This window comes from Aotus nancymaae, unplaced genomic scaffold (genome assembly GCF_030222135.1).
Source record: "Aotus nancymaae isolate 86718 unplaced genomic scaffold, 86718_ANA_hifiasm-v0.15.2.pri h1tg000003l, whole genome shotgun sequence".
In the NCBI taxonomy this organism is placed as follows: Eukaryota; Metazoa; Chordata; class Mammalia; order Primates; family Aotidae; genus Aotus; species Aotus nancymaae.
This window is the reverse complement of record NW_026988414.1, coordinates 50,081,154-50,153,242: the sequence shown is the minus strand read 5'-3', so window position 1 is coordinate 50,153,242 and position 72,089 is coordinate 50,081,154. Positions and strand designations below refer to the sequence as shown.

The window sequence follows — 72,089 nt, the reverse complement described above, 5'->3', positions numbered from 1 at the left end:
ACAGAGAACCAAACCGTATCAACCTCCATAATCATGTGAACCAATTCCTTATAATGAATCAATAAATTATCTATCAATTTATAAATTTTGAACATACCTGACTTAATTTTTACTATAACCTCAGATGATTGATTGATTGATAGATAGATAGACAGATAGATAGATAGACAGACAGAGAGACGTCTGGAAGCCCACTGGAGGAAAAAAAAACACTATAAAACCCTAGATGGATTGATATCAGTAAGAGAGCTTTGGCAAACAGCTTTCATTACAAGGCTTTATCCCTTCCCAATTATGCTAAGAATACAGTGGGCTTCCAGATGTATCAATAAGAGAAAAAAGAGAGAAGGAGAAGGCAATGATGACTCCCAGGTCTGGCACCATGAGATGTTAGGGAGTGTTAGTCATTGACCAATATCTGTACTGCAAACGTAAAAAAATAAATAAATGTCCACCTTTCAGATGATAATAGCTTTCCAATCCCCCCACCCCAACTTGTTAGCAAGCACAGATTCATCAAAGCTATAATTGGTTTTCAAACTCAGACACATGTATATTTAGTTATTTTTCTCTTAGTGGGTTTGACCCTTGATTCATAATTTTCCTCCCTATGTTGAGTTGATGAGACTGACTAACTGAAGGGTTAAGTTTTGGTGTAAGTTGCATGTTAGCTGTACTAAACATTGGAGAGAGAGAAAAAACATAATAAAATCCTGGATGGGTTCATGTCAGTAAAAGTGACATGTAGAGAGGCTGGGTAAAAGCAAACCTTACAAGATTTTATCCCTTCCCTTCCTAATTATGCTGAGAATGCAACAGGCTTCTGGACATACTGTGGGGGACAAGATAACAAAGGCTTTTATTTAACTCACTACCTCCAAGTCCCATTTTCAAACTGTACACTTGACTTCATTTAAAAGATCAAATACTAAAGCCTTGAAACACACACATACATACTCACAAGCACATACACACATACACATTATAGGTACTTAAGAAAGAAATGGCTACTTATGCTGCTGAAAGGAGCTTGGTCAGCTCCTGACTTTCAAGGAGGTCATTTGTGGATTTCTTTACTCTCTTTTTCTTCTGCTAATGGTTTCCTTTAATGTTATCTTCCCTTTGATGATTTATCTGTTTGATAGAGACTCCAAAGAAGGTAACACGGAAAATGAGATACTAAAAATGTTTCTCAGCTGACTTTAAAAAGATTTATAAGGCAGCAAATTGTCCCTGGCAACTATATACAATTTGCAAGCATTCTAAGGACCCAGAAACCTTTTCGTGACAGAAGCTACACAATATTCACTAGCTCTTCCTGTGTCAATGATGTCTGGTAAAATGGAGTTATTGGAAATTAGAACATGCAGCCTGAATAAACACAGACCCAGTTAAGGAACACAGTTTATTTATAATATGCCCTAAATTCTATTAGAGGTTACAACTTTGAGCCGCTAGAGATGGAAGTCAAAATAAAAAAAGGAGTTGCAAATTTTTAATAGCTATGAAACTGGTCTTCAAACATAATCGTATACCAATGTCCAATAGTATAAATCCAATAAAAGTTGAAAGCTGGAATAGGCCCCTGACCAATCCTCTTTGTTCCTTGCAGTGTCCTGAAACAAATTCATGGGACTATTAGACTTTCATAGAGAAAGTCTGAAAACTGTTTGAAAATCACTCCTTCAGACAATGTATAGAAGACATCATAAACTCATTCATGGTTAGTGATGCCTGACATTTTGAAGTGTTTATTATGAGAATGGTGCTAAATGCCTATGTTTTGCATTCTTTACATAATCCATTAGTAATGTATGTGGAAGAAAGCATTTTTAATAGATACTAACATGTGTTCAGTTGGTAAATAAAATCTTTTAAAATTATTGTCTATGACAACTGATTAGGATTTTGGTGGATTAGTGTCTCATGAGAAAATTATTTACAGGCATCCACTTCTGGCAATATGACAGACATAAATCCTGAAATCCTGCAGATACAAAACATCTGGGGATGTGGGGTATGAGAACACACACATACAGACATAGACACACATACTTTTAAATCAATGAAAGATAATGGAAAAGGTAAGAATCATTTGAGGCTAAGAACAAAGCAAAACAAACCAGTCCACGAAGGAAAATGAGTACTGAAATTGCCACATCCCTTAAGTACATGTATAGAACTCTGTGACCAAGAGGTTCCACACATAGAAGTTCGCAGGAAGGAGGGGACTGTGTTCTAAGTCATGGGGTTGTTACAGACTACACAGCCTAGAGTCTTACCCACATAAAGCCAAGCTGAGGAAGTGTACTTGTTTGTAAAATCAACTGTTACATTTTCAGGAATTTTGCCAGCTGAATGGCTTCATAGAAGTGGCTTTAAATAAGCCATAGTGAGAGTAGTTACTCCACAGAAATCCACATAGGCTATAAAGTAGGGCACCCTTTTCTTGTCAGAGAGTAATTTGTAAATATTTACCAGTACATCACTGGCTACTTTAATAAGAAGAAGCATAGCTTAAATTAAATGAAAATTTCCACAGAGAGGCAAATAGAAAAAAAAAAAAGTCTGTGAGTTCTAAGTTCTGGGTAGAGGTGAAAAAAAAGAAAAGAAAACCACAAAACTTTCTTTGAGATTTCAAATCTATTTTTGGCTCTCAAACTATTTATTCCTGAATACATAGAATTTGCATGGTTAAAAAACTCCATATTTCTCAGAAGTTTTCTTTATTCTTCTTTATTTTTCTCTGACTAAGTTATTTGGGAGAGACAGTCTTTGAGTGCTGTCAAAATTGAAGGTTAAATTTCAAATTAGAATCTAGAGTTGGGACCCCTTCTACCATGTGAGGATACAGTGAGTATGCACCATTTATGAACCTTGGAAGCAGGCCCTCACCAGACATCAAATCTGCCAGCATCTTGGTCTTGGGCTTCCCAGCCTCTAGAACTCCCTTAGAGTCAGAATATTGGTTGCTGGCAGGCACTGATTCCCATTGTGCTGGGAAACACTCAGATGGCAGAGTGGGAAACTCCACCCATTCCTGCCTCTCATACTCTCATAGCTAAGAAAGCCAGCCTGCTAGAGTTTCCAGCCCAACAGTCCTAATTCTGCTTGAATTTGCTGAGGAGTGTAGCCTCCTGTTGTCCTGGAAACAGCCAGATAGAAGGGCAGGACACTCATCCACCTCCATCTCTGGTAGCCAGATGGGCCACACCTGCTACCACTTCAAGCTCAGTGGTCCCACTTCTGTCTTAACTCTGTGCAGCCCCATTTTATCCCAGGAAACACTTGGACAGCATATTTGAGCCGAGCCAGCAAGGATATGACCTGTCTGCCATCTGTGGTCCCTGCCAGAGGGAACCCATGAATCAGAACATCCCCTCAAAAAAGAAACATGGGCACAGAGCTAAAAGATGAAATAGCCATTTTAAGAAAGAACTGAGCTGAATTGTCATAGCTGAAAAAACTCACTTTAAGAATTTCATAATGCAATCACAAGTACTAACAGCAAAAGTGACCAAGCTGAGGACAAAATCTCAGCACTCAAAGGCTGTCTCTCCAAAATAACTCATTCAGAGAAAAATAAAGGAAGAACAAAGAAAACTTCAGAGAAACATGAAATTATGTAAAAAGACCAAATCTATGACTCAATGGCATCCCTGAAAGACAGGGAGAGAAAGCAAGCAACTTGGAAAACACATTTGAGGATACCACTTCCCCAACCTCACTAGACAGGACAACATTCAAATCCAGGAAATGCAGAGAAAGCTTGCGAGATACTTATGCAAGATCATCATCCCCAATACACATATTCATCAGATGCTCCAAGAATGAAATGAAATAAAAATGCTAAAGGCAGCTAGAGTGAAAGGGCAAGTCACCTACAAAGGGAAATCTATACGCTAACAGTGAACTTTTCAGCAGAAACCTTACAAGCCAGAAGAGATTTTGGTCCTATATTCAGCATTGTTGAAGAATAGAGATTCCAACCAAGAATTTCATATCCAGCCAAACTCAGTGTTGTAAGTGAAGGAGAAACATGATCCTTTTCAAACAAGCAAATGCTAAGGGAATTCATTAACAACAGACATACCTGAGAGAAGAGATCCAAGATAGCTAATCGCTAGCAGCTCAGGATTGTAGCTCCCAGTGAAAGTGCAGAGAACGAGAGGATGCCACACTTTCAGACGAATTTTTGTTGCTTACAGACCAGGAGAGTCCCAGCAGAGGAGCCCCATGGGTCGCCAGCGCGACTCTTGTGGCCAGCGCAGTGGTTTTGCCAGTGCCTCAGAGTGGCAGTTCTTGGTGCAGAATCCCAGGCAGAAAAGCACCATCAATCTTAACACCACTGTTTTGGCCGGCGCAGTGGATTGCTCAGATTTCGGCACTGGGAATCAACAAGTTGGATGTTCACTCAGAGACCTAATTTGAAAGTCAGTAATCACAAAGATGACAGGTGGATAAATTTACAATGATGGGAAGAAACCAGCGTAAAAAGGCTGAGAATACCCCAAATTAGAATGCCTCTCCCTCTACAGGGGATCACAGTTCCTCATCAGCAACTGAACAAGGCCTGATGGAGAACAAGTGCATTCCATTAACAGAAGTAGGCTTTAGAAGGTGGATGATAAGAAACTTCTGTGAATTAAAAGAACTTGTTTTAACCCAATGCAAAGAAACTAAGAACTTTGAAAAAAGGTTTAATGAAATCCTAACGAGAATAGACAATTTAGAGAGGAATATAAGTGAATTAATGGAGCTGAAAAACACAACACAAGAACTTCGTGAAGTATGCACAAGTTTTAACAGTCGAATTGATCAAGCAGAAGAAAAGATATCAGAGGTCGAAGACCAACTTAATGAAATAAAATGAGAAGTCAAGATTAGAGAAAAAAGGATAAAAAGGAATGAGCAAAGTCTCCAAGAAATATGAGACTATGTGAAAAGACCTAATCTATGTTTGATAGGTGTACCTGAATGTGATGAAGAGAATGAATCCAAGTTGGAAAATACTCTTCCGGATATTATTCAGGAAAACTTTCCCAACCTAGTAAGGCAGGACAATATTCAACTCCAGGTAATACAGAGAACACCACAAAGATATTCCTCAAGAAGAGCAACTCCAAGGCACATAATCCTCAGATTCATTAGTGTTGAAATAAAAGAGAAAATACTAAGAGAAGCCAGAGAGAAAGGTCGGGTTACCCACAAAGGGAAGCCTGTCAGACTTACAGCAGATCTCTCAGCAGAAACCCTACAAGCCAGAAAAGAGTGGGGGGCAATATTCAACATCCTTAAAGAAAAGAACTTTCAACCCAGAATTTCATATCCAGCCAAACTAAGCTTCACAAGTGAAGGAAAAATAAAATCTTTTGTGAACAAGCAAGTACTTAGAGATTTCACCATCACCAAGCCTGCTTTACAGGAGCTTCTGAAAGAAGCACTACACATATAAAGGAACAACCACTATCAGCCTTTCAACTAATGGGCAAAACAACCAGCTAGCATCAAATGGCAGTAAAAGCCAAAACCCATCAGTATGCTGTATCCAGACCCATCTCACATGCAATGATACACAAAGACTCAAAACAAAGGGACAGAGGAAGATTTACCAACCAAATGGAGAGCAAAAATAAATAAATAACTAAAAAGTAGGAGTTGCAATTCTCACCTCTGATAAAATAGACTTTAAAGCAACAAAGATCAAAAGAGGCAAAGAAGGACATTACATAATGGTAAAAGGATTAATGCAACAAGAAGAGCTAAGGATCCTAAATATACACGCACCCAATACAGGAGCACCCGCATATGTAAGACAAGTTCTTAATGACTTATAAAGAGACTTAGCCTCCCACACAATAATAGTGGGAGACTATAACATCACATTGTCGATATTAGACTGATCAACGAGATAGAAAATTAACAAGGATATCCAGGACTTGAACTCAGACCCGGAATAAGTAAACTTAATAAACATTTATAGAACTCTCCACTTCAAACACACAAAACATACATTCTTATCAGTACCATATCACACCTATTCCAAAAGTGACTACATAATTGGAAGTAAATCACTCCTCAATAATTGCATAGTATTTCATAGGTTTAAATGAAATATTGGTTGGCTGCTTGTTTGTTATTTTCTTCCCTTATTCCTTCCTGTCTCCATTGTTAAGCACAATTATTGGCATAAAAGAGGTTTTCAATACCTATTTTTAGACTGCATTCTAGCCTGGGCAATAAAGCAATACTCCCATTGTCTCTCCATCTTTCTCTTCCTTTTTCTTCCTCTTCTTCATTCTTTTTTTTTCTTTCCCTCTTTCTTTCTTCCTTTTTTTCTTCTTAAAATAAATAAATAATAAAGCAATGCCTTTAATAGCACCCAAATCACCTCTTGAATGCTTTGCTGCTTAGAAACTTCTTCTGCCAGATACCCTAAATCATCTTTCTCAAGTTCAAAGTTCCACAAATCTCTAGGACAGGGACAAAATGCCACCAGTCTTTTTTCTAAAACATAACAAGAGTAATCTTTGCTCCACTTCCCAACAAGTTCCTCATCTCCATCTGAGATGACCCTAGCCTGGACTTTATTGTCCATATCACTATCAACATTTTGGACAAAGCCATTCAACAAGTCTCTAGGAGGTTCCAAACTTCTTCTGAGCTCTCCAAACTCTTCTTAACCCCTGCCTGTTACCCGGTTCCAAAGTCACTTCTACATTTTTGGAAAAAACAAAACAAAACAAAAAAAAACAGACATACCTTATAAAAAGTCCTTAAGGGAGTGCTAAATATGGAATGGAAAGACCATTACCGGCCACCACAAAAAATCACTTAGATACATAGACCATTGACACTATAAAGGAAACACATAATCAAGTCTGCAGAATAATTAGCCAATAATAATTAGGATTGATAGAATCAAATCCATATATATCAAAATTAACCTTGAATGAAAAATGGGCTAAATGTCCCAATTAAAAGGCACAGTTGGATAAAGGAGCAAGGCCCAAATGCATGTTGTCTACAAGGTACCCATCTCAAATTCAATGACACTGAGATGGTTAATATTAGGTGTCAATTTGGTTGGATTGATGGATGCCTAAATAACTGGTAAAGTATTGTTTCTGGGTCTGTCTGTGAGGGTGTTACCAGAGGAGACTGACATTTGAGTCAGTGGACCAGGAAAGGAAGACACACCCTCAATGTGAATGGGTGCCATCCAATCAGTTGCCAGCATGGCTAGAACAAGGTAGGCAAAAGAAGGTGGGATAAGTCAACTAACTGAGTCTTCTGGTTTTCATCTTTCTCCCATGCTTAATGCTTCCTTCCAGTCCTCCTGCCCTTAGACACCAGACTTAAGGTTCTTTGACCTTTGGATTCTTGGACTTACACCAGTGATTTGCCAGGGGCTTTCAGGCCTTCAGCAACAGACTGAAGGCTACACTGTCAGCTTCCCTGCTTTTGAGGCTTTTGGACTGAGACTGAGCCACTACTGGCTTCTTTCTTCCCAGCTTGCAATTGGCCTATCATGGAACTTTGTCTTGTGATTGTGTGAGTCAATTCACCCAATAAACTCCCTTATATATGTATGAATACCCTATTAGTTCTGTTCCTCTGGAGAACCCTGACTAACACAGACACTGTAAGCTGGATCCAAAGAATGGAGAAAAATCTACTAAGCAAATAAAAACAGAAAAAAGTAGGGTCTGCTGTTCTAATTTCAGACAAAAGAGAATTTAAACTAACAATAATTGAAAAGACAAAGAAGGCCATTAACCAATGGTAAAAGGTTCAATCCAACAAGAAGACCTGACTATCCTAAATACATATGCACCCAACAAAGGAGCACTCAAATTAATAAAGCAAGTTCTTAGAGACCTACAAAGAGACATAGGCTCTCACACAATAATAGTGAGATATTTCAACACTCTACTGACGATATTAGACAGATCATAGAGGCAGGAAATTAACAAAGATACTTAGGACCTAAACTCAACATTGGAACAAATTGATTTGATAGACCTTTACAGAACTCTTCACCCAAAAGCAACAGAATATGCATTCTTCTCATCTGCACATGGTGCATACTCTAAAATTGACCATGCAGTTAACCATAAAACAATCCTCAGCAAATTAAAACAATATAAAATCATACCAAATATACTCTCAGACCACAGTGCAATAAAAATATAAATCAATACTAAGAAAATGATTCAAAACCATATAATTCCATGGAAATTAAACAATCTGCTCCTGAATTACTTTTGGATAAACAATGAAATTAAAGCAGAAATCAAGAAATTCTTTGAAACTAACGAGAACAAAGATACAACATACCAGAATCTCTGGGACAGAGCTAAAACAGTGTTAAGAGAGTTTACAGCACTAACTGTCCACATGGAAAATGTTGGAACAATCTCCAATTAACAACCTAACATTATACCTAGAGGAAGTAGAGGAACAGGAGAAAATCAACCACAAAGCTAGCAGAAGATAAAAAAATAACAAAAAAAAAAAAAGCTAAACTGAAGGAAAATGGATTTAAAAAAACATATCAAAAATCAGCAAATACAGAAGACGGTATTTGAAAAAATAAATAAGATTGATTAAAAAAAGAGAGAGAGAGAAGATAGTAATAAATGCAAACAGAAATGACAAATGGGACATTAACACTGACCCCACAGAAATACAAACAATTCTTCAGAGGCTACTATAACCACTTCTACGCACACAAACTAGAAAACCTAGAAGAAGCAGATACATTCCTGGAAACATACAACCTCCTAAGATTGAACCAGGAAGAAATTGAACCCTTGAACAGACCAATCATGAGTTCTGAAATTCCATCAGCAATAAAAAATACTACCAAATAGAAAAGGCCCAGGACCAGATGAATTCACAGCCAAATTCTACCAAATGTACAAAGAAGAACTGGTACCATTCCTACTGAAACTATTCCAAAAAATTGAGGAGGAGGAACTCCTCCCTAACTCATTCTATGAGGCCAGCATCATCCTAATATGAAAACCTTGCAGAGAAGCAAAAAAAAAAAAAAAAGAAAGAAAGAAAACTTCAGGCCAATATCCTTGATGAACACAGAAGCAAAAAATCTCAACAAAATACTAGGAAACTGAAACCAGCAGCAAATCGGAAAGCTAATCTACCACAATCAAGTAGGCTTTAATTCTGGAATGCAAGGTTGGTTCAACATATGCAAATCAATAAATGATTCACCACCTAAACAGAACTAAAAACAAAAAGCACATGATTATTGCAATAGATACAGAAAAGGCTTCCAATACAATTGAACATCCCTTCATGTTAAAACTCCTCAATAAGCTAGATATTAGGGAACACACCACAAAATATCGAGAGCTGTATATGGAAAACCTACAGCCAACATCATTCTGAATGGGCAAAAGCTGGACTCATTCTCCTTGAGAATTGGAACAGATCTAGAATACCCATGCTCATCACTCCTATTTGACATAATACTGGAAGTCCCAAGCAGAGCCATCAGGCAACAGAAAGAAATAAAAGGCATCCAAATAAGAAAAGAGGAAGTCAAATTATCTCTGTTTGCAAACAATGTGATTTTATACCTAGAAAACCCCATAGTCTCTGCCCAAAACCTCCTACATCCAATAGACAATTTCTTTAGTTTCAAGATACAAAATTGATGTACAACATCAATAGCATTTCTATACACCAACATCCAAATTGGGAGCCAAATCAGGAATGCAATCTCATTCACAATAGCCAAAAAAAGAAAAAATATATACCTAGGAATACAGCTAACTAGGGAAATGAAAGTTCTCTACAGCAAAATTTACACAGCACTGCTCAAAGAAATCAGAGATAATACAAACAAATGAGAAAACATTCCATGTTCAAGAATAGGAACAATCATTATTATTAAAATGGTCATACTGCACAAAGCAATTTTGTAGATTCAATGCTATTTCCATCAAACTACCAGTGACATTCTTCAGATAATTAGAAAAGGCTGTTTTAAAATTCATATGTAACCAAAAAAGAGCTTGAACAGCCAAGGCAATCCTGAGTAAAAAGAATAAAGCTGGGGCCGGGCACAGTGGCTCATGCCTGTAATCCCAGCACTTTGGAAGGCTGAGGGAGGCAGATCATCTGAGGTCAGGAGTTTGAGACCAGACTGGCCAAAATGGTGAAACCCCATCTCTACTAAAAACTACAAAAATTAGCTGGGTGTGGTCATGGGGGCCTGTAATCCCAGCTACTCAGGAGGTTGAGGTAGGAGAATCGTTTGAACCCAGGAGGTGGAGGTTGCAGTGGACCGAGATCATGCCACTGCACTCCAGCCTGGATGACAGAGCAAGACTCAGTCTCAAAACAAATAAACAAACAAAAAAATAAAGCTAGAGGCATCACATTATGTGACTTCAACCTATACTACAAGGCTATAATAACCAAAACAGCAAGATACTAGTACAAAATCAGACACATAGATGAATGGCACAGCATAGAGAGCTCAGAAATAATGCTGCATACCTACAACCATCTGATCCTTGACAAGTCGACAAAACAAGAAATGGGGAAATGACTCTGTATTCAGTAAATGATATTGTGCATATCTAACCATATGCACAAGATTGAAGCTGGATGCTTCCCTTTTTTACACTATATATAAAAATCAACTCAAGATGCATTAAAGACTTAAATGTAAAACCTAAAACTATATATATATATATAAAACCTGGAAAATAATCTGGGAACTACTATTCTGGACATAGTCCCTGGCAAAGATTTCATGAGGAAGTAGCCAAAAGCAATTGCAACAAAAATAAAAATGGACAGATGGGGCCTAATTAAGCTAAAGAACGTCTGTGCACCAAAAGAAACTGTCAACAGAATAAAAAGGCAGCATACAGAATGGGAGAAAATATTTGCAAATTATGTATCCAATAAAGGTCTAATATCCAGAATCTGTAAGAAATATAAACAAATTAACAAGCAAAAACCAAACAACCCCATTGAAAAGTAGGCAAAGGACTTTAATGAATGGTGTTTAAAGGAAAACATACATGTGGCCGACAAGTTTATGAAAAAAATGCTCAACATCACTAAGGAAACCAAACTGCGAAGAAATACCATCTCATGCCAGTCAGAATGGCTTTTATTAAAAAGTCAAAAAATAAGAAATTCTGGCAAGATTTCAGGTAAAAGAGAATGCTTAGACATTACTGGAGGGAATGTAAGTTTGTTCAGCCATTATGGAAATCAGTTTCACAATTTCTCAAAGAGCTCAAAACAGAATTTTCATTTGATCCAGCAATCCCATTATTGGGTACATATGCAAAGAAATATATATCATTCTACCATAAAGTCACATGCATGAGTGTGTTCATCACAGCAGTATTCACAATAGCAAAGACATGGAATCAACTTAAATGCCCAACAATGTAGAGTGCTTAAAAAAAAATGTGGTACATATACACCCAGAATACTATGCAGTGATGAAAAATAATGTGATTATGTCCTTTGTAGGAACATGGATGGAGCTGGAGGCCAATAACCTAGGCAACTAATGAAGAAACAGAAAACCAAATACTGTGTGTTCTCACTTATAAGTAGGAGCTAAACACTTGGTACACAGACACAAAGAAGTGAACACAGACACCAGGGCCTACTTGAGGGTGGAGAGTAAAAGGAGGGAGGGGAATCAAAAAACTATGTATCAAGTACTGGGCTTATTACCTGGCTGATGAAATAATCTGTACATCAAACCCCTATGACACACAATTTCTCTATATAACAAATCTGCACGTTTCACTGAACTTAAAATAAAAGTTAAAAAAGAAAAAACAAGAAGGCACAGGTGCGGTGACTCATGCCTGTAATCTCAGCATTTTGGGAGGCTGAGGCAGGAGAATTGCTTGAGCCCAAGAGTTTGAGGCTAACATGAGCACATGGCAAAATGCTATCTCTATAAAAAATCAGCTGGGCATGTTGACATAGGCCTGTAGTCCCAACTACTCAGGAGGCTGAAGTGGGAAGATTACTTAAGCATAGGAGATCGAGGCTGAAGTGAGCCATGATCATGCCACTGCACTCCAAACTGGGTGACACAGTGAGACCTTGTCTCAAAAAAAGAAAGAATATACAGCTGGGTTGGAGAGGTATAAAATGAGCCAAGAATGTCTTGTTTTGCCAGAAAGAAAGGAAATGATCAAAGAATGTTGAGAACATAGCAACATGACACAGAACCAGTTTGAAAGGTCAAATCTGGCAAAATTTGTGTCCCATCAATACCAAAAGATATTATTTAGCAATGGAAAAGAACAAATAACTGAGACCCACAAAAACGTGGTGACTCTTAAATACATCATGATAAATGAACAAAAGGAGATGGTAAAGACCACATATCACAGGATTCCACTTACATTAAATGTTAGGAAAGGTAAAAACACATTGATTGGTGCCAGGAGTACATATTAAGGGGCAACAGAATAACTCCTAATGGGCACTAGGAGAATTCCGGGTTATGAAATTATTCTGTATTGTGATTATGATGGTGGCTTCCCTAATAAAGCTGATGAAAAAAGAAATGAACACTGCTATAACAAAGTAGACTTTAGGGCAAGAAGCATGACTGCACAAAAAAAAAAAAAAAAAAAATGGGATGTTTCATTAAGATGAAGAAATCAATCTGCCAGGGAAATGTTAGAATTCTAAAGCTATAAGCCCCAAATAATATAGTGTCACCAAATGTATAAAGGAAAAATTCTGAGAACTAGAAGGAGAAATAGATAATTCCACAATCACAGTGGGAACAAGTACAGTTTCCATGCAAAAATTTGTAAAGTAACAATAACAAACTTGATCGTACTAACATTTCTAAACCATTATACCCAACCACTGCAGAGTACACATTCTTCTCAAGTGTATATAGAATATTAATCAAAATCAATCATATTCCAGGTCAAGGAACATTTCTCAACAAATTTTAATAATTTACAGTATGTTCTGTGAATACAGTGGAAATGAGCTAGGAGAAAAATGAAAAAAAAAAAACCTAGAAATTCCCTAAGTACTTGTGTGAGAAGAAAGAATCTATCTGGTCTTTTTTCTTTGGTTTCTCTTTCCTGAGACAGAGCTTCAAAAACCCTCAGAACCTCCTAATTGGAATGTCTTTTGTTATTCATAGCTTTGTATTATGTCACTAGTATAGCTGAGTTTCTATGAGTGGGGTGACTCATGAGAAGCCCTTAGATACTGTTGAGGAAGAGGCTGGTCATGTCAGAAAAACTGAGCATCTGATTAGAGGATTAAAACTTTCAGCCCCATCCCCCAACCTCTAGGGAAGAGACTGAGTTCAATTATGTAGCCAGTGATTTAATCCATTGTAACTACACAATGAAACCTTGATTAAAAACTCTGACCACTGAAGCTTGAGGTAGCTTCCTGGTTGGTGGATACTGATGTACTTAGAGGGTAGTGTACCCTGACTCCACAGAAACAGAAGCTCCTATGTTCAGGACTCTTCCAGATTTGCTCTGTGTACTTCATCTGGTATTCATTTGCATCCGTAATAAAATGGTAGTTGTAAGTACAGCACTTTTATGAGTTCTGAGTCATTCTAGCAAATTATAAAACCTGAGGAGGTTGTAGGGAGTTTTAAACTTGCTATTGGGCAGGTAGAAGTAGAGGCGGCTTGGGGACACCCAAAACTTGTAGCTAGCCTCTGAAGTAGAGGCAGTCATGTGGGACTGAGAGCCTACCCTGTGGAGTCTGTGCTCTCTCTGTATAGTGTCATAATTGAGCTGAAGTATTAATATTAGATAATTGGTGTTGGAAAGCAAGTTGTAAGTTAAGTTATATGTCCCTTAATAATTTATGCATTAAGAATAATAACAAATAGGTATTTGAAAATATTTTGTACTAAATTATAACAAAGACACAGCATATTAAAACTCTAGGATATAGCTAAGTAATGCTTAAAGGGAAACTAATAGACATAAATCCATATCAGAATAGAGAAAGAAAAGGCAAAAATTACTTATCTAAATTTCTATCTCAGGAAGCAAGAAAAGAATAGTAAATCAAAACCAAAAATGTATAAGAAGGAATTATTAGGAGAGAGATCCAAGATGGCTGATGATTAGCAGCTCGGGCACGTACCTCCCAGTGAAAGCGCAAAGAACGAGAGGACGCCACACTTTCAGACGAATATTAGTTGCTCACGGACCAGGAGATTCCCAGTGGAAGAGCTCCACGGGTCGCCAGGGCGACTCTTGTGGCCGGCGTGGCGGTTTTGCTGGTGCCTTAGCACGCCAGTTCTTGGTGCAGAGTCTGGAGATTCCCGGGCAGAAAAGCACTATCAATCTTAACACCGCTGTTGTGGCCGGCTCAGTGGATTGCTCAGAATCAGATTTCGGCGCAGGGAATCAACAAGTTGGACGTCAGAGACCCAGTTAGAAAGTCGGTAATTATAAAGACGACAGACAGACAAATATATAATGAAGGGAAGAAACCAGCGTAAAAAGGTAGAGAATACTCAAAATCAGAAGGCCTCTCCCTCTACAGGGGATTGCAATTCCTTATCAGTAACGGAACAAGGCTTAATAGATTACACGTGTGATCCAATAACAGAAGCAGGTTTCAAAACGTGGGTGATAAGAAACTTCTGTGAATTAAAAGAACTTGTTCTAACCCAATGCAAAGAAACTAAGAACCTTGAAAAAAGGTTTGACGAAATGTTAACGAGAATGGACAATTTAGAGAAGAATATAAGTGAATTGATGGAGCTGAAAAACAACACGAGAACTTCACGAAGCATGCATAAGTTTAAACAGTCGAATTGATCAAGCAGAAGGAAAGATATCAGAAGTCGAGGACCAGCTCAGTGAAATGAAACGAGAAGACAAGAATGCAGAAAAAAGGATGAAAAGGAATGAGCAAAGTCTCCAGGAAATATGGGACTATGTGAAAAGACCTAATTTACGTTTGATAGGTGTACCTGAATGTGATGAAGAGAATGAATCCAAGTTGGAAAATACTCTTCAGGATATCATTCAGGAAAATTTTCCCAACCTGGCAAGGCAGGGTAATATTCAACTCCAGGTAATACAGAGAACACCACAAAGATATTCTTCAAGAAGACCAACCCCAAGGCACATAATCGCCAGATTTATTAGGGTTGAAATGAAGGAGAAAATACTAAGGGCAGCCAGAGAGAAAGGTCAGGTTACCCATAAAGGGAAACCTATCAGACTTACAGCAGATCTCTCAGCAGAAACCCTACAAGCCAGAAAAGAGTGGGGGGCAATATTTAACATCCTTAAAGAAAAGAACTTTCAACCCAGAATTTCCTATCCAGCCAAACTAAGCTTTATGAGCGAAGGAAAAATTAAATCTTTTGCGAACAAACAAGTACTTAGAGAGTTCACCACCACCAGGCCTGCTTTACAAGAGCTTCTGAAAGAAGCACTGTACATATAAAGGAACAACCAATATCAGCCTTTCCAAAAATATATCAAAAAGCAAAGAACTTTAACACAATAAAAAATTTACATCAACTAATGGGCAAAACAGCCAGCTAGCATCAAACGCCGGTATTAAACTTATATATATTTTAATTGGATAAAAAGCCAAAACCCATCGGTATGCTGCATCCGGGCCCATCTTACATGCAACAATACACAAAGACTCAGAGAGAAGGAGGAAGATTTACCAATCAAACAGAGAGTAAAAATAAACCAATAAACAAAAAGCAGGAGATGCAATTCTCGCCTCTGATAAAGTAGACTTTAAAGCAACAAAGATCAAAAGAGGCGAGGAATGACATTACATAATGGCAAAAGGATCAATGCAACAAGAAGAGCTAACGATTCCATAGATCAACGAGATAGAAAATTAACAAGGATATTCAGAACTTGAACTCAGACCCGGAACAAGTAAACTTAATAAACATTTATAGATCTCTCCACTTCAAATACACAAAACATACATTACCACCTCACACCTATTCCAAAGGTGACTATATAATTGGAAGTAAATCACTCCTCAGTAATCGCATAGCATTTCATAGGTTTAAATTAAATATTGGTTGACTGTTTGTTTGTTATCTTCTTCCCTTATTCCTTCCTGACTACATCATTAAGTATAATTATCAGTATAAAAGAGGTTTTCAATACCCATTACTAAATTGCATTCTAGCCTGGGCAAGAAATCAATACTCCCATTCTCTCTCCCTCTTTCTTTTCCTTCTCCCTCCTCCCCATTCTGTCTCTCTCTTTCTCTTCCTTTTTCCTCCTCCCTATTTTCCTCTCAAAAAAAAAAAAAAAAAGAAGGAATTATTAGAGTTAAGGGGGAAAAATCAAAGAAATAGAAAATAAGCATACTGTAGAGAAATAAACTAAATCTAAAAGTTTATTCTCTGAAAAATTAACAAAGTTGATAAAACCTACCAGGACTGATCAAGAGGAAAAAATGGTACAAATTAACAAGAGAAAGAATAAATAGATAATATCACTATCATTTCTATAGAAATAAAACAAAAACGGAAACCAAAGTTGTGATATATATAATACCAATGGTTGACAATTTAGATGAAATAGGTAAATTCCTAGAACAATAAACTCTCACCAGAAGAACCAGAAAATCTGAATAGTCCAGTGTCTAATAAAGAAATTGATTACACACCTGTAATCCCAGCACTTTGGGAGGCCAAGGCGGATGGATCACGAGGTCAGCAGTTTAAGACCTGCCTGGCCAAGATGGTGAAACCCCGTCTCTACTGAAAATTACAAAATAAAACAATTAGCCGGGCGCGGTAGCACGAACCTGTAATCCCAGCTACTCAGGAGGCTGAGGCAGGAGAATTGCTTGAACCCAAGAGGTGGAGGTTGCAGTGAGCCAAGATCATGCCACTGCACTCCAGGCTGGGTGACAGAGCAAGACTCTGACTCAAAAAAAAAAAAAAAAGAAAAGAAAAAAAGAAATTGAGTATATAATTTTAAACTCTCTCACAAAAACATCTCCACATCCAAATCACTTCACCATTCAATTTTTCTAACTATGTTAAAAACTAACCTCACAAATCTAATACATAAATTAACCTGACAGAAATTATTCCAGAAAACAGGAAAAAAGTAGAATGCAGCCTAAATAATTTTCTGAAGACAAAATAACATTGATACTGAAATCTGACAAAAACATTACAAGAAAAGGAAATTGCAAACTGATTTCTCTCATAAATATATGTGCAAAAATCCTAAATAAAATATTAGCAAACAAATCCAGTAATAGATAAACAGAATAATGCCTGTCACATTCTAGTGTTGCAGCTGTCTCAAAAATACTGTTTGCACTCATTACTGAAATTAAACTAGTTATCAGACATGCCACTAGATATTATTTACTATACTAGTAAGCAATACACTTATGTATCACTGATTTGTTTTTATATATTTTAATAACTGTATTTTGTAGAATTTGTTTTCATTTTAAATAAAATGTGTGCCTTTTTAATCCTATGTATTTTATTTTGTATACTTCAAAACATACTTCTAAGAAGGGTACATTGACTTCATTAGACTGCCAGTGATTAGTGGTACAAAAAAGGCTAAGATGCCCTGTTTTAGAGTGATGCTTACAATTGACATGTTTCACCCATATGCTCAGGGTTTCCAGGTAAATATGTGTCAAGGACACAGAGATACATGAAGACGGCATTTCATAGGAAATACAGTGATTAAACAAGCAAATGGCAGAGGGAGCAGGGGCTCAGCAACCTGGAGAAATGGAGACTCTGCAGGAAGAAGACAATTAAAATGAAAACCCCATCATTAATGTTCTCAAACAGATAAAGATATTGCGTTCATTAAATTAGAATGGATCATTATATTTAAGGTACATTCAAATAATTTCAAACACTTTTAGAAATTAAAATTCCAATAAGAGAAGTGAAGAAATAAAAAACTGAAAGATAAGGGTGAAGAAATCTATCAGAAGATAGAGCTGGAGACACTTGTATGAACTTTTGTTAGTTTAATACAGATATAGAACTGGGATAAGAAATATAGATAATAATCCTGGAGAATCTTGTAGTGCCAGAAAATAAAGAAATTACACATACACACACACACACACACACATACACACACACACTTTCTCTCTAAAGGAGCAGAGGAGCCAAGTGAATGAGTTCTCAATAAACAAAACTGGAGCAGTTTCAGCAACATAATAAAGTAGTATTGGGTTATAACCCGAAGTATAAAATATATATCCATGATTTAAATGATTAAATAAATAAATGGGGAAGAAGACACTGATTTCCCTTGTGAAGAATTACAAGTAAGTCATGTGGATACACCCCCAATAAGGAGATGGAGCGTAATTCCCCACTCCTTAAGTATGGACTGTGCATAATGACTTCCTTCCAAAAACACACTATGGAAAGGGGGAGAACAGAGTAACATTACAATGGAGGAACCTGACAAATACTATCGCAGCCCAATGATCAAGGTCAGTGTCAAGAATGGTAAATCATGTTGATAGAATGCAGCCTTGATATGGTATGATGAGAATGGCACTTTATAATCTTACTCCCCAAAACTCATAAACCAAGTCTAATTATGAGAAAAACATGAGACAAATTCCAATAGAGGGGCACCCTACAAAATACTTGACTAGCACTCCTAAAAACTGTCAGTCATAAAAAACATGGGAAGTCTGAGAAACTGTCATAGCCAGTAGGAGCCTATGGAGACATGATGACTAAATAAATGTGGCATCTAGGATGGAATCCTGGAGCAGTAAAAGTAAAAACTAAGGAAATCTGAATAAACTATAAATTTCAGTTAATAATAATGGATCAGTGATGGTTCATTAATTGTAACAAATGTACCATACTAATTGATGTAAGGTATTAACAATGGGGGAAGCTGAGTAAGGAGGTATATGAAAACTATATACTGTCTTGGAAATTTTTTATAAAACCTAAACTCTTCTAGAAATAAAATCTGTTTAAAAAAAAAAGATAAGGGATAATAAAAAGACTGTATAAATGTAATAAATATATGGATATTATATGACAGCCTTTCTATTGAGATGATTATCAAAAGAAACACAAAAATAGATTTTAAGACAAAATAGATTTTAAGCCTGAAAAGAATCATTAAAGAGGACCAGTGTATAATAATAAAAGCTTCAAATTGCCAAGAGGATACAGTAATTCTACATGCACTAAAATATAGCACCAAACGCCTAAAGCAAAATTTAGCCAAAATACCAAAGCCATCATCATAAAAGGAGATATTAACTTTTTTCAGCAATTGATACATCACGTAGACAAAAATGTCATCAAGGATATAAAATATTTGAACAACATAACTAATAAACTTGGTCTAATGGATATTTGTCTGCATAGAGAGAGCCTTGTACCCAGTAATTCGATAACTCATTCTTTTCAAGCGCACACAGGATTGACCACATTTGTAGCCATAGAGCAAGCAAAAATGAATTTTTTTTTCTTTTATTATTGCATTTTAGGTTTTGGGGTACATGTGAAGAACATGCAAGATTGTTGCATGGGTGCATACCTGGCAGTGTGATTTGCTGCCTTCCTCCCCTTCACCTATATCTGGCATTTCTCCCCATGCTCTCTCTCCCCAACTCCCCACCCCCTGCTGTCCCTCCCCTATTTCCCCCCAACAGACCCCAGTGTGCAGTGCTCCCCTCCCTGTGTCCATGTGTTCTCATTGTTCAACACCCACCTATGAGTGAGAACACGCGGTGTTTGATTTTGTGTTCTTGTGTCAGTTTGCTGAGAATGATGGTTTCCAGGTTCATCCATGTCCCTACAAAGGATGCGAACTCATTGTTTTTGATGGCTGCATAATATTCCATGGTGTATATGTGCCACATTTTCCCTGTCCAGTCTATCATCAATGGGCATTTGGGCTGGTTCCAGTCTTTTCTATTGTAAACTGTGCTGCAATGATCATTCGTGTGCATGTGTCCTTATAGTAGAACGATTTATAATCCTTTGGATAGATACCCAGTAATGGGATTGCTGGGTCAAATGGAATTTCTATTTCTAGGTCCTTGAGGAATCGCCACACTGTCTTCCACAATGGTTGAACTAATTTACACTCCCACCATATTTTTTAAAATTGCAAACTCTTGAAAACCACCTAGACCTACTGAATCAGAATCTCTAGGAGCAGAACCTAAGAACTTACATTTTTGCAAAACTCGCCAGAAAATAACACAGTCAGTCTGCATACTTACATTTGGGGATAACTAAGTCCTTAAAAAAGAAAGAAAAAGGATGGGAAATACAGTTATTATATCATGCAATTTAAATTTAAACATTGTCTAGAATAACTTTATTATTATATAATAAAGATGCAGGAATTGCAGCACAGATAAGTGAAATTATTTGCTCAAAGAAAAAACGTTAGTTCCTTGACACCAATAAAAATATTTTTAATGTATATATTTGCATTTGGTCTTCTTACAACTGAATGTCCCTTTCATTCTGTGTCACCAAATTGAGAAGCGAATTAGGCTCATGGCTTGTGGGTCCTATTTGTTAAATCATACAGCTTGGAAATGACCCAGACTGCATACTAAGAAACATATTCATTTATTGTTTGTCTAACATGAACTGATACCAGAGACTTGTTTCACACACTGCTTGTCTTCAAAATTGTTCAGTTAGTTTCACTGGAATTTGCTTGCTCTTTACTGTGGGAGAATGTGGCTAGAAAGCAAAGGTCTGAGGAGAAAATTGCCAATGGTTAAAACAATATCTCTTGCTAGTTTTATTTGATCTCCTTGTGTCTATTGTCCTCTTAGATTTGCCTTCGGATATTTTTTCTTGCTGTAACAGAGAGTCTTTAACATTTAACTAAGGCCAGTTTAGGTAATTGAACATCGTAAGAAAGCTTGTATTTAGAGTGCATATCAACTAATATAGACTATCGCTTTACGTTGTATCACCAGTGAGGATAATTTGCCTCTACTTAGCCCAAGCCCTGGAAAAAAAATCAATACATTTTGATTTTCCCTTCCATTTTGTATGAAAATGGAAGATAGAATTTCTTCATAAATTAGGTTATGTCTGTAGGTAAATTGTAAGCAGCTACTATAGGGCAAAGCTCAGATATTGTTTCTGAGAAGCAGTAATATATACCTTCTCCACACTCACTATACAATTTAGCATTATAAGGGTGGAATTGTGGCTCTTCAGACAGCCTTGTTATTTATGAATTTCTTACAAGCTTAGAATTTGCAGAGTGAGGATATAGGAGTTCTGCACTCTTTATACTCAGTTTACTTTTGAGTAAAATGAGTAGAGGTTTGAGGCTCTGTACATGGAGGGTTTATGCTCCTTTCTGTCTGATGGATAAAACGTTTGCAAATATATATATATATATACACATATATATATATCCATCAGATAAAACGTTTGCATATATATATATTCATATATATATATATGAATATCAGCAATATCAGATTCTTTTCTTCTGTTTCTAAGATTTTGTCTTTTTTCCTCCTCAGATCTAATCTCAAGTGAATTTGAGACTCTAAAACTCAACAAATGAGCCATAAAAAGTGAGGAAAACAGACAGAAACCAGGAAAGAAAGCCCATGCTGTCCCATTCCCTTAAGCACCACGGAACCTTTATGTAGGGAGAGGTGACAGGGTAAAATGAGAATGTATGGGAAAAGTGCAAATTAAAAAAAATGCAAGAATTATGTTAAAATGCTATGTTGCTATAGTAATATTTTTGCATTAAAAACAGTTTAACTTCTGTGGCAACAAGAAAGCCATGTCTGTATTAGTATTTCCTAAAGTATATTCTTAAGAACAGTAATTATGCAAGATAGCAAATAAAATTACATAAAAAATTAAGTGATCAAACAGTATTTAGGAAATTGGGTTAAATAAGACTTTTTAAAGACTTTAATACTCTACCATAGAGGGTGAATATCCACAAGTGAGGCTCTAATATGCTACCTTTTCCAAACATATCTTATCACATGATTATTTTTCAATGAAGCATTTTACAGAAGTAAAGTTGATCTGTATTTATCAGAGGTATCTCGGGAACCTCCATAGGGATTAAGCAGCTCACCGGTCTAAGGTGAGGTGGAATGGATTTCTTAAGGTGAGAGAGCAGGGCCAGAAGCTAAGGTCTGGAACTGCCCAGTGTGACTGTCCTTGAAGAAGAGGAGCATTAGAATGGCCCATTTATGTACCCCAGAAGCATGGAGCTTCTTCTCTGAAGTTTCTTGAGATTTACTGGTGCCTCTCAGTTTCAGAAAAAGTTATCTACAATTCTCCTTAAAACTTGCATATCTTAATTAGGCTTAATTCTTATTAAAATGCCTACCTCTATTTAAACACACAATATAGGCATATCACACACACACATGTACATGCACACTTCTTTACACCTCCCAAAAAGAAGTCATACTTTCGGCTGGTATCCACAAAGGAGCTCATTTTGTTCCTGCTGCTGATCTCATGAATCTGTGAGCCAACATTCCCATGAGGAGCTGGCTGTCAACTATATTCATCAGGGGCTGCACAGGAGGATCAACATGAGGCACATCTTTTTGACTCTGGCTTTTCTTCAGGCACTAAAATCTTCACCATCATTTATTGAATCTTACACTGTATAAAGTGACCCTCTGAAGTAGTTATTATCCTCTGCATTTTACAATTGAGGATACTAAATTGGAAAGTTTAAAAACTTGCCAAGATTACACAGTTGTCTTCCAATATGCCTGTGCTTTAATATAAGTTGAAGAAGGAAAGTATTGATGGCTTCAAGAGGATAATAAAAAGGAACTGTTACTCCTGATAATGTATTAATTTGTAGGTATCTAGGAAGTTCAAAGTGGCAACTACTTCTCTCTCTCTCTCTCTCTTTCTCTCTCTGGACTTGATAAAAATCATTCTAAATCCTCTATTCTATTCAATAGCCAATTATACCAATCTCCTATAAAAATGATCAAATCCAAGGAACGATCCAAGATGGCCGATTAGGAGGAAGTCGGGATTGCAGCTCCGAGAGAAGGCGCAGAGGGTGAGCGGACGCCGCATTTCCAGACGATTTTTTACTGCCCATAGACCAGGAGATTCACAGGAGGAGGAGCCCCATGGGTCACCAGCGCCGCTGGTCTGACCTGCGTGGCCGCTTGGCCTACGCCCTGGGGCAGGGAGCAGTGGCTGGTTGAGCAGAGTGAGAAAGACTGAGTCCCCTCTGAGCCAGCAAGGGGAGCTGAAGCAGGGATTCAAGCCAGGAGACTCCCGGACAAGGGCGCGCCACGAATCTCAGAGCCACTGCTTTGGCTGATGCAGCAGCTCACAGGGCAGTGGATTTTTACTGCCCACAGACCAGGAGATTCACAGGTGGAGGAGCTCCACGGGTTGCCAGCGCTGCTGGTTGGACTGGCGAGGCTGCTCGGCCTGCACCTGGGGCAGGGAGGAGCGGCTCCTTGTGCAGAGTGAGCGAGACTGGATCCCCTCTGGGCCAGCAAGGGGAGCTGAGGCAGGGAGTTAAGCCAAGAGATTCCCGAGCAAAGAGGGCGCCACTGGAAACACGGCTGAACCCGGGACGGTCCAGCTCTGTGGAGGAGGGGCGTCCCCCACCGGGAAACACCCTGCAGTTCCCAGGGCAATTTGCCATAACCAAGACAACCCGCCACTACAGAGACTCCATCACTACAGGGGCGGGCCAGCATAGCGGAAGCAGTTCTAACTACACCCATATAAACAGGACTGCAGGGAAGTTCACACGGAACCTGGGCGGAGCCCACAGCAGCTCAGCGAAGCCTCTGCAGGCTAAGTGTGACTAGGCTGCCACCTTGTGGGCAGGGAAAACAATTGCAAGCCAGCGGAAAATCATAAAGCCCTAACTCCTCGGGACAGAACACCTGGGGGGAAGAAAAGGGGGTTTATGAGTTCACCTACTGCAGACTTAAAATTACCAAAATCAGAAAGACAGCAACTACAAAGTCAATAGGTGGATGAATCCACAAAGATGGGAAGAAACCAGCACAAAAAGGATGAAAACACCCAAAACCAGAACACCTCGCCTCCTACAAGGGAGCGCAACTCCTCACCAGCAAGGGAACAAGACTGGATGGAGAATGAGTGTGATGAAATGACAGAATCAGCTTTCAGAAAGTGGATAATAAGAAACTTCCATGAGCTAAAAGAACATGTTCTAACCCCATGCAAAGAAACTAAGAAACTTGAAAAAAGACTTGATGAAATGTTAACGAGAATGGACAACTTAGAGAGGAATATGAGCGAATTGATGGAGCTGAAAAACACAACACGAGAACTTCGTGAAGCATGCACAAGTTTCAACAGCCGAATTGACCAAGCAGAAGAAAGGATATCAGAGGTCGAAGATCAACTCAATGAAATAAAACGAGAAGGCAAGATTAGAGAAAACAGGGTAAAAAGAAATGAACAGAGTCAACAAGAAATATGGGACTATGTGAAAAGACCTAATCTACGTTTGATAGGTGTACCTGAATGTGACGAAGAGAATACATCCAAGCTGGAAAATACTCTTCAGGACATTATCCAGGAAAACTTCCCCAACCTAGCAAGGCAGGCCAATATTCAAGTCCAGGAAATACAGAGAACACCACAAAGATATTCCTCTAGAAGAGCAACCCCAAGGCACATAATCATCAGATTCAGCAGGGTTGAAATGAAGGAGAAAATACTAAGGGCAGCCAGAGAGAAAGGTCGGGTTACACACAAAGGGAAGCCCATCAGACTTACAGCAGATCTCTCAGCAGAAACCCTACAGGCCAGAAGGGAGTGGAGGCCGATATTCAACATCCTTAAGGAAAAGAACTTTCAACCCAGAATTTCATATCCAGCCAAACTAAGCTTCATAAGTGAAGGAAAAATAAAATCCTTTCCGAACGAGCAAGTACTCAGATATTTCATCACCACCAGACCGGCTTTACAAGAGCTCCTGAAGGAGGTACTACACATAGAAAAGAACAACCAGTACCAGCCACTCCAAAAACGCACGAAATGGTAAAGAGCATCAACACAATGAAGAATCTGCATCAACCAATGGGAAAAACAGCCAGCTAGCATCAAAATGACAGGATCAAATTCACACATAACAATATTAACCCTAAATGTAAACGGACTAAATGCCCCAATCAAAAGACACAGATTGGCAAATTGGATAAAAAGCCAAAACCCATCAGTGTGCTGTATCCAGGAAACCCACCTCACATGCAAGGATACACAAAGGCTCAAAATAAAGGGATGGAGGAAGATTTACCAAGCAAATGGAGAGCAAAAAAAAGCAGGAGTTGCAATTCTCATCTCCGATAAAATAGACTTTGAAGCAACAAAGATCAAAAGAGACAAAGGAGGACATTACATAATGGCAAAAGGATCAATGCAACAAGAAGAGCTAACGATCCTAAATATATATGCACCTAATACAGGAGCATCCAGATACATAAGGCAAGTTGTTAAAGACTTACAAAGAGTCCTAGACTCCCACACAATAATAGTGGGAGACTTCAACACCCCATTGTCAATATTAGACAGATCACCGAGACAGAAAATTAACAAGGATATCCAGGACTTGAACTCAGACCTGGAACAAGCAAACCTAATAGACATTTACAGAACTCTCCACCCCAAATCCACAGAATATACATTCTTCTCAGCACCACATCACACCTACTCTAAAATTGACCACATAATTGGAAGTAAATCACTCCTCAGCAAATGCAAAAGAACGGAAACCATAACAAACAGTCTCTCAGACCACAGTGCAATCAAGTTAGAACTCAGAATTCAGAAGCCAACCCAGAACCGCACAGCCTCATGGAAATTGAACAACTTTCTCCTGAATGTTGACTGGATAAACACTGAAATGAAGGCAGAAATAAAGACATTCTTCAAAACCAACGAGAACAAAGACACCACATACCAGAATCTCTGGGACACATTTAAAGCAGTTTCTAGAGGAAAATATATAGCAATAAGTGCCCACATGAGAAAAAAGGAGAGATCTAAAATTGATACCCTATCGTCAAAACTGAAAGAGCTAGAGGAGCAAGATGAAAAAAACTCAAAACCTAGCAGAAGACAAGAAATAACTAAGATCAAAGCAGAATTGAAGGAGATAGAGACACGAAAAACCCTTCAGAAAAATCAATAAATCCAGGAGCTGGTTTTTTGAAAAGATCAACAAAATAGACAGACCACTAGCCAGACTAATAAAAAAGAAAAGAGAGAACAACCAAATAGATGCAATAAAAAATGATAAAGGGGATATCACCACAGATTGCACAGAAATTCAAACCATCATCAGAGATTATTACAAACAACTCTATGCACATAAACTAGAAAACCTGGAAGAAATGGATAAATTCCTGGACAGTTGCCTCCTCCCAAGCCTAAACCAGGAAGAAGTCGAAACCCTGAATAGACCAATAACAAGGTCTGAAGTCGAGGCAGCAATTAAGAGCCTACCACCCAAAAAAAGCCCAGGTCCAGATGGGTTCACAGCCGAATTCTACCAGACAAAGAGGAACTGGTACCATTCCTACTGAAACTATTCCAAATAATCCAAAAAGAGGGAATCCTTCCTAAATCATTTTATGAGACCAACATCATCCTAATACCAAAACCCGGCAGAGACTCAACAAGAAAAGAAAACTACAGGCCAATATCCATGATGAACATAGATGCAAAAATATTCAATAAAATACTGGCAAGCCGATTGCAACAGCACATCAAAAAGCTTATCCACGATGATCAAGTAGGATTCATCCCGGGGATGCAAGACTGGTTCAATATACGCAAGTCTATAAATGTAATTCACCACATAAACAGAACCAAAGACAAAAACCACATGATTACCTCAATTGATGCAGAGAAGGCCTTCGACAAAATTCAACAGCCCTTTATGCTAAAAACTCTCAATAAACTAGGTATCGACAGAACGTACCTCAAAATAATAAAAGCTATTTATGACAAACCGACAGCCAATATCATACTGAATGGGCAAAAACTGGAAGCATTCCCTTTGAAATCTGGCACTAGACAAGGATGCCCTCTCTCACCACTCCTATTCAATATAGTACTGGAAGTTCTAGCCAGAGCAATCAGACAAGAAAAAGAAATAAAGGTTATTCAATTAGGAAAGGAGGAAGTCAAATTGTCTCTATTTGCAGACAACATGATTGTATATCTAGAAGACCCTATCATCTCAGCCCAAAATCTCCTGAAACTGATAAGCAACTTCAGCAAAGTCTCAGGATACAAAATCAATGTGCAAAAATCACAAGCATTCCTATAAGCCAATAACAGACTTACAGAGAGCCAAATCAAGAACGAACTGCCATTCACAATTGCTACAAAGAGAATAAAATACCTAGGAATACAACTAACAAGGAACGTAAAGGACCTCTTCAAGGAGAACTACAAACCACTGCTCAATGAAATAAGAGAGGACACAAACAGATGGAGAAACATTCCATGTTCATGGTTAGGAAGAATTAATATTGTGAAAATGGCCATACTGCCCAAAGTAATTTACAGATTCAACACTATCCCCATCAAGCTACCAATGACCTTCTTCACAGAACTGGAGAAAACCACCTTAAACTTCATATGGAACCAAAAGAGAGCCCGCATAGCCAAGTCAATTCTAAGCAAAAAGAACAAAGCAGGAGGCATCACACTACCGGACATCAAACTCTACTACAAGGCTACAGTAATCAAAACAGCATGGTACTGGTACCAAAACAGAGATATAGACCAATGGAACAGAACAGAGGCGTCAGAGGTGACACAACATATCTACAACCACCCGATCTTTGACAAACCTGATAAAAACAAGCAATGGGGAAAGGATTCCCTGTTCAATAAGTAGTGTTGGGAAAACTGGCTAGCCATATGCAGAAAGCAGAAATTCGACCCCTTCCTGACACCTTACACTAAAATTGACTCCAGATGGATTAAAGACTTAAACATAAGACCTAACACCATAAAAATACTAGAAGGAAACCTAGGCAAAACCATTCAGGACATAGGCGTAGGCAAGGACTTTATGACCAAAACACCAAAAGCAATGGCAACAAAAGCCAAAATAGACAAATGGGACCTAATCAAACTTCACAGCTTCTGCATGGCAAAAGAAACAGTCAATAGAGTGAATCGGCAACCAACAGAATGGGAAAAAATTTTTGCAGCCTCCCCGTCTGACAAAGGGCTGATATCCAGAATTTACAACGAGCTAAAAAAGATATACAAGAAAAAAACAAACAAGCCCATTCAAAAATGGGCGAAGGATATGAACAGATACTTTACAAAAGAAGACATACATGAGGCCAACAAACATTTAAAAAAATGCTCATCATCACTGGTCATTAGAGAAATGCAAATCAAAACTACATTGAGATACCATCTCACGCCAGTTAGAATAGCGATCATTAAAAAAACTGGAGAAAACAGATGCTGGAGAGGATGTGGAGAAATAGGAACACTTTTACACTGTTGGTGGGAGTGTAAATTAGTTCAACCACTGTGGAAAACAGTGTGGCGATTCCTCAAGGACCTAGAAATAGAAATTCCATCTGACCCAGCAATCCCATTACTGGGCATATATCCAAAGGATTGTAAATCGTTCTACTACAAGGACACATGCACACGAATGTTCATTGCAGCACAGTTTACAATAGCAAAGACCTGGAACCAACCCAAATGCCCATCGATGATAGACTGGACAGGAAAAATGTGGCACATATACACCATAGAATATTATGCAGCCATAAAAAACGAGGAGTTCACGTCCTTTGTAGGGACATGGATGAACCTGGAAACCATCATTCTCAGCAAACTGACACAAGAACACAAAATCAAACACCACATGTTCTCACTCATAGGCGGGTGTTGAACAATGAGAACACATGGACACAGGGAGGGGAGCACTATACACGGGGGTCTGTTGGGCGGGAGTGGGGGGGGACAGCGGTGGGGTGGGGAGTTGGGGAGGGATAGCATGGGGAGAAATGCCAGATATAGGTGAAGGGGAGGGAGACAGCAAATCACATTGCCACATATGCACCTATGCAACAACCTTGCATGTTTTTCACATGTACCCTAAAACCTAAAATGCAATTAAAAAAAAAAAAGATCAAATCCAAGATGTATGTATTAGAATGAATACATAAAAAACTTCTAAATGATTTTGTCAAAACCTTGCACTTATAAGTTGGTAAGTCAATCATGGAAAAAACCCAAATATAAAATTAATGCATTTAATGGTGTTTATGTTTTTATTACCCTATAATTATATCTTTCCTGTGATTGTTTTTCTTTTCATGCTGGCCTATAAAATGTGTCTGTCTCAACCTGTTTAAAACATCTACATTTGTAGGATTAGGACAAGTGATGTTTTGCCAGTTTCCATGAAAGAGAAGCCAGATGCACTGAAGCAACCTCCTTTGATAGCTAAAGTCCTTCATTAATTTGACACCTGGCACTCCCAGCTATGGTCTTATTTTTGGTAGAATTGCTCTGGTCTACAGATAAGAGCACATTCTTCTGTCATGAGAAATGAATTATGAAATTAGCTATTGTACTTATTTTTATACTCTGCTGTTATAACTTACATTAGCTATCCTCTTATTGTAAATATTGCTTCATTACAAAGTTAAGACTGTTTATATTTAGGGTTGCTTAGTTTAAGAAAATTTTCCATATCATCTTTTCCCTTGCTGTAAAATTCATCATTCCAAAGGCACTTTTAATTTGGTCTCATTTACTTTGTAGTATTTCAAATGCTGCCAAGATTTGCATAAGTGCATGGAGAAAAATTAAATCCAGACTTTCCAAGATGGATAAATTTGTGGGTGGTTACTTTTTTCTTCTTCACAGAAGGATTGATTGCAAAATTCCTGTAAATGACAAGTTTTCAACATAATCAGTTTTCTAGAACTCCATTTTCTAGCAAATTTTCAGAAATTAATCTCTTACTTTAAGTGAGTTACCCTATGTGTGCATGTAAGTAAAAAAAAAATCCTACCTTTAAAAGTTTGGGTTTGTATCTGGAAACTAAAAAAAAAACTATTAATTTGTACCATACACTTATCAATTAAAATACTTTTACAGTAAATATCTAATAGTTTACATATATGATATAAATATATACTTTATAGATAAAAATATATATATATATATCCTGGCATGAACCCAATAATACTCAATGTTTTAACATTTGTTAGGAAATCCCTAATAAACCACTAGGTTTTTTTTTGTTTCATTTGTATTTGTTTGTTTCTTTGTTTGTTTTTGTTTTTTTGAGATGGAGTCTCACTCTGTTGCCCAGGCTGGAGTGCAATTGCTCAGTCTTGGCTCACTGCAACCCCTACCTCCCAGGTTCAAGCAATTCTCCTGCCTCTGCCTCCCGAGTAGGTGGGATTACAGGTGCCTGCACCAAGTCCGGCTAATTTTTGTGTTTTTAGTAGAGACAGGGTTTCTCAAACTCCTGACCTTGTGATTCGCCCACCTCAGTCTCCCAAAGTGCTGGGATTACTGGCGTGAGCCACCGCGCCTAGCCTATCACTAAGTTTTTACTTAAATTAACAAATGATTAGCCTTTACCTCAGAACTTTTAAAAGAATACACAATACAAAATTGCCAATAGGTATTTCTGTTTAAGTTGGCCTCTACATTTTTGTATTCTGCTTTGTAGAGGTTCCAGACCACTCTGGCTTGGACCATGTAATCCAGTACTTGCCAGTCAAAGCAGCATTGTGTAAGAGCATCCCATGGTTCTTCCTTGACCTACATCTTACCAGCTTTCATACTTTCCCCTTTCTTCTTCCCCTACCTTAAGGGCACCTGAAGGGCAGTGAGGGTAGTGCGATGACTACCACGTCAATTCTGTAATAAAATGTTGCTAGAGGAACAGAGGCCATGGGCTAAGTGTGGAGATGAATGCTACTTTGCACACTGCTTTATTATAGACTATTTCCACACATAGTCTTTAGATGAGTGGCATCTGAACTCACCTCTGATGCTTGTTTAAAATGCAGACACCTGGATCCCACACCAGACCTACTGAAGCTCAGGGAAACGCCCTAGAGTCTGCATTTTAACAAGCTCCCAGGTGTTTCTTAAGCATACTGAAGTTCAAGAACCACTGTTGTAGATGGCTAGACAGACTTCATTACACACACTGAAAAAGAAAACAAAAGTATATGGGAGACTTACATGAACATGGTAAAATAAGATGACACCTGAATACCTTCTAGAGAAATTCTACTAAAATATTTATGAAACTATTTTTTTAAATCCCCAGAAAGCACAATAAATAGCATGAAATTATCATTACTAAGCTCTGTGACATTTTCACAAGTGCTTAACATTTAAAAAAACCTGTTTTTCCTCTCTAAAATGGATCATAATCTCTAACTCATAAAGGGTTGTGACGATTAAAGAGAAAGACATTAAACAAACAAGCTAGTGCAGCACAAATACATAAATAGCATTTAAAAATTGTCCACACTTCACTCTTTCCACCAAGATTTTCATTAGCCTCTGACCATTCCAGGCTGCATATGCAAGCCAGTTACTTGAAAAATGTGCACCACAGAGGCCTGAGCCCATTTCCTTATCAGTCAATGGGTTTGATATTATTCTGGAACTTGAACCCAAGTTTTTAGGTTGAACCAAAAATTGTTAGGGCATCAGTTTCAGTGAACCTATACTTTTTTCCCTGATTCCCAGGGTTTATACAAATCTGCCCTGCCTCCTACATATTTCTTATACCCACCCAGGCCTTGCAGGGACTATGATTTAGGCAATTTTCAGACACCAACTTCTACTGATATCTGGAAGTCCCCTCTGATATCGTCTTATCCTTTATATGGCAGTGTCCACTAGCATAAGACTTACATTCACTGCTCCATCATGTCTCCATTCTGCTGACTCTTGGAAGTATTCTCCTTGGGATTCCTCAGTTCCCAGTCACTTCCCTGCTAATCACATGTACTCTCCCTCTCATTCCAGAAACATCTCATAGCTTGAAACTTATACTATTTTCTATAGGTCTCCATTCAAAGTGTATAGTGAGTAAAAACTCTCCCCTACTCTTCAGTCACTCTCCAAGATTACTCTTCTATTTATACACTATATTGTCTGAAGTTTTGATTCAAGTTCCCTCCATAATCACTTGTGGCACAGACTCATCAAATAAAAATTAGCACCAAAATAACCAATGGTATCACAGAAAGTGACAAAGTGTTAAATTGTATAAAATCTACAAGCATCAAAGCAAGGGAAAAAATCTATTACAAATTACTGTCAAAAGAGCAGAAATCAGCTTATTTTCAAATTGTGTGTGTGTGTAAGCATTCATTCTGAAAGATCACATAGTAACAACAACATTTCCTTCAAGGACAAACAAAAGTGAGACCTAGGAGTTTTATATTAAACCAAGCTGTGTATAAAGAAAATAGGTATGTGTAGTGGCTTATGCCTGTTATCCTAGCACTTGGGAAGGGCAAGGCCAGAGGATTGCTTGAGTCCAGGAGTTCAAGTCCAGCCTGGGCAACACAGGGAGGCCTTGTCTCTACAAAACATAAAAAATTATCCTGGCATAGAGGCACACAATGGTAGTCCCAGCTACTCAGGAGGCTGAGGTGGGAGGATTGTTTGCATCCAAGAGTTCAAGGATGCAGTGAGCTATGATCACACCTTTGCACTTCAGCCTGAGTGACAGAGTGAGATTCTGTCTGAAAAAAAAAATAGAAAATTATCTGATTCCTAACATCCTTGAAATATATCTCTTGGTTTTTTTTTTTTTTTTTTTATTAAAAACGTATGCATAGGCCAGGCATGCTGGATCACGCCTGTAATCCCAGCACTTTGGGAGGCCAAGGCGGGCAGATCACGAGGTCAGGAGTTAAAGACCAGTCTGGCCAACAAAGTAAAACCCCATGTCTACTAAAAATGCAAAAACTTAGCCAGATGTGGTGCTGTGTGCCTGTAATTCCAGCTACTCAGGAGGCTGAGGCAGGAGAATCGCGTGAACCCAGGAGGCGGAGGTTGCAGTGAGCAAAGATTGTGCCATTGCACTCCAGCCTGGGTGACAGTGCAAGATCCCATCTCAAAGAAAAGAAAAGAAACTTAGAAACTTTGGATATTTAATTATCTTTTTCCATTAATTCTAATATGCATTCAGACATAGTTCTCATAGGAGTTGGGAGGGAGGGACAACAATCATTTGAAAAGATGTTTCTGATTTTTTTGGTCTTGGAACTTTTTATTTCCCACATATATAGTTCATAAAACAATTGAGTATGCCATCTAGTCATCTTTTAGATAAATATTCAACTGATAATACAGGAAATTTTATTTCTTTTTTTTTTTTTTTTTTTTTTTGAGACGGAGTTTCGCTCTTGTTACCCAGGCTGGAGTGCAATGGCGCGATCTCGGCTCACCGCAACCTCCGCCCCCTGGGTTCAGGCAATTCTCCTGCCTCAGCCTCCTGAGTAGCTGGGATTACAGGCACGCGCCACCGTGCCCAGCTAATTTTTTGTATTAGTAGAGACGGGGTTTCACCATGTTGACCAGGATGGTCTCGATCTCTTGACCTCGTGATCCACCCGCCTCGGCCTCCCAAAGGGCTGGGATTACAGGCTTGAGCCACCGCGCCCGGCCTAAATTTTATTTCTTAGATGAGTCTCCTTGACGCCATGAAAGCTGAATATGTAAAGCCAATCACTATACACAAATGATTTTATTTCCAATGTCCTCATTGGAATTTACAGTCTTAAAGAATCAGCTAAGAAATTTCTTCCATAAAATTCAGGTTGTTCTGGTTGAGGGGAGAAGGGAAAAGCTCCTACTGTATCTGCCTTTAGAGAAATTCTAATCACTGTCTTGTTTTCAGTTTAAGGTAAGTGATCATAGACACTGAATATGACTTTGAAAATGTTTTCTTCCTCTCTCTTTAATTCGTCTATTTGTTCAGCCAAAACATACAATGCCAGGGACCATGCTAGATACAAAGACAAAAAACATAGCTACAGATAAGACAATCTCTACCCTCAAATAGGTTGAATCAAGCAGAAACATTAAAAGCTGGAAGCTACTTCTTTCGCTTATATAAAATTTTATTTTGCATTGGCTCTTGGAAAATGCAAGATAGAGTTATAGAAAATATATATGTTGTGCATATAAAGAGATGATACATAAATCCAATTGACTTCTTCAGCTTTTTAATAATAGCTTTCATTTATTTGGCGCTCACTATATACCGGATCCTTTACTAAGTACTTTAAAATTTTTATTTTCTATAATCTTTATAGTAGTTTCATTTTGCATAAGAGGAAGAGAGCTTTATCTCCATTTTACAAATTAAGAAACTGACCTTAGAAAAGTTATTAGTCATAAGAAACATAAATAGTGGATGGCAAAGAGGTTCAACTCCCAGTCTCTATGGCTCCAGAGTTGGTGGCTCTTGACTTCTCTGCTATCACATCTCTACAACAAATGTGTCTTGTGTCATATACACAAAGTGAGATTACCTTGCATGTAGAATCTTCTCCTCATGGAGATTTCTTACCACCCAGTGTGATCTTAATTGGCATTGGTTCCAATGGATGAGGCTGAACTCAGGAGTCTGTTGTCATATAAGCTGATGCGGAGGAAAGGAGAAGGTGGTGATTTATGGTCTTTTACACACTGTGTTGAAAATATGTATTTATAACTAGAGGCCTTCCCATTAGACTGTTACCATTTTTAAAGCATGAACTTCCTTATCTTTCTATTAACAGAGCCTACGTTACGTCAGACAAGAACAGCCATTCAGTATCTGGTTTGGAATGAATGATGCAATAAGATAGGCAGATATGGTGGACCTCCCCATGACATCTATGAAGCCCCAGCAAAAATGCAAATAGATGCCTTCAGTGCATGATCTGCCCCCTTGCTTTTCTCCTTCCTCACTCAGTCCTAGATTATAAGGGTCTTGAAACTTGTATGTGGACACCGTAGCCTGTTATGTCCAAGGTCTGTCCACACTACGCAAATAGAAATCCCTTGGCCACTTCTTAGGCCTATGCTCTGCCCTCAGGAAAATGGACTAGGGAACATGCTCATTCCTAGAATCGAGCTTTGGTCCACTTGGGACATAGCACTCTAGGAAGCTGTGTCTCAGATCATAGTCTAGAAAAGGTCTGGGTGAGCAGCCTCCCCTTGGTCCCGTTGATCCTTAGCCCTGTGTGAAGGGACATCATAGGAAAACCAGATCAGAGCCCTTCAAAATTCAGGGTCTAAAGGTGGTCTTGGATCTTGCTATGACCTACTTTTTAGAATGAGAAAATAGAAAGTCAGACACTTCATCTGCCTCATTTGGGGTCAAAAATCTAATGAGAAGATCTAGAACATGAACCAGTGACTTCTAATGTCAAGTCCAAGATAACTTCCAATCTACTGCTTGTCCCATTGTGTTTCTATAGGGAAAAATGACAAATTATCCAAAATATTTAAAAGAAATAATTTCTCCCTTAGCATTTTTCTGCATGTAAAGCTGACTTCTCCCTCTGGACATCACCAAAAAGTTCACACCAACTTTATTACCTCTGGACCTCTGACCTCTAAAGCAAAGAATGGGACTGATTGAGAGATAGCAAATTTGTAAGGGCTTCTGTCTTCTGTGGAGCAGGACTGTCAAAAGTGATGCTTGTTGTGTTGAAAGAAACCTGAAGTTTTGTAAGAGTTGTAACCAGAGATGTCTCCTTATCATAATAGGTTGCTCATTCAAATAGGTTTCTAATTTGGACAGTATTGTGGGAAATGAGCATTTTCTTTCATTGCAAAGACCAAACTGAACACCAAATCATTCCTACTATTTGTATCTCTGGGTTCTAGTCAATATTTTATACAAAGATTAACTTAATATAGATATTTCTTTTTAAACAAGAAGAATGACATGTTAAAATGCGAGAAAGAATTAATACTGGTTTTTCATGTTTCATTATAATTCTCTTTGTGATTGAAACCTTCTTTAAATTGAAGAGGAAGATGAAATTTCTTATGGATACTGCATTTCAGGCTCTAGGCAAAAATGTGACACAATTTAACCAAAAAAAGAGGGTCTATAAGTTTCCATGCAAGTGAAAAATGGATAATATTTATGTTATTAATCCTATGAGAGAGATGGTATTTCTCATTTTAAATCCCTATATGTGTATTTATGATACTTTGGAGAGACAAACATTTACTCTGACATCTGCCTTAAGTATCAAAAACAGAAGGAAAGGCTGAGAAGAATAAAGACAATGTACTAGGCTTATTTTTGGGAAAGATGAGCTTAGACCTGTGAACCTAATATATATGTTATGTGTTGCTAACCATCATGTGATAAAGAAGAAACGAGTCTCCAGGAATGTGTGTGGGCTAGTGCTGAACCTGGACAGGTTTCTATGCTTCCTGCAAATATTCCTGGCTATGCCATAAATCCCAGCAAGGTGAACTACATTTCTTGGCCACTGTTCATCCTGTTTGCAGCTCATCCTGAGGGTTGGTTGGAAGCTCTCACAGAGGATGCTAATCTTTCAGGCTTCTGAGCTCACACAGTCCTTCTATCCTTTAGAAAGCACAAATCTCACCAGCTGAAATCAGTCATTATTTCCTTAGGGAACCAAATCTAAACACTAGACCTTCTCTCCCTGCCTGTAATTAAATCTGGCGGGCAGGTCACCAGTGCCACTAGGTCAGGAAAGAGAAGAAAAAGGAAGTGAAAGAAATGGTATTTGTTTCTTGGCTGGCCCCGGTACTTCTCTGAGAGGTAGGCTCTGGCAGCCACACAGTGGAGTCCCTGTACCCAGAATATTCATGCTTGTTTGGGGTCTGCCAGCTGGCTCCAAAAAGGTTCTTTCCAATCGAGGTCTTGCTTGCTCACTCAGCACTTAAAGCTGAAGCACTTTGCTGGTGGTCTATTGCTGCCCCAAAAGAATCTTCCCTAATTCATCACCTCTGATTATGAAATAGTAGAGCTTTTCATACTTTAGCAGGTATCAGAATCACTTGGAAGGCTTGTTAAATAAAGACTCCTGAAATCTATTCCCAAGACTTCGATTTAGTGGGTCTAGAGTTAGGCCTGAAATTTTCCATTTCTTTTTTTCTGATGTATTCATTTATTTTTCTTAATTGACAAATAAAAATTGTATATATTTATCATGTACAACATGATGTTTTGAAATATTATACACATATATTTCAAATATATGTGGCTAAATCAAGCTAATTAATATATGTATTACATGTTAATATATAGTTATATTTTATATTATGTAGGTTGTTAATATGTATTAGATGTCAAATATATGCAGCTAAAGCATCTAATTAACATATATATTATCTCATATACTTATTTTTTGTGATATGAGAACAGTTAATATCTACTCTTTGGGTAATTTTCAAGAATACATTTTTATTAACTCTAGTGACCGTGTCATATAATAGATCTCTTGAACTTATTCCTCCAATATAACTGAAATTTTGTATCCTTTGACCAGCATCTTCTCAACCCACCCTGCTAGCCCCGGGTAAACACAATTCCACTCTCTGCTTCTAATAGGTCAATTTTTTTAGATTCCACAAATAAGGGAAATCATGTGGTATTTGTCTTTCTGCACCTGGTTTATTTCACTTACCATAATGTCCTCCAGGTTCATCCATGTTGTTACAAATGACAGGATTTCTTCTTTTTTATCATGGAACAGTATTCCATTGTGTATATATACCACATTTTCTTCATTTATTTGTTGATGAACACTTAGATTGATTCTGTATCTTAGCTATTATGAATAGTGCTGCAATAAACATGGGAGTGCAAATATCTTTTCAACATACTGATTTCATTTCTTTTGGGTATATACCCAGAAGTGGGATTGCTGGGTATGATATGATAGCTCTATTTTTAATTTTTGAGAAAATTTCAAACTATTTTCCATAATGGCTGTACTGAGAATTTGCACTTCTAACAAAATCCCAGGTCATGCGGATGTTGGTGGTCCACAGCCACAAAAGGCTATGGATGATTGATCATTTTTTCCTTAGTCACTCAGATATTAGTCTCTAATTTTAAAGTTAAACATGTCTATTAGGTTAATTTTTACAGTCATCAATTTGCATTCTTCTTATCCTTACTGCTTCATTTCTATTTCTTATCATATATGACTTTCATTGAAGAGGAGGAGTATTTATTAAATTCAATAACTGAAACTAAGGTTTTAAAATTTTTCTACTAAGTAATTAGATTTGAAGCTATCTACATCAAGCTTTATTCTGTTATAGAACATAAAGAACAGGTAAGACCCCCAGAAAAAGGTACTAGAAGTGATCTTTGTAATATCTGCCCAATTGAATAAGAAATGTTGAATTAATAGATTCAGATTCATACCTCCTGCAATAAAGTGGGGTCCAAATGTAATCTCTGCCCTCTGACAAAGAATTTCCCTGATTCTGTCTCACCTGTGTTTAGTTTTGGTCTAAATGCCTGGGGGTGCTACCTTACTACACCACTAGTTGGGCTTCTATATGTTCCATTTGGGCTGGAAGAAAAAGAGAGAAAGTGAAAAGGATGTGGTTTGTCTCAGCCTGCCTTATCTCAAGGTTCTTACTCCTGAGTTTGGAGTGTGGTACAAGGAAGAATGAGAATATGACTGAGATGCCCTATCAACATATTTTCCTAAGTAAAAGAAAAGTGTATGTAGCTAGTCTTGCCTTACTATCAAATATTGAACTTTTCATTCATTTGCAACTATTTTTAGTATATCAGCAAAATTTCTCTTAGGTTTCAATGTAGTTAAGGCAGGCTATATACTGTATCAAATACTGATTCTAAACGTGTTATTTTCCAGCCAGCCTATCTCTCTCCCAAAGAAAATGTAGTATAATGCAATTGAGTAGAAGTAATGTTTTTAGAAAGATAACTTTAAATCCTCCATGATTTATAAAAAACTAAAAATAAAGCCTTTGCAGGCTGGGCACGGTGGCTCGCTCCTGTAATCCCAGCACTTTAGGAGGCTGAGGCAGGTCAGGAGTTTGAGACCAGCCTGGCCAATATGATAAAGCCCTGTATTTAGCCAGTCATGGTGGTGGGCGTGCTGGTGTATGCCTGTCATCCCAGCTACTTGGGAGGCTGAGGCAAGAGAATCACTTGAACCCAGGAGGCAGAGGTTGCAGTGAGCTGAGACCACACCATTGCACTCTAACCTGAGCAACAAGAGCAAAAAAACTCCATCTCAAAAATAAATAAATAAATAAGGCCTTTGCAAACATTGACACTTTATTAGTAGCGCATATTTGTCGTATACTTCACAGCTCATTGTGGCATGCTAAAATGGGCTCTTATTTGAGTCCTTAACTTTGATTACTTGCTGGTCATCATCATTTTGGTGAAAATTTACTTTTTATTATATGTGGATTTTTTGATCTTCTGTTTCTCCACAGCCTTCTCATTTCTCTGAAAATTACTACTCATATGGATTGAACTTGAAAAATACCAAGGCCTTGAAGAAGGTATGAAACATTTGGAAAATAAAGAAGAATGTATTCTTGGGAAGTAAGAAAATGTCATTAGAAAGTATGACTTTGAATAGGATCCATCATCTATCATCCAGAACTGTCAATCTGCTACCTTTTTAAAGCAATTTACTTGAAAGTGAGACATAGAAAACCCATATGGTTGAAAGAGGTACAAGATAGACAAATATACCCAAATCTATATCTATGTATGTATGTATCTATCTATCTCATCTATGGATCATCTCCAGAATTAAAGAAAATGGAGGGATATTTTAAAGAGCAGCTGCTGTTTTGAAAAATATAATTAGAGTGAAAGTAACAGAAAAAGATTTAAATAATATTTGTTATACATTAAAAATGCAATTCTTTTTGCTTTTTTCATAGTCTGTACTACAAATAAAAATTGGTCCCAATTATTTGTGCTCAAATTATTTCACTGCATAAGATACCATGCTGAGATGTGCCAAATGATCTCCTGCTTTACAAAGGTTAGAATGTCACTCTTTCATGCAATGAAATAAATATTTATTTTTAATTTGGTTATTTTATTTCCTATGGCAGACTCTGTTTCAGAAAATCAAAGACAAGAATACAGTTCTGCTTGCACAGCTTACAAACTGGAAAAGCCATGGGTTTGGGGAGAGAGAAACAAATACCTGTGATATTAAGCAATATAGGGGTACTTGTCACAGTAGAGAAGAGAAATGACAAGAAGCAGTCAAAGGGATAGGAGAAAAATCAATTAGTGTCACCATGCTAAGCTAAGGCAGAACATAGGCAGTGGTGTTCAATACTGCAGATAGGTTGGAAGGGATGAAAATTCACAATAGATACCTGTAATTTGAGATCACAGGTCACTACTCTCCTTAAATACAGAATTTTCAGCAACCAGTTGGGACTGAAGCCCATTGATAGTAGTTGAGAGTAAGCTAGTAGTGAGCATGGCAGCAAGTCTTTTAAAACATTAGAGAGAAAAAGATAAAATGGCAGTTTTGAAGATAACAGATTTGAGGGAACATATAGGCTAGGTGAGAACTAAAAATGTTTGTAGGCAAGGAGAAAAAGCCAGGAGAAGTCGAATTTGAGGATGAAAAGGTTAAAAAAAATAAAAGCAAGTCCTAGAAGTTGGATATGTGAACATAGAAGAAATGTAGAAGAAAGGAAGTCTCTTCTTTGTCAGGAATTTGGAGGGGGTTAGGAGGCTGGTAGAGACTAAAGGAAAACATACAGCCAAAGAGATTTGAGGTGGAAACAAGGGATGCTAAAGGAATAATAAAGGCCTGAGGTTTCTGAGCAAAGTTGAAGTTGAAGAATTTATTAGATCTATCAGCTTTCATGGAGAAAGTTAGAAAGCGCTGTTCAGTTCCAGAAAAATGAGGAGTGATTCACCGTACCTTTGCTATGCAGTAACGAGAGTCCAGCTGAAGTCAGTGAGCGTGAGCTTGTAATAAACCAAGGCTTGGATTCCTGAGACTAAGTGCAGAAGTGGAAGGCAGCATGAGCTTCCCCTGGCTGGTAGCTGATGCTGTGTTCATGGCTACACTGCGACCCTCTGATGAAAAGTCATTTAGGATGTCAATAAAGGCACCACGAGACTAGAAGTGTTAAGAGACGTTTGAAACGTTCAACAGAAAAATTACGAGGATAGAGAGCTGCCTTGGGTAAAGAATGAAAAAGCCCAACAAAGGGGAATTTAGGAGCCCAAAAACTCTGAGGTGGAGCAGTGTCACTTCTATTGGGAAGAATAAAGTACAATGAGACCAGACAAAACAGTCAGCGCCATGGATGATCAAATCATTGACATTGATGATGGGATGTAATGGAGAAAAGGATTGTGAGCTATGTGCTAAAATAATTGAAGTAAAATAGAAAAGAAAATTAGAGAGACACTTGTCATGGAAAAATAATGAAAGGTTGCCCCAAACAGAGGAATATAAGTGACCCAACAGTCTACTCCTGAACATATGCAATGTAAATGAGAAAAGTGGGAGAGCACAGGGACAAAAGATGGCTGATAAGAATAGGTAGAAAACAGCATAAGAAATAGCGTCAAAATCACATTGTTTTTGATATGAGAGGAATGAGCTAATTACTAGGTTGGGTTGATGCAAAAGTAGTTGCAATTTTTGCCATTACTTTTAATGGCAAACTTTAATGGCAAAAACTGCAATTACTTTTCACCAACCTATATCTTTCAAATCTCTTTAAAATGTAAAATTTTACAGTGAAATATACATCAGAAGAGGAAAAAATAACTGAGGGATGATGATATAAAAGTGATCTTGAGGCAGCAATGAGCTAAAAATATAGCCCTCTTATGAATGAGACCTGAAAGTGAAGAGAAAGCTTATTCATTCACTGACTCAACAAATATTTATTGAGCACTGAGCACATGTCACATGCTTGGAGGTATGACAATGAACAAGTACGTAGGACAACAGATATAGTCCCTGCTCTCATGCGGCTTACTATCTAAAGTACAAGTCAGGGAAGACCTTTTTATTTCTTAAGGAAAACTTTGGAAGATCAGAACATAGGTGCTTTCAGTGTATTCTTTCTGTCGGTATTTATTAAGCAATAATGAATTCTGTCTCAAGCACTGTTTTGAATGTTCGGAATATGTTGGGGAGCAAAACAAATAGTTTCTGTTCCGCTGAAGCTTATAGTCTAATGCCAGGGGCAGTTGTTGATTAAGTATATAATTAGAAAGAGTGATATGTCTTAAAAAGAAAAATATTAAGTACAATGGGAACAAATAAAGGCACTGATCTCTAAGAGGGAATCAAAAAAGGTTGTCATAAAAAGTGGCATTTGAGCTAGATTTGAATACTAAATAACAGTTAGCTAGCAAAGAGAAGTGGGTAAAATGGTTATGGTTAAGCACAACCTGTTCTAAGACCCTGAGCAGGAACCGAGGAAAACCCAGCATGGTGAGCAGTGGTGGGCCAAATTAAGTAGAGAGACAAAGGGAAAACAGCAGAGGCAAACAGGCCAGATCATGTGAGCCACTGAAAACCACATTAAGAATTTTAGTTTTTGTTCTAAGAGCAATGGAAAGGAATTGAATATTAAGCAGTATGATTAAGTGGTATGATCAAATTTTACAATTTTCTTTATGCATGGTAAATAGATTGGAGGGGTAAAAATATACATTAAGAGCCCAGTTAGGAGACAGTGGTGGTAGTGTATGTGAACTGTGATGGCAGCTTGTCTAGTATTGCGACAGGCAGATTAGAGAAATATATCCAAGTACAACTGACAAAATTGGGTTTAAAGGTCGGGGGAGAGCTGACTTCTGAGAGTCTGGCAGGGGCCAGCAAATTTATATGAAGGGGAAGATAGTAAAGATTTTAAGCTTTTCAGGCTCTATGGTCTCTGTTATAACTGTTCAACTCTGCTATTGTAGTGCAAAAGCAGCCAGAGCCAATAAGTAATATGCACAACTATGATACAATTACTCATTATTTATAGATGTTGAAATTTGAATTTCATGTAATTTTTATGTCATGAAATATTTTTATTTAAAAATTTTTTCAATCCATTTTAGAATATTAAAACCATCCTTAGCTCAACAGTCATGTACAATCAGGCAGAAAGTTGGATTTGTCCTACAGGGCTGTAGTTTTTCAACCTGTGGGCTAGGGCAACAGAATAGAAGGTTGTTGCTACATGCTGAAACACTGGAAGGGATCCAAGAAAACATTCAAGGATTGAGAGATGTTTATTGTAGGAAAACTAAGTTCTAAAAAGCCTACAAAAATAACTGTTAGAACAGTGGATATGAATGAGTTATGATGGAGAAAAAAAAAGTATAGCTTTCAAATTACTTGGTAAAAAAAGGGAAATGCATGGCATCCAATTCTGGGGGAGAAAAAAAGGAAATGGAAATTAACTGGAATTAGAAAAGTGGGGTTTTGGGAATCTTCTGCAACTATGTCATTAAGGGTCTATGAGTAAATAACTTTTGGCATAATAAAATCTATGATAAAGGTTTGGATATTAATTTCATAATATATCACTTAGTGAGTAATAAGCTGTCATTGACAATCCAAGCAGGTCCACCCTCAGTTTAGGACTATTACTCAGCTTGAGCCACTGGTCATCCATAATTAGGAAGTGATTTGTGCATCTTTCATCTCCTCTTGGACAAACCATAGAGGCTCCAGCCTTGGATAAAGGTGCCTCATTTGTTGACAAAAATGGTGAATTTGGCAGGGTGAGGGATTTCGATTCCAGAAGCTGAAGCTTCCTTAGTGACTCAACAGCAAATTATGATAGAAGTAGCATAAAATAGAGGTCTGTTTTGCTCAAAATCATCTAAAGCACATTTTTGTCACTAATTTATTTTGTTACCTTGAGAAGGCAAGAGAACTAAGAAGCACCAACTGTCTACTGTTTACCAGACATTAAAATATACAATTTTAATTAAACTGTTCATGGCATTCCTAGCAAGCAATTATTATTATTCCCATTACACAAAAGAGAACTCCAAGACTCAGCAAACTTTAGTAACTTGTCTGTTTATATACTTACTAAGACAGAATTCAAACCTGGTTCCGTTTAACTCCAAAATTCTTGCCCTTGTACAAAGCCATATTGGCTTCTTGAAGTTCAGTTTGCTATCTGTAAAGATAAGGAATGTCATGAAATGATTTCTCATGTCTTTTTCATCTCCAGCACTCTATAATTTTAGATACATAGAGGCATGATGGCCATGGGCAGCAAGAGAAATGGAAATACATAATATACCTTACCTTGTGACATAATTTTTCTTACAATTTAATACTATCTTCTGAAATTATGAGATGAATACATGCCTAAATTCAAAGTTACAGGGTGATACTAAATTTAGAATCAAAAACTGTGTCAATTATCCAGATAGGCAATATGAGCACTGGGTATTTATTCTTTTCAACCTTTGCCAAAAAATTTTTTAAAATAAAATAAAAATTATACAATGTGCCAGCAAATATGTCAGTTATTTAAATTATTAGGTAAAAAAAGCAACTAATCAGGTTTTTAATCTGACACTTTTTTAAACTGACAAATAGTGAAGACTTTAGAAGTGATTTTATTCTCTTTACTGCTATTTGCTAAGTACTTTGTACTTTGATGGAAAATTGGACTTGTCAAAATATTTCCCACACAATCACTGGGTAGGAGGTGGAAGGAAAGACAGAGAGAATGAACCAGGTAGAACCCTGGAAGGAAAGACAGAGAGAATGAAACAGGTAGAACCCTCCAATGAGGGGTAACCATGAATAACAATATTCCAGGAAAGTTTCTACACTGAAAAGTGTTTCTAAGCAGAATGTTAAACATAAATGGACATGGGCGGCAACCATCATTTTGGAAAATCCCTGTGTAGACATTTACTAAATATTATAAATATACTTATTTTTATTTATATTTGTAATATATGAGAAACTAATATGACAATTATTATATACTCCACAAATATGATCAAGGGAAAAAAGAATGCAGGCTTTGTATTGGAAGAGAGGAATAAAGAAAGAAGGAAAGAGAGAGGGAAGGAGAGAAGGAGAAAAGAAAAAAAATGAAATTTTTTGCCAACTTCTAAGTTCCCTTTTCAAAGATTTTGGATTTTCTCCTTTACTCCTAGCTGAAACTTTGATTTGTATAAGTTAGATTGCGTGTGCTTAAACCAATAAAAGTCTTTTAGTGAGTTGTCATTATTGTTGTTTTGCAATGGAGGCATTCCTTTTCCCTTTTTCCATTATTTTGAATTCATATTTATTAGGAGTTTAGACTCATCAAAAGAACTCACAGAAAATTTCCATAGCACTATGATTTCAACTGTGAACTTTATGTGTAAGTGTTCTTATATATTTTGTAATTCCTAGAATGTATCTCCAGGTTCACTCGTCAATTACTATATTTTGAAGCTAAGTGACATTTGCAAGTATTATTTTTATTATATTTGAAGCAGAACAACACAAAACAAAATACCACACGTATTAATACTTTAAAAATGTTTGAAATCTAACATCAAATATAAAAAATGCAAAGAAGAAATATTGTTTTCTTCTTTTCCTTGCTATAAGTAAGCTAAAGTCTGTAAGTTGTCATTGATGATATTTAAAAAGATATCTCCTCAGATATTTTGTTTACATTTTAAAAACATCCAAAAGGGCCTGGCATGGCAGCTCACACCTGTAATCAATCCCAGCATTTTGGGAGGCCGAGTCAGGCAAATCACTTGAGGCCAGGAGTTTAAGACCAGACTGGTCAACATGGTGAAACCCCACCTCTACTAAAAATACAGAAATTAGCCAGGCATGGTGGCACACACCTGTAATCTCAGCTATTTGGGAGGCTGAGGCAGGAGAACCCAGGAGGCAGAGGTTGCAGTGAGTCAAGATCACACCACTGCACTCCAGCCTGGGTGATAGAGTAGACTGTCTCAAAAAATAAAAATTAAAAATTAAATAAAAATAAAAAACATCCAAATGATTCAGCTAATTCTTATTCACATTTAAGGATAGTATTCCAGAGCAAAGTATAAGAGCTTAATTTGTTAAATTCTTCTATCCCACAGCCTGCCAAGCCAAGGGTTGAAGACCAGACTTGCCCAAACCCACAGAAAGTGGGAAGATTTCATATGGCTGGGCATGGGAGCTGAGTGTTTCTGTCCTGGTTGGATATGTAGAGAAAGGGACAGTTAAATGCACAGCTTTTTTGATTTTCAGTTCTCCCTGACATTTAGGGAAATACAGCTTTCTTAACCTATGTGAAAACAGCAGATTACTGAATAACACCTGAGAGGCTATCAAATAAATATTTTCTGCACTTTCGATTTCTTTATTATGCCTCAAGTTAATTTATTTTCCATAGAGAAGGTTAGGTAAAATTAGCTGCAGAAGGTGCAAGTGACTCTAAGTCCCTGAATATTGTAAGGATATGTGTAAGCAAGTAATAATTATGACTTATTCTCTGTCTTTCATGCCTACTTGCTTAGTCAGGGGTGATTAAAGCTTAATCAGCTTGGAACATGGTTATTGTAAATATCATAAATAGATATAGTAATTTAAACACTGAATAAAGCATGAATTGCTGCGTGATTTTTATCAAAAAAGCAAGGTATAACTCATCACTTCCTTTGTCTTAAGTAAATGACCTAAATACCATGCTGCACCCACACTAAGATTAAATCCAAATGAGTCCTCCTACTTGTCCATCTTTTCTATCAAGTCATCCTATTTTATTCTTTGGATGAGTCCTGTGATTTTTTTCAATGGGTCAGAGCCAATTATGGGTTATTTCATTTCTGTGACACCAGTAAAAATGTTGGATTCAGTTTTTTAAAAATTATTATTAAATCATCTAAGTAGGTAAGATAAGTGAAACAACTGGGGACTTTGGGATTTTTGTTTTAAATTTACAGTATTTGAAGACCTGTTTCAGTTTGCCAAAGCAACTTATACTTAAATATAATTGCTTTTCTTAATTGCTCCAAATAATTTCTCAAGTTTCTGATTTTCCAAGCAATATGGTATTTATCATAAATCCCTTACAAGTCTAGAACAGAAACAATTTTTTTAATTCAAGAGTTTTTTTCTATTACTTTTCTTCTAAAGATAATAGTTTTCATGACATATTTGAAACATTTTGGGAGTAAAATATGATTGACATAAGGCAAAATTATAATTGTTGAGAATGATATGACATTACAAAGGAATGTGTTTATTTCCAGGTTCTCCTCTCTGTAGAAGAATTTGGTGTACAAATGCCTACATTAGTGTTAAATTTGTTATCTTTTTGTTTTATTTCTCCCAAAGTGAGCATAAATGCTACTGGGAAAGAGAGGTCAACACTTTTGAATATAATCAAGATATAATAGAATGGATTATAATTCATATTTTATAATGCTCTGAAGTTGAAGCCAAAAGCTGCTTCTAACCTAGAATCAGGTTGAAATATGTTATTAAGTCTTGACTGAAATATTATTATTAATTTCAACCAGATCCTTTTTGTAATTTTTATACTTTTGTAATTATTTAAAAGTCAAATTATTTTAAATGTATGGGAAAATTTGCTTTTCTTCTTTTGTATTTTTTGCAAAAACAATAGAAAAGTCAGAAAAGAAAGTTAAAGGAAATTTCATGTATATCTTCTATTATACACTTTTGGTGCTACAAAACATAATGTTATGATACAGGTCATAAACAATTTGTATTTCCCTGAGATAGTAGAAATAGATAGGTACATTACTAGAGTGAAGTATTATGTTCTGAATTACTCCTTTTTAAACACAACTTTAGCACAAATTTTATTACCAAATTTTAATAACAATATTATGGTTACATACATTTTTTAAAAATATACATTTGTATATGCATCCATTTTAAATACATGTTGCTGTTTTTCTTATTCGAATGATTTTTAATCTAATTATCTGCCTTGGATTTTTTTAGCTTTTATAAGAATGTGGAAAAGAACCACGTTATTTTACCTGGTAAATACAAGTTACATTCTACAGTGGTATGGAGAGCTGAAGATTTCTTTGTAACTAGTGCAACTGTTCCTAACAGAATTTGAACTTTTCCTGTAGATATGAGTCTGATAGATAGAAAAACCATAGAGCAGTCAGGCTTACCTGGGGCCTGAACATTTGAAAGACTGTCCCAAGAATACTGGCAGCACCCAGATGATAGTGTGCACCTTTCGACAGTCACTGTATTCATTCCCAGGAAACCAGTATCAGGCTGAGAATTCTCTAAGGAGCATTTGGCAGCCAGGGAACTGATTCCAGCCCTGAAACCAATGTTCTCCAAACTCCATTTACTCCTTAAAAGAATATGAAAATATCTATAACCTCTTGCAAAAGTTTAAAGTGACATCTTAAATTTGTTCCAAATGTAAATATTATGTAACTTCCAACTTTTCTTAAATATTAATCTTTTATGTTGTTTTAAAATTGATTAAAATTGTCATGTTATTTTTAAATGCATCTTATGAAATTTAGATAAGAAAGTGATTTAATTTTCTGTCATCATAAATCTAAGAAAATAGCAATTCATAAATGAACTATTTATTAATAGCTGAAAATTTTACATCTTCCCTCTATTTTTTAAGCCTACTGTAAAATTTTCCTTTCTCACCCAGTTTTATCCAAATTTTATATAATTTAATTCACAAAATATAATTTTATTCTATTTTTAAAACTTCTACTAATGACACTGCTATACTTCTTTGCAGCAAAAATATAGAAAAAATAATTTTTAAATTTCCCAACAGGTTTTAAATGTTAAAAAATATTTCTTCTGTAATATTACAATTATTATTAGTAAGCATGTATTAATGTATCAAAATACATTATATTATTGAACTGTTTAATATAAAAATTAAAATATCAAAATATTGACAAGTATACATTAAATTTAAAGGAATAAAAGTATCTTTTAATAGGTTCAGGTTTTTCCTCCATAGATCTGTATCTGAATGTTACTTATTGCTAGAATAAGTTAGAGTTTGACAGTGCTTCTCTTCTTGTCATTTTAATGGAGGTAAATGCTAAAATAAAAAAACAAAACCCTATTTATAAATGAGAATAAAAATACTTTTTAAATTACAGTTATGACATTTAATTCTTAGACCTTTATACAACTTTTATGCCAAAAATTACATATTGATCTGTCATGCAAAAGTATTTTTAAAGATCTGTCAGAGAAAAATTTGTTTGGCCCCTTCTTCATTTCAGCAAAAAGCAAAGAATTAGAGGCCCCCTAGGATTTGTCATCCAGACAAGAAACTCTTTCCCTCTTCCACACCTACACCAGTTGAAGCGTTTTTCCCTCCAGGACAATGCTGCATAATAAGATTCCAGGTGGAGGAAAAGCATGGCTTCTTTGTAACTACAGACGCTTTTTTAGGAAAGAATTCATGTGATATGTGTGGCTCTGAAACCATCCTTAACACTACCTGTGCTCTTAGAAAGTCTTTGTGAACCTCCATATGAGTACTTTTGTTGAGGACCACTGTCTTGCATCTGTGGGCCCCTGGTGACCTAAGAAGTATTAAAGAAAAAATAAATAGGAAGATGGGCTGTTTTCATTGCATGCCTACTGATGGTTTTTCTCTAACATTTTAGTTTGTGATTATTTCTTAAAACCCTGACAAATAGATAAGAAACACAAGTCAGCATACTGTACCAAGAAAGTCCTGGATTTGAGAGTCCAAAACCATAGTTTCAACTATTAGCTATATTCCTAACTGGCCTCTGGAAAACATCGCCACGTTTCTCTGGGCCTCAGTTTTCTCATTTGAAGGCTGGGACAGTGTTTCCCAAAGCTAAATGAGACGACTTTAGGTGGTACACTTCCAGACTTGATTTGATACACATTTCTCTTATTATCAGGAAAAAATAGTCAGTCTACTAAATCCATGATCCTTGAATATAGTTTTTTAGAAGTTATCTAAAAGATATTTTAGGTTTTTTAAAAAACAAAGATAATCTATTTAGAAAAATATTAAATAACTAGATATATTAAAATCCACGTGTAGAAATTAATGAAGTTTGTAAAATACTAGAATTACAATTCCCATGGTTCCATCAAGGTCTAGCATTATACAATTTTATAAAAAACATTTGGAAGGGAAAAAAAGGAAGGGAGAAAACAAGGAAGGAAGAGGGAGAGTTAGGGAGAAGGGACTTTAAGAAGGATATATATTTCTAGGTAGACTTGTAAAACCCCATAGTCATGGATGGCAAATAGCATCCCACGCAAGAAAGTTCAAAAGGCAAGTACAGGCAAATTATTCAGTTAAGCATTAATGAATAGATGTTTTAAAGGCAGAATACCAATTATGCGAATCAGGCTTTCTTGACTCTCTGAGCTTGAGCTAAAAATCTTTACCATGTCTATATATCCAAGCCATGTGGAAATCTTAGTAATTACCCAGGCAAGGCAGGCAAATAAAACTTAACCACAAGGCTTGGAGGACTGAGTTACATGCCTACGTAGGCTGTCTTTACCGATAGAATTATCCAGGTAATCTAATAACCTCCTTATCACATGGTCTATGTTGCCATAGCCAATTTCCAATGCCAGACTTTTAATCAGGATAGCTTACAGAGAATACATGCTCTGCAAATAGTGTACGTTTTTCCTGGTTATTAAAGAAATTCAACTTTTAAAAAAGGTTATTCATTATTCAGAGATAAAGAATAGACTGAATTAATGAGTATACATATCTAGGATATGTGTAAATGCATCCAGCTATTAATGATAGGATAGTTTTAGCTTCATTATTTTTCTTGTTATGTTCAATTTTCCTGAATTTTTTGGTAATATATAAAGAGTAGAATCTAACTTTCCTTCCTCTTCCCTCTTGTGTCCTAATCCTTAAGATAAATAAAATGAAAATTGTTCAAATAAAAATATTTAGCATGTACATGTACAGAGGCACACGCACACACACGTATACACAGAAATGAACACAGGTACACATAAACACCACCAAACAAAATTTATTTTAGAATTGCATCAATTGGAGAATGAATCAATCCAAGAAGCATATGAGAAATATGTCTCAATTATGCCCTAAGTTAATTCCTTTCTTGTCCTCTTGCCTTATATTCTAACAAAGGAAAGTCACTCTATTTGGCCTAGTCTTCAGTTCTAAGTGCCTTTTCTCCAAATAACCACAGTAACTCTATATTTGTGATTTTACAAAGCATTTTCCCACTCATTTTCTGTATTTAATATAACAGTCTTATGGGATAGGAACATCTAAAGAAGAAGTGGCCAATTTCTCTGAGCATTTCCTTTTGCTAGAAAAATTTAGAGTAATAAGAAAGCAACACTAACAACAGCTCCCATTTATTAAACACTTATTACTACCTGGGAGTTTTTAAGTACAAAAATATTTATTATTTCTCACAACATTGAAAAGAGATATTATTTTATTTTATAGATCAGTAAGGGATGCTCTGAGGTTAACATTCTCAAGGTTATACACATAGTAGTGGCAGAATTGCTGTTTGAACCTAAATTGATCTTTTTCTGAAACTAGAAGGACTTTCTTCTATTTCGCCCCACTCTCTTACTAATGGTTCTCACTTAATGTTTGTTGAGTGAAACCTAATACTCAGACATGCTGTTTTCAAATGAGCACAATAGCAGATGTCAGTTCAAATCCCATAGATAGTAAGAATTAAGTAGAAAGGGTTGGAAAATTTCCCAACTGACTATGAGTAATAGTGAGGTCATCTGGGTAATATATAAACCCATTCACACCAATTCTTCTCCAAATGCCCCAGAAGCATTATTACTTAGCAGAGCAGGCCAACAAAGGTTAACTGGCTGCCTTAAAGAAAGGTGAGGAAAGAGGAGCTTTGCTCTAACATGGTCAGGTCATTCCACTGCCACTACCATCCTGGAAGGGTCTCATTTCAACAGGTGTCAGTCTTGGGATTACTCCAAAGAAGAAAAAGAAAAGATAGGCAATGCATACTTTTTAAGAAATCTTTCTTATTTATTCCTAAGTTGAAAGGAGAGAGTGTTAGTAGAATGTGAGTGTAGTATATTAAGAAATGAAATAAAACGATTGACTTAGTTCAGTGTTTTCACTGTTCTGGTAAGAATGAAACACATGGGTATATGCAAACTAAATGCTCTTGTATTTGCATTTTAAACTGGTATTGATCAATATAAAGATATATGATGAAATGATAAAATTCATGCCAATAATTTAAATTAAAATCTTCTTTATTTAGAACATTAAATAGCAAATTAAAAGACCATAAGAAGCTGAAGAGGGTCTGTCAAAGAAAGACACCAATCTACCACCAGCAGTAGATTTCAGTTCCCCTAATAATCCAAGCATGAGGGAATGCTGGCAATGGGAACATTCAGTGGCAAAATATCTGAGGATTATGCTACCTAAACACATACAGGTTGTCATACTCATCATCACTATACTTTTTTTTTTTTTGGTAAGTTCCAGGGTACATGTGCATACATTCTAAATGCTGATCTGTTAAACCTGTGGGCAAATTGTCAAAGACTTCGCCAAAAGATAACAGCAGAAAGCCCACATTCAAATGCTGGAAAATAAAGGAATAGGCTCTTGACAATGAGGGAATTAGATAATGCTTACAAATCACACTTGGGAGGCACTTTCTTTGTGTTCACCAGATCTGTAACATTCCTTGAAGCAGAGAATGGCATGCTTTATTCTTTTCTTTTTCTAAGTTAGGTAACAAGTTTAGAGTATATCTAAAATTTACTGGATACTAATTGTGTCCCAGGATCTATGTTTAGGACATTGATTTGCACTGTCTTATTTAATCCTTACAACAAGCTTATGAGGAAAACTCCATTATTACTCTATGCATTATGTGAGGAAATTGAAGATTAAAGAAGTCAAGCATCAGTAGTCATGTGGCTGGTAAGTGAGCCTCTGAGATTCTAGAACAAGTCAATCTGACTCCAAACTCCTTTAGCACACACTGCATTATGTGATAAGAACATAAGGGAGTTGCCCATGGCATCTAATCTCACACCTAACACTATTGATTCCAAAGTCCTTTATTTTTCCATACCCACATTCTCCTCTATTTTGAATCTAGTAGTGGACTGTATTAAAGGACGTGCAGATTTTTCCTCTCGAAGAATGTCTACAGTGAAGTTATTTACCCCAAGATGGTTTTCATCCAGACAGACAGAAGTATACCCATCAGGAATAAATATTTTCTGAGTACTTACCATCTGCCCCACACTACGATAACACCACTGGGTTCACTGAAATGAACTTGATGGCTTCTGGAATTCCAGGCAGCAACATGTTTCTCTAAATCCAATTAAAATAGGAACTCATAACCTTTTCAGCTTATGTGTTTACTGTTAACAGAAAGGGTGAAATAAAATGATTTCATTTCCTTTTGCACGGTTTGAGGAGCAGAGGCAGAAAGCCCAGCTTCTTGACTTTGAGTCATACACCTTGAGTGGTAGGTTGGACAAACTGGTGGTCACTTTCAGGTCCCAACCTGTAGAGCAACCCACCTTGGAAAGCCTCATCATTCAGGGAGGTAAGCGTGCCAGGCTCCACAAACCTGGACTTGCTGGTGAAAGGCCTCTCCAGCCAAGAACAGCACAGCCAGGAAAGGGTAGTGGGAGGTAGAAAGCAAGCTCAGAGCTGGCAAGTGGGCAGAGTGAGTCACCTCTTTGATGTGGAGTGGTTATTCCAAACACAGCAAAGGTGAGCAAGCATTTCCTTCCCCTGACTTCCCTAACTACAGTGGCAACAACCCTTTAGTGTAGGAAACTGAGTCACAGGCTAGGAAGGTTTCAGAGATGCAGGAGGAAAATTGCTAGACTATACTGTAATATTAATTTTGCTAAGATAAAATTTAGTGTCAGCCTGGTAAAATATCATTCTGCCTTATGTGCATAAACTAATTTTCCCTTTGTTTCCACAATCTTTCCTCGCTGCTCCCTATTCTTAGTAGGGATGCCAATTGAGAGATGTACACGTAGAGTAAGACCTTTCAGCAGAATTAACTCTTTAAAGGAATTGATGAATGTGAGTAAAAAGAAGACTGAGATTGTCTTATTAAGAGAATTGAAATGCCATAAAAAAAAAAATTGTTAAACCCACCAGTGGTTCTGGGAATGCCTGGTTCTTTCATAAGAACTGTTTGGGATACTGGGTTATGCTAGAATCCACCTGCCTCAGCCTAAATGGATTTGCAGAAAACAGAGGAAAAGCACTGGTGTTCCCATTGCTTTCAACTTGGGGCAGAATTATCTGTCGGTGTCTCAGCATGGGCCCTTCTTTACGCTCCCTGGAAGCAAGGCCCAGAAACATAAGGTTTATGTTTTCCAGACTCCTTATAAGTAGTGCTCTGGTTTAGGGTCTTCTAACAAGAGACACTTGCAGGAGAAGGTGGAAGAGACGCACCGTTATTGCTCTGGAGTTAGTGAGCAGGTACAGGGTCCTTGGCAGATAGCAGATCTGAGGCTTTGCCAGTGACTTCTAGGGGTCTGCCTGCAAATCACCAACTTAGGTGCTTCAGGAAACTAAGGCCAGTGATGAAGGCTCCCTGCAAGTCCTGCCCTACCTGATTTCCTGAATATTAATGGCCGTTTCCCTGATTTTCTTGTCTTACAATGTTTTGTAATCCCTAAATTAAATTATTTCCTGATTGAATAGCTAAAGTGGTTTCTGTTTTTCACTAAACCCTACCTGTCACATACTTCAAAAGGGCAAAGAATGTATCCAGCTAATTTACCTTTCATAAATTATTAAGCATCTTTTTTTGTTTAAGAATTCCTCTTTTTCAAACTTTTATATTTTTGTCGTGTACGAATTCTTATGGCAATGACTTACAAAATTTACTATGGAGTCATGAAATATATTTCATGCCTCTCATGACATCTGCTGTACAACATTAACATATTAACAATGCTAACATAACATCTATCCTATGCCCTTGAAGAGTTCTGTATATTTAGTCTCTTCTTACATCAGAAAATACAAACAGACACACATGCACAACCTGAGTCTTATTTTTTAAATTTAGTTGGCTTTGTCTAAATCTTTTCAGAGCAAAGAGTAGAAGGAGAGACAGAAATCATCTGAATTCTTAACAATAGCATCAAAGATTTTGAATTATACAGGCCAGAATAAAGAGGCAAGGTGAGACTTTCAGAGAAAATATAATCTTTGTGAATTAGTGTTCTTCCTTCGCAAAGATCAGGCTTAATCTTTGCTCCCTCTTGCCTCTCTTATATTTATTTTCATTTCCCAACCAACAAAGGAATTATGCTTAATTTTAGACACTACTTACCTGAAGCTCAGCATCGTGGGTAGGGGGACTTGTTCTGAGCAGTTTAAATTCTAAGGCCTCATCATTATTGAATGAAAATGGAGTGAATAAAGTATCATGAGATTAATCAGTTTGACATGGTTGTATATGCTTTAGTTTGCTTACCTAGGACATTATAACTGAAAAAAATGCTCTACAATTTCGTGAATGATGTCATTTGATTATGTGACTTTTCTAGAAAGTAATAGTTTAGATGTTCACTGCCCAAACTATATCATCTCTCTTTCCTTTGGGTGTGCTATGAGATTTTCAATGTAAATAAGATGTCAAAAACTGGAATCCCAGACCACAGAACAAAGATGGCTTGCAGATTTATCTATGTATTCATTCCTTCATTTAAAAAACCATTAATGAAGTTTCTACCATATGCCAGCCTCTGTTCTAGGCACGGGGGACATAGCCATGAGCAAAATAAACTAAAATCTCTGTCTTTGAGTAGTTTACATTCTGTTGTTGGAAGAGATAGAAAACAAATCAAATAAATAAAATGCATAATGTTAGATGAAGATAAGTGTTTTTTGAGCAAAATCAAGCAGGAAAGAAGTATGGGGAGAGGATATGATTTCAAATAAGGTGGTCGAGGAAGAACTTACCGAGGTGAAGACATTTAAGAAAAGACAAGAAGGAAGTGAAGGAATGAGCTGTGTAGCTTTGTAGGGAAAGGGTACTCCTGGTGAGAAAAGTGCTAGTGCAATGGCCTTGAGACAGGAGAGTGCACTGCACAGCTCAGGAACAGCTGGGTCAATGTGGTGGTGGCAGAGCAAGTGAGAGACTGGCAGGAGGGCTGTAGGAAGGAGGTTAGAGAAGTAGCAAGCACCTGTTTGTAGCCATTATGAAGACTTGAGAGATGTGTTCTGCTAATCCAAACACAGTCTAAAAATCATGTATTCTGTAACATCTTATTTCTAATGCTCCTAAGATTTGGCAATACTACATTGTACATTACCACACTGTAACAGCAAAGCTGAGCTGTAGTTGCTCCTTGATATGATTTCAGGGCTTTCTTTCTTTCTTTTCTTTTTCTTTTTGAAACAGGATCTCACTCTGTCACTCAGGCTGTAGTGCCATGACACAATCTCAGCTCGCTGCAAACTCCGCCTCCCAGACTCAAACCATCCTCCCTTCTCAACATCCTGAGTACCTGGGACTACAGGTGTATGCCAACATATCTGGCTAATTTTTGTATTTTTAGTAGAGACAGGGTTTTGCCATGTTGCCTGGGTTGGTAACTCCTGGGCTCAAGGGATCTGTATGCCTCAGCCTCTCAAAGTGCTGGAATTACAGGCATAAGCCACCACACACGGCCCCCAGTGTTTCCTATTTCTGATATGCTCACACTTGGCCTGCTTTATTAGGACCTAAATTGATTTTTGTCTTGTGTCTTTATAAATGAGGGGTCAATTGACAGCTGCTTAGTCACTTCATAGCCAAAGTGTTGATGGAATCACTCTAGGTTTGGGGGGATACAGTCCTGAAAGCAGCTCCTTTTGGCTCCCTTTGGAGTCCACATTGTTCTATGAATAACCACAAGTCACATGTATTATTAGGTGACAAGATTTGCTGTCTCATCACAGCACTACACATTCAAGTGTCTGTCACCCGTGCACTCAGGAAGACATGTGGCTACGGACCAGCACATTGTAAACTCAGTTGTTCTAGTTTCACTTTGGACATTCAGAGCTGCCTTTTGAAATGAGGCGAGATTTTTTTTAGTTTGTTTTTGTATTCAGAGTTCAGCTTTATTTGACAGATAACATTGAGGAATAGAGTTTAGTTGTGTATCCATGTGTATGTGTGTGGTTGACACGAGCAGGAAGAGAGAGTAAGAGAAAGAGTGTTGTCCATGAGCAAATAAAAATAAAATATTCTGACTCTTTCACATTTGTGGCATGCTTTATCCTATGCTAACTACCAATATCCAGGATTTGATCTGGACTGGTTGGAAAATCCACAAGTCCTAAAAATGATCAAATGTCCTCTCTATGGATGATTTTCTTTTCTAAATGTATTACAAAATATCTTTATCCACACCTGATGACTCAGAAGCTATTATATTTTTATCTTCCTAATTCTGGTAGCCAAAAGTTAGGGTTGAGTCATTCAAATGTTTCCTAAATGAGTTACAGAATGTACACTTAGTCATAATAAATGTCATTGTATACAGCAGACTTGTTCTGGGGCAGTACCAACTTGTGCCCAGGACATTTATGTATTTAGAGTTTTTTTTTAATTAAACGAACATGAGTATGAATTACTTTTATAGCTAACCTGAGCCATAATAAGTCTGCTTTATAATATTTAAATCATAGTTTAGAAAATTCAAGTTGAAAACTTCAAAGTAAATTTAACTCAAAAACATTTAAAGTGACAAAGAGACATGGATATTTAATAATTTCTTTAAAACAATTCAGGCAGACAACTGATTCACCTTCAAATGATTGGCTTTGATACTTCTCCCCTTGAGTGAGAAAAATGCTTAAAAGAACAGGAACTGCATTTTAAATCAATTTTAAAGGAGGTTCCTGGTTTTTTTAGGAATTATGTTTTCTCTGGCTCAGCAAGAGCTCTGCCACCAAGCCTACAGAAAGAGACTCCACAGTATAAAACACTAAAATAACAAGATCTCATTGGGTATGAGTAGAAGTAAAGGTAATTGCAGCCATGACTATAGTAAAAGCAGAAAAGAACATTTAGAAAAGGAATACACTGTAAATTGTCGATTTGAAAACTGCAAGACATATTTGTTACAATTCAGTGTCCACTCTTGACTTTCTATGTTGGATTTCATGTGAGACAGACCCAGAGTCAGAGATTTGTGTGCTTGAAGTTTATTGTAGTACTTTTGGGAGTAAGACCCAGGAGAGAGTGAAGAAAGAACTGGCAGAGAAAGGAGCTGAGCTGCAATTCAGTATCAGTGGAGGCCACAGTCAGTCCTGTGGGTAGCTCTGTAGCAGGGATGATCTTTTAGAGATGTCCTAAATTGAGGCAAGAGGCTCTCTTTGACCAAAGGCATTTCTGAGGCAGCGACTCATTTGTAAACCTTCAACAGCCGATGTGGTAGCTGGGGCAATGAATGTCTATCATGAATAGGAAATTTAGGGAGGGCACTTCAGCATCCACTACAGTTAATATAGTTTCATCCTTCAAAGACAAGAGAAGCTATGGCAGTTGAAATGGTGAATGACTTAGATTTCACTGGATTAATCCCACATAGTTAGTATCACAGCAAGTATGGTATGTGTGTCATTTGGATGCAGAAAACCTGAAATCAAATTGTAGCTTGACCATTTATTGGCTGTAGACAAGGCAAGCTACATAATTTGTAGGGCCCATTACAAAATAAAAATGTGGAGACCCTTATTAAAAAGGTGGAAAAAAAGTGCCATTAAAAGTACTAAAATAAAAGCTTTTTTCTTCCTTTGACAGACCCTCTTCAGCTTCTTACAATGTTTTATTTGCTATTTCACGTTCTAAATAAAAAAAATTTTAAAGTATTGGCATTAATTTTATTACTTCATCATATGTCTTTATATTGAGCAATACCAGTTTAAAATGCAAATATGAGAGCATTTAGTTTGAACGTACCCATGCATTTCATTCTTACCAGAACAGTGAAAACACTGCACAAATTCAACTGTTTTATTTCATTTCTTGATATACTACACTCACATTCTGCCAACACTCTCTCCTTTCAACTTACAAATAACTAAGGAAAGACTTTTTAAGCATTGCCCAATTTTTCCCTTTCCTTCTATGTTATAATTTTCAGCATAAAGGATTGGCTAGTACAGAGAAGTAACATGAGTATGAAAGATTTCTTGGTTGTGTTTCCTAGGACACCATTGCCTTCTTTTTGTATTTAAAGAAAATTCTGGTTTGAATAGTAAGTTTGCTCAGTCATAGATATGACACATTTACTTTGTACTGAGTTTTGAGTTTTACTGAGCTTACATATTCCACAACAGAATTCTGTGCTCCTGGGATGGCAAAGAGTACACACTATGTGTAGCCCATCTGCTTACACATGTGCTCCCTTGTCCTATCTAACTTCACTTACAAAAAACAAATTCTATGCAACTGCACAGGTCATATAACTGATGCTGACTATGGAGTTGACTATAGCTATGGGACTTTGTAAATCATCTAATCCCTCTGAGTCTTAGTTTCCTAATCTGTAAAATTGGTGTAATTATACTTAGCATGCAAATGTAAATAATTACCTGAGAACTAAAGAGACAATATACGTAAAATTCCTGTACAAGGAGAGAAGAAAACTAATGCTTACCGAGCTTCTGAGTCCTACTACAGCTGTTCCAAAATACTTGCCTCAAGATCATCCCAGACAGCCTTTATCCCTTGAGTCTTTGTATATTTATTGGTCTTAGGAAATAATTTCTGCCTCTCTGAGCTCTTTCACCTGGTAATACTAACTCATTGTCAAATTCCAGCTTTGATGTCCCTTAATCTAACAAAATTTATTAAGTACCTAATATGTGCCAGGTGTTATGCAAGGGGGTAGAATGGGGTTAAAGTTAGCAATCTTGATTCCCATTCTCAAGACTAGTTAATTTCCCCTCTCCAGTGAACTTACCTGTCATAGAATGTATTATATGTTATATTGCCTGTTTGTATGTCTGCATCCCATCTATGCTGTCTCCTTGATTTACCCATCATAGCTGTAGTACATACACTGTGCCTGGTATACAGTAGATACTTACTAAATATTTGTTGATTGGTTGAATGAATACTAGCCATTATTGGAATGCAAGGTAAAGAGGTTGATCAGCAGTTGAAAAGATGATCTGGATGAGGCGAGAGGAATGAACTGAATAAATAAATTTGGTAATCCTTGGCATATAGGCTACAGAAGAAGTCATGGAAATAGAGGAGACTTCCAGGGAGGTTATGTATACTGAGGAAGAAACCAGCAATGGAGCCTAAACATATCAGAGGAATCACAGGAGGAAGGACTAGGGAAGAAGACTAAACCAGTGCTCACAGTGAGGTAGAGGAAGAATCAGAAGGTGTAATTTCTGAGAACTTAGATGAACTCTTTGATTTTGTTGATTAAAAGACATCATACATACAATAAAGTAATTTCAGTGCTCAAAATACAGTTGATTAAAGAGTGAATATGATTTAAGGAGGATGCCAAATTAGGTTCATTGAACCATTTACATGAAAATAGAAATAGAGATTTTGGGGCCTTGATAACAGAATTTGTTTGGAATCTTTCCTTGTGGCTTCAATGGGAGAAAGTGCAAAAAGCAAAGAAAAGTGGAAAAAGAAAAGGTCCCTAGAAATGTCCAAATTTGAAGGCAATTGAAGGAACAGTCTATAAGTAGCAAGAGTAAGAAATGATAACTGGATCTAAGCAGACTGAAGTTCAACAAATGTAACAAACGTGCCATCTTTAAAGTAAGCAATAAGTTATGAAAGAGAGGCAGGAATGATGGGGTGTTCACAGAACAGCTTGTTGGGGAAGGAGAGCAGGAGGTTTCTAAAAGCTTCTTCAGATTCATAGCCAAGGTACCCTGCTGAGACTGAGGGTCCCAAAAGTTTGGTCATTCTTGAAAGAAATAGGAAAGGCTTCTAGCGGTTAAGCACAATTGACCAGAGATATGTCACGGAATTGACCTGTGACATTAAGTGCCACAGGATAGTGGAAGGCTATAACACTGTAAATGCACCGCTACCTGTTGATTTCATCCAGCAGTACTCAACAGGCTGTGAGTAGGAACAGAAAAGAATGGGGCATTAGATCGATCCAAGTCTGGATGTTTGCACAGTGTGTCAGAAGGACAAGAGTATGAGATTTGATCGTTCTGATAAAAGAGACTTGAAAATGATCAATCATATAGTTCAATGTGAGTAAGAAAGAAGGTAAGACCAGAATGGACTTGGTAAATAGTAATAACAAGATATACAACACACAAATTAATATGTATTGTACTTTTATTTAAGCCAGTGGCAGTGCTACAATCTTTTTGTATGTTACCTTATTGAATACTCTCAACCATCCTGTGAGATAGGAACTATCAGTAATACATATCACTTTGAAAATGAGGAAGCTGAGGGTTAAGATGAATAAGTAACTTAGCAGCTTTTTCAGCTATTAGGTAGTAGATCTTGGACTTGACTTCAGGTCTTTCAGCTCCAAGGTTGTTCCATTAAAAATATATAAATATTAATGACAGCAAAGCAGAGATGAAGATGAAAGCAGAAGCTCCCTAGATGAATTGGACTTTATGTTGAATGAACTGAATATTAGATTTCAAGATATTTCAGAGGTAGGTAGTCCATCCAGAAGATGAAAAGACCCAGAAGAGTTGGCGTGTGAAGGGACTTGTAGGGAAAGATATTGGTATTGAGCAACATCCAATCACTTTCAATAAAATAACATGTCTAAATTGTATCCAAGTCACAATGCTACGCTGACATTCTCGCTTTTCCCCAAAGAAATCTTCCCTAATTCTATTTTCTGGAAAGAACTTATTCTTCCTCTGAACTCACATAATTCCATCTTTGCCTGAATCATACAATAATATTTTGTTTATTTGTGTGTGTGTGTATAGATAGATAGATAGATATCTTATTTTCCCTGAGCCACACACCCATTAGTCTGTCTGTTTCATCCTTAAATTTTCTAAAGCCCCTAATATAGTATCTTACATGCGTAAGATGTTGACTGTAAAAGATGTTGAAAAGACTAACAAATCAAAACTTCAAATATTTTTTTACTTTCAGATGATAATTGGGTTTGATGTTTCTCTTCTGCCAAAATGCAGTATTTTTCAGTGTTTTCATGTTCCTTGAATATTTGAGACCCTTTTGAACAGAATATAAAGTTGAAACTGAATTTTGAAACTAATTATATGTTAAAGAGATTTCCTAACTGCAAGGTAGTAGCATTGCAAATATATTTTTCATATAAACCTATAAAACAAAGTTTTTTCTACTGGAATATACCTACCGGTAATCACAGCTATATGATTACTTCATATTGACTGATTGTCCCAAGCAATGGAAGATTGTACTGACATGAAAAATTATTAAAGCAATGAAACAAATATGCTCTAAACTCCAATTTTAATTGGTGATTGATTTACTGAGAAAAAAATGAAAGTGACGTTTTGACATATTTCCGTTTATTCCACATTAAAAAGAAAAGTAAAACCAGGCTTCCAACTTTCACAAAAATTAATTTTCTTCTAAGGAGGAAACCTATTTTATCTGTGCTGTTACTGATTAATTTATACTTAACTATTAAATAATTGTTGTCTTATAATTCTGAGCATGTTTCTATTGAATTTAAGAAAGGCCATTTGAGTTCAGTGAAACACCTGCAAACGTAGGTGAGTGTGAAATGCTGGCTGCATCTGAGCACGTTTAAAATAATGTGTTTATTACTCAATTAAAATCCCAAGTCATATAGTACTTATAAATTAGAATGAGTTGCTGAATTAAAGCCTAGGTTATGATGCAAAATCAAACTCCTTTATTTAGTGAGTAGAAATGTGAATTTTCCAACATGGTATAAAAATCAAATGTAGTTAAAGCCGTGGGCGGGGTCCTGGGCCTCCCTCAGCGCCTCCAGAGGGCTCCCTGTGGGTGACACCCCCTGCATGGGGTAGGGACGCACTGGGGGTCACCAGGAGCGACCTCTGGGTGTGCAGGCACCACGGAGCTCGGGGTCTCACTTTTGGAACCCCCCCCCCGTGCCCTGCCCCACGACCTTAGGACACATCTGGAGGCAGCGGTCCACCTTCCCGGGAGGAGGGGCTTTACTTTCCTCTCCATATCAGGGCAAAGGGCAGTGTTTGCCCCCAACCCAATCCCTTGGAACCATCTATCCACCAATCCTTGGAACCATAGTCCCGAGGACTTCAACGACAGAAGACTACAGGTTTGTCATTGTACACGTGGTCGACCTGATCACTGCATAGGAGGCGAACAAATTAACAAAATCCAACTGGATTCAGGCTGTAAAATACAGATTTCTCCAGACACTGGTGGCCTACCCGAGCACAGTGTGTCCTTGACAGGAGCCCCAGAATCTCTCCAGAAAGCGAAGATGATGCTGGATGACATTGTGTCTCGGGATCGTGGGGGTCCCCCAGAACAGTTCCACGACAACACCAGAACGGAACCAGTGCAGATCATGATCCCTGCAGGCGACGCCGGCCTGGTCATCGGCAAGGACGGGGGAGACCGTTAAGCAGCTGCAGGAACGCACTGGAGTGAAGATGATCTTAATTCACGATGGTTCTCAGAATTCGAATGTGGACAATCCTCTCTGGATCAATGGGGATCCTTACAAAGTGCAGCAAGCCTGCAGATGGTGATAGACATCTTCCGGGAACGTCACCAAGGCGGCTTTGGGGACCAGAATCAGTAAGGACCTCAGATTGGCAGGGGCATCGATGTGCGGGTGCCCAGGATTCTGTCGGCGTGGTCATTGGCCGGAGCGGAGAGATGATCCAGAAGATCCAGAATGACGCTGGTGGGCGGATACAGTTCCAGCAAAATGACTGGACAGGGCCCGAGAAGATTGTTCCTATAATGGGGCCCCCAGACAGGTGCGAGTACGCAGCCCGGATCGTCAGTGACCTCCACAGCCTCAGAAGTGGTCCCCCAGGCTCTCCAGGGGGTTCACACATGCCCCCGGGGAGTCCGAGACTGAGGAAGAGGCCAAAGCAACTGGGGGCCCCCTAGCGGGGGATGATCTTCTCCACTCCTACTCACAAGTGAGGCCTGGTCATGGGCCGAGGTGGCGAGAACGTGAAAGCTATAAGCCAGCAGACGGGAACCTTCCTAGAGATCATCCAGCAGATGCCACCGAACGGGGACCCCAACTTCAAGTTGTTCATCATCCGGGGTTCGCCCCAGCAGATTGAGGAGCAGCTTGTCGAGGAGATCGAGGGTTCTCTCTGCCCTGTTGGACCAGGCCCAGGCGTCCCAGGCCCTGCTGGCCCAGTGCGGTCCTTCAACCCTGGGCACTTCAACCAGGGCCACCTGGAGCTCCACCGCATGCCAGGGGGCTCCCTCCTCACCTGTACCCACCCCAGGGCTGGGGCAATATCTACCCCCAGGGGCAACCTCCTGCTCCTCACGACCCAAGCAGAGCAGCTGCGGCTGCCGTGGACCCCAACGCCGCGTGAGCCGCCTCTACTCGCACTACTACCAACAGTCCCCAACCCGCCCCTGCCCCGCGCCCACCCGCTCCAGGCGCGCCGCCTCAGACCCCGCCCACTCAGACCCCGCCCACCCGCTCCAGGCGCGCCGCCTCAGACCCCGCCCACCCGCTCCAGGCGCGCCGCCTCAGACCCCGCCCACCCGCTCCAGGCGCGCCGCCTCAGACCCCGCCCACCCGCTCCAGGCGCGCCGCCTCAGACCCCGTCCACCCGCTCCAGGCGCGCCCCCTCAGCCCCCGCCCACCCGCTCCAGGCGCGCCCCCTCAGCCCCCGCCCACCCGCTCCAGGCGAGCCCCCTTAGTCCCCGTCCACCCGCTCTAGGCGCGCCCCCTCAGCCCCCGCCCACCCGCTCCAGGTGCGCCCCCTCAGCCCCAGCCTACCGGCTGGTCGGACTACATTAAGGCCTGGGAAGAGTGTTACCAAAAGATCGGCCAGCAGCCTCAGCAGCCCCAGCAGCCCGCGCAGCCCGCAGCGCCCCCGCAGCAGGACTGCAGGAAGGCCTGGGAGGAGTACTACTAGATGCCAGGGTGAGTGGTCACCGCAGAGGGTCCAGGAGCTCCCCCAGGCTCCCAGCCAGACTACAGTGTGCCCTGGGCAAGTATTACAGACAGCAGGCCGCTCACTACCCGCAGATTCCAGGTCCGGGAGGCCCCAGCCACCGCCCAGGCGACAGGGACAGCAGCAGGCTCAATGAATCCAATGAATGTGAACTTCTTCATCTGTGAAAAATCTTTTTTTTTTTTTTTTTTTCCATTTTGTTCTCTTCGGGGGCTTCTGTTTTGTTTGGTGAGAGATGGCTGCTGTGGGGAGTATTGCGGAGCCCTCGCCGCAAGCGGGCGGGCCAGGGTTTGGAGGCGTGCCGGGCCCTCACTCGCCGGTTTTGTATCTCACATACTTTTTTTTTTTTCCCAAAATTGGGCCATGTTGAGCCAGAGAAGATAGTGAGATCTAAATCTCTGCCAAAAAAGAAACCTTACAAATTAAAAACACAAAGAGCAAAACAGATCTTATTAAAATATATATGTGTGTCTCTATTCTCTACCCCTCAGCATTCCTGAACCTGCCTCTCTGAAGATAGAGCAATGCATTTTCTCCCACCCTCAGCCCTCTTCCTGTTTTTAAAATAAATTTTTAAAAGGAAAAAAAAACTAATATAGTTAACATTGATTTTATTTTCTAGTTTGACAACTCAAATCTTCATTTCCAAGCATGGCAATTATGTTATTCTGCTGAGGTTGCCAAAAGAAAATACCATAGACTGGATGGCTTAAACAGAAATTTATTTTCTTACAGTTCTCAAGACTGAGAAGTCCAAAATCATGGTGCTGGCCGAATCAGTTTCTGGTAAAGGCTCTCTTCAGGGTTTGCTGAAGCCGCCTTCTCACTGTGTCCCCACATGGTAGAAAGAGAGAGCTCTGGTGTCTCTTCCCCTTCCTGAAAGCACACCAGTTCTATTGAATTATGACCCTGCCCTTGTGGCCTCATTTAAGTTTCATCACCTTCTTATAGACCCTAGCTCCAAATATTATACTGTCACACAGGGAGTTGGGCTTAGTCCATAACAACAATTACATTAATTTATTAATTTAAGTATCTGTTCTACTAATTTGCCGAGCTATTGGCCTATTTAAGTTGTTCTCAAATAGATTACATAACTTTTAAGAAAATACCAATGCCTAGGGTCCACTTCGAGAAATTTTGATTTAACTGATTTGAGATGAAGCCTGGGCATTAGCATTTTTGTTCTTGCTGCTGTTGTCTTTGTTATTGATGAGCTGCTCATTTGGGGAAAAAAAAGTGACTTTTTGCACTCTATTCAGTCATCGATATCTAAAATGTATCTGAGTTACCCAATATATACCTTTTAATTGAGGTAAAATTTACACATAATGAAATCTAAAGATTAATATAATTCGATGAATTTTGATAAATATATAGACCCATATGAATATCATCTAAATAAGATACAGAATATTTCTATCACTACTATATAGGAAATCTCTATAATTTCCTCCTCCAGGAAACCCCCTTCCTTCTGAGAAATCATAGTTCTGAATTTTTTCACCATAAATTAATCTTACCTATTTTTGTAACTCATATAAATGGCATCATGTAGTATGTACTCTTTTGTGTCTAGTTTCTTTTATTCCTTTAATTTAGATTCATCTATGCTGTTGCATTCTTATTTGTTCTCTTTAAATCCTATCTAGTACTTTACCGTATGAATATATCATTATTTGTATATCTATTCTCTGCATTGTTTCCAGTTTGGAACTATTATGAATAAGCTACTATAAACGTTTTTGTGCATGTCTTTTTATGGGCACATGTACTTGCTTCTCTTGGGTATATACCATGGAGTGGAACTGCTAGACTGTAGGGCAGATGAAGGTTTAACCTTATAAGAAACTGCCAAATACTTTTCCAAAACGTTTGTGTCATTTTACACTCTCAGTAGTAATATCTGAAGTATCCAGTTGCTCTATTGTTTTGTTGACTGTCATGGTGGCTCTTTAATTTTCACATTTTAGCTGGTATGAAATGGTATCACTGTGGCTTTAATTTGGATTTATCTTTTCATGTGCTTATTGGTCATGAATATTGTGTAATATTCAAGTTTTTTGCCTATTCTTTTAAAATTAGGGTTTTTATCTTTTTATTATTCATTTGAAGTAGTTTTTATATGTTCTGGATAAAAATCCTTTGCATTTCAAACATTTTTTCCCCAGTCTGGCCTTTACTTTTCATTTTCTTAATGTACCAGCTTTTAGAAAAACTTGCTAGATGCAGAGAACTACTACTTCCTGCCATATTTCAGGCCCATGTTTCTCTTCTTTTCTCCAGTTTTTTCAGAATACATAATATTTTTTACATGTTAGCATGATAGCATATAAAATTAAATGAAGCCATCGGTTTCAAATAATGAAATCACATTAAATTTAATGGAAGCCAACAGTTGCATCCATACTTATGACAGAATGATTGGGGAAATGTTATTACCTTCATTCAAATATTCAGGTCATCCTCAATTCTTCCTTCTCCCGCAAACCCCTGAAGCTACTAGCCACCAAGTTATGTCAACGCTTCCTTCAGGATTTCTCTCTAATTTTGTCCCCAGTGTCCTATTCCTTCTGCCGTTTGTTTAATTGCTCCTGATCATTTCTCACCTTGGCTGCTGCAGAAAACATCTAACTTGTCATCCACACACCAAGCTGATCCTTTTATTATCTGAGTCACTGCCATAATGATCTTCCTCAAAAAAAAAAAAAAAGCCTGCTGAAGTTGTCCCTTTCTAATAGGTTCCAAAGACTCCCTCATATCACTAAGACTCCAAAACTCCTCAGCATGGCAGCCCATCCCTGTCATAGAGTAGCCCTCTACATTTCTTGGAACCACATTCATCTCCTGCATATCATACCACATACCCTTCACTCCAGGCACACCAAGTTCTCACTTTTCCTTCTGCACTTTTACGCAAGTTTAGGCCACTTTCCCACATCTACTTTCCTTCATTACCCCTGCGGTAAGCTTAGCTCACTCCAAATACAGAACAAAGACCACCGCCACCCCCTTGCTGAACAGTTCTCTACTTCTTGCTCATCAGGTGTCATAACAAGAAGATTATGTGTAAAAGCACTATGCAGACTGATTTCTACAAAAAAATGTGAGACATTAAAGATTTTAAAAATTGATAGAATTACAAGGTAATGGTTAAGAGTTTGGAGTCATAGCTGAGTTTAAGATCCAATTTCTTACAAATACCTGTGTCATTTTAGGAAAGTTACTTATGTTTATTGCCTCAGTTTCCTCATTTGTGAAGTAAAAGTATTTCCACCATGAAAGATACTTGTGAGGATTTTTAAAAATCTCATATATAAAAGAACTTAGCACAGTACCTACAACATAATAAATATTCAACAAATGATAACCATTGTCATTCTTATTGCTATTGATGGATTAAATGGTTGTACATGTAATGAAAGAAAAGTGTCTAATGGTTAGGTGTTGTAGAGAGAAAAAATAACTTTTCTGATTAGGTTTGGGAAAATTAGAAGAGGATAGGTATTAATGCATGAGAATGTGGATTACAAATTAAAATCTCTACCCCATTTTTACCAATAAGTAGTTTGTAGAACAAGAAATCAACATGTATAAAAACACCAGAGAACCTAGAATTATCTATTACTATAAAGTTGCACAAAATAACTATAAAATTGCAGTATTGTTCGTAAAATAGCACCAATCTAAATTTTTGAATATATGCAAACAAAATTATTTGTAATTTTTGTACTAGTTGCATTCTAGGTCACGAGACAAATGATTTATGTTTTTAAAAAAATATTATGTCTAGAGTGCTACTAACAACCAATGTTGTGTCCAAAGAGTCTTCAGTATTCTGGAGCGAAGAGGATAAAGCAGAAATTACCCACTGCAAGATTAAAATTTCTTGGTCTTGTGGCTTGTATTAAAAAATAACGCACATTTTTCTCATCAATACATTGGTATGTGTTTGAATATAAAAATATTTTTACTTGTAGTAAACATTGCTAATCTAGGAAGATGGGCTATGTTCCTCACTTATGCCAGGAACGCTGCCAAAAATCTTTGATTTCGGATAAATCAACATTTTTAGGTCAAGACCGAACAACAACAAAAACGTTTACTAAAATTGTCCACTTCTTCTAATGATCTTAAGTTCATACTTATAAAAATATTGAGGTCATCACACTGGATGACTGTTTAATTTTTTTAATCAATAAAAATTGCTTTCATATATTAGATATAAAAACATTCAATATAAAAATAACTTAGCAGTTAGCTTATAGTTTTCAATTTTGAGTCAGTTTTGGTCTAAGAAATAATAGTAATAACAATAATGAATATTTCCTTATAGGCATAAATGTAATTTTAAAAAATTTCCTATGACTAATTCTTGATTAATTTCATTTCCCCGCATATGCAAGTTCCATGGAGCCATGAATATGCCTATATTACTCTAGATACAAATGAGTCTAATGGCTTTGTCTTAAACAATAGACTAACAATAAATGATTATATGTAATATAGATATATTAGTCTTTGCTTTACAGAGGAATTTGCTACAGGATTTCCAATATGTTCTCCTACTAATGATTCTTAACCTCTTTGAAGTTATAAATCCCTTTGTGATCTAATTAAAAGCTCTGGAGTTTTCTTTCCAGAAAATAATACATGTATTTGCACATAAACCACATTTTGAGTGTAGTCTTAGGAACTCGCAGACTATGAAGTTTGTTTCATGAATCCCAAGTCAAGGAGCATTCCCCTAGTGTATTTAGAATTTAGTTTAACTGTCTCTGAAATCTGATTTCCAAATCACTTTTTAGGGGCACAAACAGTATACAATGGCCAACTACCTCTAATAAAAATAAAGACTCTTTTGGAAGATAAGAGACCTCTTGCTGCCTAATACGAGCTTTTTAATGGGCTTGGTAGATGCTGGAGACTGAGCGAAGCCTGTGTATCCCATTTGTTTCAGCAGGACTGCCTGCTGCTGGGGCTTGCCTTGGAAAATCATCCTCAGCTCACCCCAGCTTCTGTCCTTTCTTTACCTAGGATAACATTTTGCCTAAATAACAACCAAGTGAGAAATATATTTTGTTTGTGCTTTCTTCCTATTTATTTACACTGTGAAATCTTTAGCAGATATGATTTGGTGAGTGCCTCTCTCTAAGATATTTCTGCTTTCTGAATTCTGTAACTTAGGGATAGCCTATGTTACACATCAAAAGCATTATTTATGCATTTATTTAACAAATATTTACTGAGTTCTTACTCTATGCCTAGCACAGTGCTATAATGGTGGGGGGGTGTCCAGTGAGTAAAATCAGAGTCCCTGCTCTCATGGGGCAGACATTCTGTTGACAGAAATAAACAATAATCAAAAAAGAATATCACAACTAATTACAAGAACCATGGTGCTATGGAGGAGAGGTACATGGAGCTATGAAAGGATATAGTTGCCCTGTTGTACAAGTCAGGAGGTCAAAAAGGAATTGAATACACTGAAATTTGAAGAAAGAGTTAACCAGGTGGAATGGACAGGAGCAGAAAAGCATTTCGGTACAAAAGCCTGTGTCCTCTTCTGTGTCCTGACTTGCTTTTGCCTTACTCTGTGCTCACATATTTGTGTCTTGCCGAAACAGTCTGTACAAAGACCCTGTGGCTAGAGAGCAAACTAATTACAGATACAGATATAGTTCATACAACTTTTGCTACTATGTACTTTTTCAATCACAGACTTAGGGCCTCAAGGTGCCCTTTAGACTGTAACTGCTCCTCTCCTCTGTCTAGTTGTGGAGGTGTTTGTTTAGCTGCAAGGAGGAGCTGTGGTTCTCAGCATAAGAGCCACCTACTACCAGCTGTGTGCTTTGGGCAAATCACACAATCACTATCTTCTCAGGTCCTGTTTTCGGTGGGAGAATCCATACAGGAATATTTTAGCAAATACCTTTTTGAGATAGTTGTAAGGAGACGTGGATGTAGGTGGTGGTGATAATTTCAGTGGTAGGGGTGGTATTCGTCTTTTAAATGAGCTTTTCTAAAACTCAGTTCTGTTCAATATTTGGCATAAAATAATTAAATGGCAACCACAGGCTTCTGCTGTTGTGAGAGGGGCTAGGAATGGAGAGGAGGTTTTTAACTTTAAGGCAAGGTATGTGCGTCTGTACAAGAGAGCAGCCATGTGTTGGCTTTCAAACAGAACATAAAGCCAGTGTGTGTGTTGAGGGAGAGAGTGGTCTTTAAAAATCTCTTCCTTCACAATCATGCATAAGAGAGCACGGGTCCACAGAGACAAAGCGGCCTCCAAAGACAACATAGTTTACTGCACAGAAAGTTCAGGTAAGAGAGCTAGAGGTGGGAATTTGCAAAACATTTTAAAAGGAAGCAAAATTTTTGGAGGCATCAAATAAGAAACAATGAAGATGTTATACTTTTTGCAAGTTTAATGCTTTGGCCAAGATTTGAGCAAGAAAAACTTCTGAGCACAGACCAAATAAAGTAAGGAGAAAGCAAGTCAGGACACAAAAGAGGATCCTTGTTGGACCAGCATAGCATCTTTTCCCCAGAGGCAAGGAGTGGCATCATCCTAGCTTCTTTTTTTTCTTTTTCTTTTTTTTGAAACAGAAGCTCGCTCTGCAGCCCAGGCTGGAATGCAATGGCATGAAATGCTCACTGCAACCTCCACCTTTTGGGTTCAAGTGATTCTCCTGCCTCAACATCCCAAGTAACTGGGATTACAGGGCACACCACCACACCAGGCTAATTTTTGTATTTTTAGTAAAGGCAGAGTTTCACCATGTTGGCCAGGCTGGTCCCCAACTACTGACCTTGGGGAATCCAGCCACCTCGGCCTCCCAAAGTGCTGGGATTACAGACATGAGCTGCTGCACCT

The 72,089-nt window shown here is 37.8% G+C and overlaps 1 pseudogene; it reads left to right on the top strand.

Moving 5' to 3' along the window:
- Positions 1-18,465: 18,465 nt before the first annotated feature.
- LOC105715612 (far upstream element-binding protein 2-like) lies at positions 18,466-65,055 on the top strand (annotated as a pseudogene).
- Positions 65,056-72,089: the final 7,034 nt, after the last annotated feature.